The 61,070-nt window shown below is 41.3% G+C and overlaps 1 protein-coding gene across 3 annotated transcripts; it reads left to right on the forward strand.

Moving 5' to 3' along the window:
- The first annotated feature begins 10,643 nt into the window (after positions 1 to 10,643).
- LOC147619207 (uncharacterized) lies at positions 10,644 to 60,396 on the forward strand. Of its 3 annotated transcripts, XM_086772828.1 has the most exons (3): positions 10,679 to 10,707; positions 58,101 to 58,175; positions 58,298 to 60,396. In XM_086772828.1, exons 2-3 carry the CDS (start codon positions 58,153 to 58,155, stop codon positions 60,264 to 60,266), a joined length of 1,992 nt encoding a protein of 663 aa, XP_086628954.1. In that variant the 5' UTR covers positions 10,679 to 10,707; positions 58,101 to 58,152; the 3' UTR covers positions 60,267 to 60,396. The 3 variants fall into 3 exon arrangements, with proteins under 3 accessions (XP_086628952.1, XP_086628954.1, XP_086628953.1); XM_086772826.1 differs by lacking the exon at positions 58,101 to 58,175 and having other exon boundaries at positions 10,644 to 10,842; XM_086772827.1 differs by lacking the exon at positions 10,679 to 10,707 and having other exon boundaries at positions 58,000 to 58,175.
- The last annotated feature ends 674 nt before the right edge of the window (positions 60,397 to 61,070 follow it).

Genomic DNA, 61,070 nt, shown 5'->3' on the forward strand with positions numbered 1-61,070 from the left:
GGGTCAAATTTATCAATAAAAAAGTACCTTCTGTAAATACATACATATGCTCTGAAATAAATCCTTCTGTGAATAAATATCTGTAAGTCAATTTTTTTTAAATTCCTTCTGTTGAACGCACGTGATATTCATTGTTTATGCTAACTGACCCCCCCGAGTATATACATAATTGATGTTGAAATTTGAGCATAATGATGAGCTATGGTGGATCAAACACTAGAATCAACATCATTAACAAAGTGATTAGCAAGTGATTAAGATGTAATTAGTGAATAATTAGCAAATAGATTAATGTAGGCATGGATACTCAAAAACCAGCAAATTCTTATTAGGGCTATGCCTCAATTTATAGAGTTTACATCAAGCATCAAATCCCATTGATTTCTCCATGATTCACTCCCAGAATATCTCCACCTTTTGCCTGATTCTCTCCACCTCTTCTCTTTTCCCTGAATATCTCTCAGAATATCTCCACACTTCTAAATTCTCTCATGCTACCCTTTATTCTCTCCCAGTAGATTCTTCTCACCTTTTCACAGGTTCTTTCACAATTACATCTTCTCTTTTACAGCCTCTAACCAAGGGCTTGTTCCCACACACACCCTATTCACTTGTATATTTCAACACCTCCCCTCAAGTGAATAATCCTAGCACACCCAGACCCTATACCAAGTTTACCTCCCCTTACTTGATAGTCCGTGACCAGTGTCTACTCCTCCCCTCAAGTTATCTCAGCACAACTGGACCCTGTATCAAGTTTGTTTCTTACTTGACAGTCCGTGACCAGTGCCTCAAGTCCCTAAACTCCATAGTCCTTGACACTCTCTCTCTCTATGTGTCCAAGGCTACTATAAGTGCCCGCGACCTTGACTAATGTGCTCACACATACATCTACCACGTGGCATCATCGGTGGCTCAGAGGTGGTTTTACTTTATTGGGGCAGGTTACATTGGGTTGTGGGGTCTCTCTCTCTCTCTCTCTCTCTCTCTCTCTCTCTCTCTCTCTCAGAAAAGATGATCCGACTCCACTTCCTTTGGAGCCTCCATGAAGTTTGCCGATGTCGTTCCTTCTTCACTGGGTTTGCTGTAGCAGTCTCTCGCCATGTGTCCTGGCTTTCCACATTTGTGGCAAGTGAAGGTCCTCCCTCCTACTCTGCCTCTTCCTCGTCCTCGTCCTCCCTCGAGAGAATCCTCCTCGAGTGAAGAATGCTTTTTCCTATTGAGTCGAGCCCTTTCTTCTCTTTGCCTCTGCTCTCTTGCTCTAGTAGAGCTGCTTCTATCTCGTGTATCTTCAGTTCAGGTACATTCTTTAGTGTTGCTACAATGTTTTCATAATCTCCTTTGTCCACACTCTTCAAAAGTATAGCTAATGCTTCATCATCTTCTACCTTTTTGCCAATAGCTAGCTGTTGCTTAATGTTCAAGTGTGTGATTAAAGGTTCACTCTCCTTCATGTCCAATTTGTAGAATTGCATTAACAGATTTATCTTTGAATTTTTTGCTTGTGTACCAAATAACTTATTGAGTTCATCCCATGCATCTTTTGCCCACTGTATCCCTGTGATGTGATGAATGATTTCATCATTTAAACTGAGTGCAATAAGTCCCAATGCTTTTTCATTCCTACTCTTCCACTCATTTTCTCCTCTCTCTGGGCATTCATCTCTCCCTTCAACTAATCCCCACAGATTTTTCCTCATCAGCAAATTTTTTAAGTGACAACCTTTTATCACTAACAGCTGCATTTTCTTTGCTCTCTATTTGGGAGTTATCTTTTTTAATCAAGTAATTCCAAACTACTTGATATCTAGGGTCATTAGCACATTTTCCTTTTAAGTGAGCCAGCAACTCACTTTCTATTTGAGTAAAACTCAACTCTTTTATCATGGGTGCTAGACTTAGAGCATTTGGCACACACGACATTAAAATTTTCTTTTCTATATCTAATTTAAAAATCAAACTCTTGTAGGATTTTAGCCCATCTAGCCTTCCTACCTTTTAACTCCTTTTGAGCACTTAACCATTTAAGACTTTCATGGTCAGACAATACTTCAAAATTGGCACCATACAAATAATGATGCCACTTTTTAAGAGCATGCATGATTACAAATAGTTCATTTTCATAAGTTGAATAGTTACTTTGATCTTTGTTCAGCTTTTTACTTTCAAATAATTTAGTTTTTTTAGCAAATAATTTATTTTTCCTCAATAATTGAAATACTTTTCTAAGGTGCTCAATATGTTCTTGTTCATTTTGCCTAAAGACTAATATATCATCAACAATAAACGATTTTCCTAAATAAGGATGAAGTATTGTGCTCATCATGGTCATAGAAGTAGCAGAAGCATTAGCTAGACGAAAAGGCATAACTAAAAACTCAAAGTACCTAAAAGATGTCCTAAATGCTATTTTTGGCACATGTTTAATTCTAATTCTTACTTGATGATATCCAAACCTTAAATCTATCTTACTAAAATATTTAATACCTTTGAGTTGATCAAATAACACATCTATCCTAGAAATAGGAAAAAAAAATTTGATTGCATTTAGTCCACGATAATCTATGCACAAGCACATAGATCCATGTTTTTTCTTCACCAATAATATTGGTGAAATCTAAAGAGATTTACTTGGCCTAATAAAGCCTTATTCTAAATATTCAACCAACTTCTTTTCAACTTCTTGTCTTTTAATCAAACTTACTCTATAAGGTGACTTACTAATTGACTTTGAATACTTTAAAACTTATATGGAATGATTTATCCCTCTATTTGGAGGTAAACCTTTTGGAAATATTTTTGAAAAAACATCTTTAAATTTTTCTAATAAAATTTTCAAAGAAGAATTAACTACTTCACAAATACACAAATCAAGCTTTTCACAATCGTTTTTAAATTGAGGCATTGCATAACATAAAAACATTTGTTCTATTTCATTATCTTGATGAAGATTTTGGAGCTCAATATTACAGATCAAAAGAGAAGATGGTACATTATGCTTGTCAGAATACGCATCGGAGATGATGACCAGATCTGGGAACACAAGAGCAAAACGCAGTGCAGAAAATCACAGCACAAGAGAGAGAGAGAGAGAGATAGAGGCGTGTAACGCTGCTCTATATACACAAGAAGATCAGCAGCAGTCGGCCTGTTTTGTAGGGCAGCCGATTGGATACAAGAAACCTGCACGATTGAAAAATCATAGTTGGCCAGCAGAGTAGAGTGGGCTGGCCAGCATCAAAGAAGTCCCACGGCTCATGCAGTGCAGTCGACCACTTCCAGAATCTCCATAGATGCAGTCGGCCAGGTTCAAGGTCATCCTACCACTACTAGACTGCCTCCCATGCCACAGAAAAATAGGGAAAAAATGGGAAAAAATACGGAGAGGGGAAAAATGAGAAAACACCTCATAAGGGCAGGCACACCCACAACAAAGGCCTTGGTGTATAAAAATAGATAGGAGATGACTTCTAACACCCCCTCTCAACTCCTGGCTATGAAACCAACCACCACAGGGAGCTGGGGTGCCGCCTGAGCAAAACCTGAGAGAGAGCGACTTCGTGAAGAGGTCCACCGTACTGTCCTCCATCGAACAGAACTCTAGCAAGATGTCATCATAGCAATGATCTGTTCACGAACAAAGTGCCTCTGGATGACCATGGGTTCCTTCAGTGGAAGCCCAAACCTGCAATGCAACCTCTGCATCCTCACCACCTCACAAGAAGCCCGGTACTCTGCCTCTGTCGAAGGGAGGGCAATAGTTGGCTGCCTCTTGCTGCTCCAAGAAACTGCTCCTGAGTCGAGGGTAAAACTGTATCCTGAAGTAGATCTCCTCCCCAATAGTATCCTGAAGTAGATCTCACCACCTCACAAGAAGCCCGGTACTCTGTCTCTGTCGAAGAGAGGGCAATAGTTGGCTGCCTCTTGTTGCTCCAAGAAACTGCTCCTGAGTCGAGGGTAAAACTCTATCCTGAAGTAGATCTCCTCGTGTCTGGATCTCCTCCCCAATCTGAGTCACTCCAACCTTGGAGTCGGACTCCATCCAACAATCCCCCTCCTGTGTACAAGAGTCCATGATCCTTCGCATGCCACAGAAACCACAGGAAACGCAATCCTGCCTCCCAAAGAGTCATCTGCAACCATGAGCTCAACTGCCTCATCAGGAAGCTCTCGTCCAATTTGGTGTCCATCAACTAGATCAATGAACCATTCTGCTTCTGAGTCAAAGAGGCATCATACTGCTCACAAGGATCAACACCTTGTTACGGTGCAAAAACAAGTCTTGGAAACCTACTGAAGACCACGCAAGGCCTTCTGAAACCTGTCAACCACCCCCTCTGAACCCGGAACCAGAAAGCCTAGACTATGCACCTCCTTTTGCAAGTAATCAACTACCACCTGCCTGGCTTTCCAAAAGGTCCCCGTGGAAAGAACATCCTCATCTACAAGAGGTTCTTTGTCCCGAACACTACGAGACATCAGAGCATAAGTTACCTGTTCAGTTTCCTCTGACTGATGAACACAAGAACTACCAACATCAGTACTGGAGAGTTCCTGCCAAAACTGCTGCCATTTACTGGCAAGCTATCCACCATCTGGTCCCAGAAAGCCTGCACAGGGGCAGCGTATCCACACTTAAGTGGCCATTACCAGACTGCCACTCATCACAAACCTGAGGACCTGGGAGAGAGAGTGTTGAAAGCTTGTAAACTCCATTCTCCACTCCGCCTTCCCAAACTACCTGGTCTGTTGCTTTGTCCCAGAGAGCAACAAAGTGCTCATCAAACTCCACCCGTACTATGCCAGTCTTGCAAACCTGATGCACTGAGACAACAGATGAAAGCCAAGTGACGGAACATACAACACTTGGGAGGAATGCTTCCCCCCTCTGCCCCATCGGGAACTATCTCCATCCTGCCCTCACTGTGAACTAGGATAGAGGATGTATCCCCAGTAAGAATGTGACCAGAAAGCCTGCAGAGATCTTGTAAACCAGAACGGGAAGGAGTCATGTGCCTGGAAGCACCACTATCTAGAATCCACTCCCGAGTATCCATTGCGGAGAATCCTCCAATCTCCTCCCTGCCGCCTGAAGAAAATGAAACATTGGTGTCCACCACCTCCAGGTTCACAAAAGCCAGAGTCTTCATGATTGCTGCTGAGGAATCTTCACCCTTCTCGGTCTTCTGCTTGGGACACTGCCTCCAATAGTGGCCTTTCTCGCTACAATCATTACAGGTCCTCTCTGCCGCCTTTAGTTTCTTGCGGTCAATAAAAACGGACTTCTTCTCAGAAGACTTCTCCGATGAAGCCTTCCCTTTGCCCGTGTTGTTACAGCCTTTCGATCGTTGGCCAGTTAAGGCCTCCGAATCTCCACCCTGAGGAGGATTCGTGAATCGTTCCTCCTGGTCCAAGACCATGGGCACAAGCTCCTCCCACGTGATGGTGCTGAGCCTGCCCCACTGGTAATCAAAGACGAGTAAAATGCTGAGTACCGAGAGGGCAAGTGTGACAGCAACGTTATGGCCATGTCCTCTCACGATATCTCCTTCCCAGCTTGAAGAACTTCTTGCTGAAGAGCCTTCAGCTTGTTAATATGCTTCCGCATCATTCGCTGACTTTGCAGGGCTCATAACCCACATCTGTACTTCCAAGGAAATCCTCTTCATGGGTGATACCCTGTTGTAAAGAGAGGCCAAATGCTGCCATATACCTTTGGCCAGCATCATATGCTTTACATGATTGATTACCTGCGGTGTGCAGTTGAGAAAGATAAACGAACGGACCCTGGTGTTTGACACGATCCCACATCTATGTCTGAGCCTCTCGGTCCTTTCGGATCGACGATAACTCCCCTTCCTCTACTTCCGACCGTGGAACCCCAACAACGATGAAATCAGCGAGGTCGTAAGACTCCAGAACAGATTCCATCATAACCTTCCATATAACGTAGTTGCTCCCATCCAACTGACGGTCTACCGGGAACGTGTAACAAAGAAGAACTTACACTTGCAAGTGGTTGTCTAGCAAATCAGCTCGCCGTCCTCTTGCTTCTCCTCTTCCCAAACAGTCCCGTACGGTCCATCAATCAGCAACACAACAGTCCCCCTCTTGCTCACACAAATCCCAAGAACTATCTAGAGCCTAGGCTCTGATACCATGTCAGAATACGCAGCGGAGATGATGACCAGATCTAGGAACACAAGAGCAAAACGCAGTGCAAAAAATCACAGCATAAGAGAGAGAGAGATAGACGCATGTAACTTTGCTCTATATACACAAGAAGATCCCGAGAAATGAAACAAAAAATGAGAAGGGGCTGGGGGCCTATTTATATGGCCCCCCTATTTATACACAAGAAGATCCCGAGAAATGAAACAAAAAATGAGAAGGGGCTGGGGGCCTATTTATATGGCCCCCCATCAGCAGTTGGCCTGTTGTAGGGCAACCGACTGGACACAAGAAACCTCCACGATTAAAAAATCACAGTCGGCCAGCAGCAGTAGCAACAGTAGAGTGGGTCGGCCAGCATCAAAGAAGTCCCACGAATCATGCAGTGCAATCGGCCACTTCCAGAATCTCCACAAATGCAGTCGGCCAGGTTCAAGGTCCTCCTGCCACTACTAGACTGCCTCCCGTGCCACAAAAAAATAGGGAAAAAATGGGGAAAAATACGAAGAGTGGGGAAAAATGAGAAAACACCTCATAAGGGCGGGCACACCCTCAATAAAGGCCCTATTGTACTTGAGGACTTGTAAGACTAATACTTTGATTCTCCACCCAACCATATTCCAAATAGACCCTAAACTCATGGTTATATAGGCCTAAGTGATTGGTGATCTTCCAACTTCAGCCCCTTGACCTTTCATTGGCTAGACATTACCTTTTCCTTGTCCGATGCCTCTTCAACTACCCCTAGAAGGGTCGCCTACTTCTGTGTCCCTTAGGCTTCTATTATGCACAATCTAATTTCCTTTTTACTTTAACTTTAATGCCTATTAACCATTGCTTAGGTATTTTCTATTTGAAATCCCCTGAACCTTATTTATATGCAACCTTTTACTTTCCTTTCAGTGTTTCATGTTAGTCTTATAATCTTTCCTTTCAGTGTTTCATGTTAGTCTCACAACATATCCACTCATACCATCCATGTAATTGAGGTCAATTGTAACCCAAGCAAGAGGGAATGTTAGTCATAACCTCTATGGAGACGCCCTAATTTATTCTGGATGCACCTTTTATTTATATCCAAGATTAATGTGTTTAATCAAATGTGTGCGCTCGTATGATATAGTTAGGATTAATGTGTTTAATCAATTTTATGTACATTGACTAATATTATTTTGGATGTAGGCGATGATTGAGTGGCTGATTATGTGTTAATCACGAGTGGAACATGTGTTGGAGTACTATGAGATACTTTGGAAGACATGTGAGCGACTTTTATGGTTTATATTTTGGCATTAGTATTTGCGTAAGGCAAAGGCCTCAAACCGTTGTATTTACCAATTAGTATTTTATACTTTTGGTAGGCCCAAGACTTTATATTTATTGTTTGCTATATTTTTGTAAGAGCTTTTACGCTCAAAAACTCAAAAGGTCTTATGGTTCTGATTTGGAATTGTCTTTTTGAAAAATAAGCTTTCTAATACATATAAATATGGGCACGAGTGGTACAAGTGCTACACTTATTCAAGGGAGATTCAACCCAATCTTGTGTCGACAGTGATCTTTTTCTTATTTTCTAGCTCTCTTATTTATTTAATTTTGTTTTTAAGGTTTATGATATGGTATGCTCTAACTTTTGTGTTTGATAATTAGAGTTTCTTCTCCAAGTGTCATAAAGGTCCTAACATGAATTATTCTAGGTTGTGTTAGAATTGTATCATTATTTATGTACATATGTATGTATGTACAAGTGTACACAACATCTCGTTTTATGTATATAAGTGTGTCACAACATCTAGTTCAAATGAAAGGATTACCTTCTTTTTAAATTTGGCCTTTGATAGATCCCAAGCTCCTATGTTTATGTTTATGTGACAAGCTCCTATGTTTATGTTTATGTGACGTTGCATACCACATTAATCATAGCTTTTTTTGAGTGGCCAATAAATTTTTCTAATAGATCCTAAGCTCTTATGTTTGTTTTTAGTGACACATGACACGAACGTCCGAGCAAATTTTCTAGCGCACACTCTCACATGCGTACACACTACGCCCTTACACTTAGAAATTCTTTGACTTTTTCAGAGTCTAGAATTACATCATACTCCGTTACATTGAAAAAAGAAATTGGGTAGAAATATGTGCAGAAGAAGGGCGTCAATGAGTGTGTATAGAGACTATCCACATGCAAAATGAAGCAAAATGTGCAGAAGAAGGGCGTCAATGAGTGTGTATAGAGACTATCCACATGCAAAATGAAGCAAAATGTGTGGTTTGATATTGCCAATTATACCTTTTTGAGTTTCAAATTTTTAATGCTAAATCCCCATTACTTTTTGGAGCAGAACCTTTATTTTGATTCCGTTCTAAAAAAAAGAAGAAAAGAAAAGCATTTCTTTCGAGCAGCACCGGTCGGCCGATCAAGACTAATATATCATCAATAAACGATTTTCCTAAATAAGGATGAAGTATTGTGTTCATCATGGTCATAGAAGTAGCGAAAGCATTAGCTAGACCAAAAGGCATAACTAAAAACTCAAAGTGCCCTAAAAGATGTCCTAAATGCTATTTTTGGCACATGTTTAATTCTAGTTCTTACTTGATGATATCCAAACCTTAAATCTATCTTACTAAAATATTTAATAACTTTGAGTTGATCAAATAACACATCTATCCTAGAAATAGGAAAAAATAAATAAAATTTTGATTGCATTTAGTCCACGCACGATAATCTATGCACAAGCACATAGATCCTTGTTTTTTCTTCACCAATAATATTGGTAAAATCTAGAGAGATTTACTTGGCCTAATAAAGCCTTATTCTAAATATTCAACCAACTTCTTGTCTTTTAATCAAACTTACTCTATAAGGTGACTTACTAATTGACTTTGAATCCTTTAAGACTTATATGGAATGATTTATCCCTCTATCTGGAGGTAAACGTTTTGGCAATATTTTTGAAAAAACATCTTTAAATTTTTCTAATAAATTTTTCAAAGAAGAATTAACTACTTCACAAATACACGAATCAGGCTTTTCACAATCGTTTTTAAATTAAGGCATTGCATAACATAAAAACATTTGTTCTATTTCATTATCTTGATGAAGATTTTGGAGCTCAATATTATAGATCAAAAGAGAAGATGGTACATTGTGCTCTCTTTGCAATGTAATAAATTTTCTTTATGCTCAAGTGTTAGTGTATTATGAAAAATAGCTTCTTAAACGTGTTTTTCCCAATGAAAATAGTTCAAGTGTGCACTATTTTTCCTTTAGGCTTATCATTACCATTCCCAATAAGCTCTTATCCTTGGGACTTAGGACAATTCCTTTTATCATGTACCAGCTCAAAACAAGAGAAACAAAGTTTTTCTTTAAGCGCTCTCTCAAAATCTTGCTTTTTTAGAAACTTACTAGGATTGGATTTTTGTTTTTTTAGAGGTTCTTCCTTTTCAAAGAAAAAATCCTTTCTTTTTTTAGAGCTAAAATTTTATTCAAAAAGAAATTTTTTTTATCATTTTCTTTACGATTACCATTACTCATGGTATCCTTAAATTTTTTTGTAAATTTTATAGCCTCATATAAGTTTTTTGGCTCTTTGGAGTGAACTTCCTTCTTATACTCCCTTTTTGGGCCTCTAATGAAGCCTTTTACTTTTTGAAAATTGTCTATTCCCTTAGGCTTTGACAATTTCTCTATAGCAATCTATATATTGAGTGAGATTTAAATTCTTTTGTTCCATAGAACAATTATCCCACTCCTTCCAATTTCAGTCTTCTTCATTTTCAAGAAGATATTTCTTTAAGAATAATTCCTTGAATGAATCCTAAGAATTGGGTACTTGTCTAGCTTTCTCTAAACTCATTTATATATATATATATATATATATATATATATCAAACTCGTTTTATGTATATAAGTGTGTCACAACATCTAGTTCAAATGAAAGGATTACCTCCTTTTTAAATTTGGCCTTGGATAGATTCCAAGCTCCTATGTTAATGTTTATGTGACGTTGCATACCACATTAATCATAGCTTTTTTGAGTGGCCAATAAATTTTTCTAACAGATCCTAGGCTCTTATGTTTGTTTTTAGTGACACATGACATGAACGTCGGAGCAAATTTTCTAGCGCACACTCTCACATGCGTACACACTACGCCCTTAACACTTAGAAATTCTGTGAGTTTTAAGAGTCTAGAATTACTCCGTTACGTCAATGAGTGTGTATAGAGACTAAATGTGTGGTTTGATATTGCCAATTATACCTTTTGAGTTTCAAATTTTTAAAATCCCCGTTACTTTTTGGAGCAGAACCTTTATTTTGATTCTGTTCCAAAAAAGAAGAAAAGAAAAGCATTTGTTTCGAGCAGCACCGGCCGGCAGGTCGATTTGAACAACGCTTCTCTGGTTTATCCTTCAAAGAAAAGGACCCGCCGTCTTGTTCACGCTCTGTTGTGCAAAGGGAAAATTGAGTGGCAACCGCTTATATATTGAGCTTGTAATTGAGTAGCTTATATATTGAGCTTGTAATTGAGTAGCTTATATATATTGAGCTTGTAATTAATGAGGCTGAGATGATCCCGGCAACCGCAGCAGTGATTACGGAAACCGATTTCCCGGGGTATAATTTCATCAGCGTTAATTATATGGACGGCATTATAAAGGAAAGGTAATCAAATAGGTTGCTAATCTGTGCTGGGGAAGCTTTAAGTGATAATTAATGTTGCTAAGGACGTGATCGAGCTGATCTGGTTGATCTGTTTTGTCTTCTGAGCAGAAGGTCGAGAAAATTTTCTGCTCTAAGCCATGAATTCGAAGCTGATCAAGAGGACGACGTGGTCAGGGCCGATGTGAGCGATCCCAACTGGAGGTGGCCTACGCATGAGAGATGGTTCTCAAAACTAGAAGGAGTGTGGAAGACCAGAAATGCACAGAAGCCGGCGGCCAGCAACGAGAAGCTCCCCGATGGTCTCAAGTGTCCCTTTGAGGTGAAGTCCCTCATCAACGAGACAAGTGAGGATGCCCGCGCGGTGTCCGTCAAGCTTCGCTCTCCACACCTCATATCCATGCTCCGCAAATGCTTGCCTCGCAAGATGGACACGCTCTGCTGCGGAGAGCCTAACATCGACGCCAAGGACCTCTTCACCATCTGGCCTTCTCTTCAACAAGAGCTCAAGGCTCTTCCCGACGACGTAGAAGAAGAAGAAGAAGAAGGAGATGGCGCATCCGCCGTTGCCCGCCTTCACCTCCACCACCTCCTCCGCTTCCTGGAGGAAGAGTTCAAGGACCTCTCCATCAAGTATGCGTGGATGAAGCAAGAGGGCCTTGTTTCCTATGATATGCTCTGGGCCTTCCTCACGCCTGGTGTGGAAGTCCGCCGCATCTGCAAGTTCTCTGGCCAAGCCTGCCACGCCGTTGTCCATGCAAAAGGACGGTACGACCACCATGGGAACTGCTTCAGAATCAAGCTCAACGTCATGGACTATAATGTGGAGAGCTACCGCAAGTGCAACATGGATTATAGCATCCAGGGGTTCGATGGCGAGGTACCTTTCTCTTCTTTGCTGATATGCCCCTGGTCTTTCTTCTCGGCCGAAGAGCGGAAGTACATGGCAGAGCTCCTTCTCCACCGTGGAGAGCTGTTTTACAACTGTGCCATGAAACAGCCCTTCCTCTTCATGCACTTCGAGGGACCGTTTCACTACTACGAGCGGAACAGCTTGCAGCTCAGGAGGAGGAATGCGGATGGTCGGATGATTGTGGATCTGCTCAGCTGCGCCAAGACAAACCCGGATTGGCCCTTGGAGAACGCGCAGCCGCCATCTGAGCTGTTGCGTGATGTAGAGAAGTTTGAAGAGAAGGAGGAGGAGAAAAGGAAGAAGAAGCCTTCCCAGGAGGAGCTCAAGTGGGCGCCTGCCATCGTGTATGGTTTCTCTCTCAGCCTGAAGCAGTGGGGATGTTTCGATGTCGGGGGTTTGCGGGAGATCGCCTTTGATGATCAAGCCTACGAGCAGCTCGTGATGAAGAGCCAGAAGCAGAAAGAGATGCTGCGGGGCATTGTCACCACTCACTTGTAGGAGACTGGTGAGGGCAAGAGTCATGTGGACGTGATCGCAAAGAAGGGAGAGGGCTGCATCGTGCTGTGCTACGGTCCGCCCGGCACCGGCAAGACGCTGACGGCAGAGTCGTTGGCTGAGACGCTGCACCGCCCGCTTTGGGCCGTGAGCGCCTTCGAACTGGGCGAGGAGGCGGGCCAGCTAGAGATGCGCCTGCGACAGGTGCTCAGCACGGCGCTGAGATGGCGCGCCGTGGTGCTACTGGACGAAGCGGACACCTACCTCGAGCGGCGGGGGCTCAACGTGGACATCCAGCGCAACCTTATGACGGGCGTGTTCCTGCGGCTGCTGGAGTACTACGCGGGCGTGCTTTTTCTTACTACCAACCGCGTCCGTGCCTTCGACGAGGCCTTCCTCTCGCGCATCTCCCTCTGTATCCGCTACCCCTCGCTCGACGATCAGCAACGCCTGCTCATCTGGCAGACGCTTCTCATGCGCGCCGGCTTGGCCGCATCCATGCCCGTGCCGCCCACTCTGGTTCAATGTGGCCACCCCCTCAACGGCCGCGAGATCCGAAACATCGTAGCGCTAGCCCACACCTGGGCGCAGAGCCGTGACCAACAACTCAGCCTGGCTGACGTGCACGATGCGCTCCAATTGGTCGTCAATGGCTCCAAGGAGGTGCTCGAGGACCTCGAGGCTTAGTAGTAGCGGCCAACTTTCAATACTTAGTGGTTACCTCAATGACCACCACATGTCCATAATAATAATATGAAGCCTCGAGGACCTCGAGGCTTAGTAGTAGTGGCCAACTTTCAATAAGTGGTTACCTCAATGACCACCACATGTCCATAATAATAATATTAAGCTTTCTACGAAAAAGTGTGACACCTTCATTTCAAAATATTGAAGTGTTTTTTTGGGATCAATAGTAAATATATATATTAACTAGAAAAAGCCGGATACACCAGTAAGTCGTTTACATCAAAGAGTTACTCAATACATTCCTCTACTTTTCACTCTTTATTTCATTTAAAAGATTACAAAGCAAAGCTCATCTCTCTAATCTTCCAACAAAAAACTAGACTGTCTGCCCATGAAATTTGATACCCCAGTAATATGCAAGCTTCCATCATGGCCCGAGTCCCTTGGGATATGTCTTTCTAAAACGTCCCCCTTCTTAGACCAGATTTTAACTATGGGCTTGGTCCCCAGCATGGAGTCATGCGAGGAAGGCCATGAGGAGGGCCATTCGTCTATTGTGGACCTTATCGTGGAGATAGACCGTGAGTTAGCGGCTATCCATAGGACTGCTAGAGACACGCTGTCTACATTACATATCGTGTCAGACTTGGAGGCGATGCTATCATCCCTTTGCAGCCTTCACAATATTATTTATGTAGATGAGTGGATAGCCCACTATCGCACTGCTCCTTGTTATGGCTCACCCTAACCCTCCTTGAAACACATCCAAAAAGAGATTACCTGGTGAACCGCAACTGTCATGAGGATCTTTCCAATGGCCAAGCTTGTAACCCTTGAGGTCTCCAAGCTCTATAACTCCTTGAGAAGAAATTCCACCGTGTCTCCCCACGAGCGTTGTCACACCGCCGCGTTGCACTACGGGTCCTCGTCCCTCCTCTCACCTCACTTCACTCACACACACACTCACTAGCATGCTTTAGGGAGAGAGATTAGCAAGAGCAAGACTCAATTGCACAATGGGAGAGTATATTGTATTATGAGAGAAATTCACTTATATACATGGCCATAAGTGTTCACACTCACTTAAACTGTGGGGCCGCCGGTCGGGCACTTTAGGTTTATAAGAGGCCTAATGCTATTACAATAACTACTCTCATAATATATCCATGAAGTACATCACTTAGGACTTCATCCTAACTTACTACCACACGCTCTTGAAGCGGAAATCGCCATAAATACTCTGTCACACCATTATGGACGCCCGTCCAAGTTGTAGCTTTGGACACTATTGATTCATATCTTGAATGCTTGTTCCTTTGGTGTATCTACCGTGACTCCTTGATGTAAGATGATGGTGGTAGCTCTTGTTAATCCTAGAATCGGATTAACACTCTTGTGTCACATGGCCTGACATATCGTTAGGTCGGTGACCTTGGTCCAATTAGGGATGAAGCCTACTTAGATCTTTTCCTTGATAGCTGTGGGATGAGGCCTGGGGGGCGGGCAAGCCCCTTACTATTTTGCGGTGTCTCCATCCTCGTATGGCGGCACATATCTATATTCGATATGTTACCGCATATGGGAGCCTGCCGAACAACTGCTAGATCCTCATATACTTCGCAAAGGAATTATATGTGGAGTTTGTCTTAGAGAAGGAGGTGGATTACACTAGCCATCGGCCCGATGGCGATGCTGGCCGAGGCCATCTCCTGGAGAACCAGGGTAGGCGACCTCCACGAGCCCTTCGCGTAGCTACTCAGATCGTGCGTTTGTGCATTTGTCCGACGGTCGAGGCTGTTGGCACCCAAGTGGGCATCGACGTATGGAGTACCATGGAGAGCATCCAGCACGTGGTGCGCTTGTTCTCACAATCGATACCGACAACAGATGTCGAGGTATTTACACATTTATTACTTCTTAAGTTTTTTCATAGTCATTTGTTTACATGTTCATATGTACTTTTCTATATTTTTAAAATGAGCGGCATGGTTGATTGTGTCATGTAGGGTCCCACACCTACCAGTGATGAGAGACTCACTCAGGAGTTGATAGAGGTGAGAGCGGAGATTGACTGCCGTAGAGCTACATTGTGGAGGGCAGAGGTAGCCATTGCAGAGGCACACCATGCGAGAGTCTGACATCCAGCAGGTAGGTTTCTCTTGTACATAAAAGAGTTATAACTAAGGTCTAAAGTTATAAATTTCTTTAAGTAATACCTAATGAGAGAGACTTATCAATTATTTGCATGCTTTACTTTTTGAGTAGGCTCGGACTGAGGTAGAGAGTTCTAGAGCTGAGGCGGAGCAGCACATGATTATGGAGTGGATTGCACAGCACAGGGTAGAGCATTTGATGCTGCATGTTCGGGAGTTGCGTACATCTTCAGCCGTGAACAGTGCCTTACTTGCCTCTATATCCATGGCCTATTACAGAGGTTTTTTGATGACCTCTCCCTCACGATGCACCACCATCCCTTCGTGATGCCTGCTGTGCTCTATGCCTCGAGTACATTGATAATAATGGTGGATATGCTCTGGGATGTGGACATTTTTTCTATTTGTCATGCATCACCCACGAGCTAGTACCCTTCTCGGCATGTCCCTCTTGCCATGCACACATCAACCTAGCGACATACAGAGTTTTGGGCATTGACAATCTTCATCCAAGCTTCGCTCAAGTAGATGCTAGGACTGGCAGGCCACTTGATTTTACCTTAGCTCTACTGACTTAGGACTCGACACCGCCGATGACAGAGATCATGAGCCTAAGGTACCTCCAAAGATTGAGTGGAGTGCACACGAGTTTGATGCATACCAGAGAGTCACATTAGGGAAAAAGGGAGCTCATTTTGGAGCCTTTTACGGTTTGGAAAAATAAGCTCTCAACCAATGAACAGAGGGCCAACGTAACGTTGGAAATTCACAAAAATAAAAGAAAATAGATAAAAGAAACAATATTTTATGTAGGTACAAGCGTGCTACATTAATGCGGAGATTGGTTTTTTATTCTCACAAGATCTTTGGACATGAAGATAGAATCTAGTCTGACATTTTCTCTGACAAGGGCCTTCCCGCTTCCACCTTCCTTTGAACTTTGAAATGTTGTGCTGCCTTTCCTTCGAAAGGTCTACCATTCTACACCACTGCCTCATTGTGCAGCAACCTCTTCTTTTCCAAAACTGCTCCCTTGATCCTGTTTGGCTTAGAGTAAGATGTTTCTTGTCAACTATATCTGTCTGCCCACTTTCTCTTTCTTGAAACTTCACTTTGTTATCTTGTTTACATTACTTTGCTGTGGTTACAGATTCACAAGGTCTCCATGGTGAATAAAAACTATGGTCGTTCTTGTGGAAGATGCTCTGTGGATGATAATGCTATGAAGGCAGAATTATACCACACATACTTACCCCGTCGACCTGCTTCTTCTATTTCTTCGGTAGAGAATTCAAGTACAGTCAAAACGGAAGGAACTTGGGAAAGGTTTACTGTTTCGAAAGGAGCATGGGTGCTCATGCAACCTAGTAAAAGAAAGAGACCCCAGACAAAAAACATTTTCTTGGCATCATGGAAGGGAAGAGTACGAGATTTTAAAATCACCAGAGGAAAGATATCGGTGAAAGAAGTTTTGATTCAGCATGTGTACATGCATAAAGAACTTGTCTTGCGAGACTATCCAAATGATCTTCCGCAACACAGGCCTAATTGTATATTTTTCTATTGTGGTTTTGTTCTTTATGAGGTGCATAGATTTTTAAGACAAAGCTTTCTTTCTTTGCTTATTGATATTCTTGTGTTATTTTATTTCAGATTTATACCCTTCATCGTATGAGACATGGCAAAACATCGATTGTATTCTGGGATTTATAGATGTTCTGCATGGATCGATAGGAGAACAACAATACCAAGGTCGATGTGCAACAGAGCTAGCTCAATCCGGTATATTTTTTACTGATCATTTTTATCAGTTGTTGCTGGACAATGCAAACACACATGGTGTGTTAAGAAAACAAGACCTTCCGGCATGGAATTCAGTGGATTGGCCTCTCCCACATTTTAGTGTTACAGAGGCATATAGAGCCAAGATTTTCAAAGAAGTACAGAAAGCTCTGAGGCCCAATATTGCCACAAGGATAATAAAAATTTCTTTATGCATGCCTCTCACAGTTTTTGTAGACTTGTTTAATACCTTTCCAGTGAAGGTTTCAAAAACAATGTTCACAGTTAAAGCAACAAGTCTGGCATGCATGCCACAATTTTTGGATAAAGGTTGGGATAAGAAGACATGTAGTTCAGTGTTTTGTGAGGTTTTCCAACCTTCTATGCAACTGAAGTACATGGTTGCATCACAAAATTTCATTTTTTCTTTTTATTATAAGCGCAGTCGAATGCTAGGTACAAAACTAGTCCCAATGGATCAAGATGAAGATTCTTTTGGTGCAGAAAATAAACTTCTTGATATTGATGCTGTTGAGAATGGTGATGTGCTAGTCAATATCTCATTAAGACAATGTTGCTCCCTAGCTCAATTGCGCAATGACATTCTATTTGAGACAGAAGGTTCTATTTCAAAGGACTTTTTATTTATCTACAACAATAAGAAGGTATACCATGTGACTTATCCTAGTCTCATTAAGCACTGCTATTAGTTTACTTTACCCTATTGTTTCATATTGCTTTTTTGCAGGTGCTCAAAAGAAGAGAGAGTTCAATAAAAAACAAAGACATTGAAAATTTGAAAATTGAGATAACACAGACTCCATAAACAAAGGTATTATATTCAATAATGTAAAATTATGTACAGAAGTGTTTAATTATATATGTAGAACATATTCTTGACAACAATTTTCTATTTATCTACAGGCTGATCTAGAGGCTGCTCTACATGGTCCAAGCTCACCGTATCATCTTTATTTGGAGAATCTACTTTCTGCTGCTCCATCTTGTTGTGTACAGTCTCTTGGTGCTGCTCCATTGTCTCCTCTACTACCCCTGGAGCATCTGTTTGCTACTGCTCCATCATCTCCTCAATAACATCAGTAGTAGGTCCTTGTTCTTGTGGCTGCTCCTCATCAGCACTAGGTCCTTGTTCCTATGGCATCACATCTGCATCATCTGTGTCATCAAGGTGTATGACACCTTCTCGGACTTTAGAGCTCTGACCCAACTCGACAGTAGCTGGTACAATAGGTTTGGGGGAGGCATACTTCAAAAACTTCCAAATTATATCAGCTCTGAAACTATACACATAGTTCGAGTTGAAGCTATCTTCTCTCATCTGCAATGAGAGAAGATAGCTTCAACTCGAACTATACACATAGTTCGAGTTGAAGCTATCTTCTCTCATCTGCAATGAGATATGATGATTTAGAACACTTTGTACCAATATCAAATTTTTTGAAGCTAAATGAAAATTATTTTTTCTTACAAGCTCTGGCTGTCCTATCTCAAAATAGCTTGAAAGTATATATTTGGCACTAATCAGCACTCTCCAGCCACAACTACTTGAATCATCTTGTTGTGGTGTCTGGATAGTTGGAAAGATATGTTAGAAACTGTTAATGTCTGAACAAAATAAAATTATTCAATAAGTTCAAAGGCATAGCATGAAATAGACATCAGTAGAGGGCACAACTTTCTACCTCTAAATCTATTGGCTCTATTGAATCCAAAAGATTGACATTAGGAGGACACTGATCCAATGCATCTAGAAGTCTTCTAATACAACTGCAATACATATAATTCAGTTAGTGTGCATTAAATCCAAATAATGAAGTTTAAAGTTAAAAATAGCACACAAACCACTTACAATTTCACCTCTCTGTGTGTGTTTCTAAGAGAGTTGAATAAAAAGCATTGCTTCTACTGGATGTCAATAGAAGCAAAGCTCCAGTGGTCACTGCATAAGGAAAAAAGCATTAAGAAATCAAAGGCTACAAGAGTACTCAATCTTGAAGAAAAATCCCAAAAGAAGCAGCCACACACATACTTGTTATGGTATGGAAGTAGCAAAATATCAACATGATCAAAATCACAGTGTCTGAACCAATTGGAAATATCCATGGGAGTTTCCTTTGGATCTCTTAACTTGAAGGAAATTACAGGATCAATAATATAAACTGTATGCTGTACAGCATGGTTCAGCCAACTTCTCATCATGCTACATTGGACAAAACAATAAATAAGGTAAGGTGTAAGGGAGGAGGTACAATAAGGATTGTTTTGCAAACAAATGTAAAATAAAAGACACTTACTAGAGCATTGCAAGAATGATAGTATCTGAGCAATACTCATTCTTATGAGCCAATGCTACCAAGCATGCTTTTGTCAAGTCAAAATTATTCTCTGAAAAATCATCTTCAATATGGACAACTATGTTAGGGCCCAGCTCCTACAACCTTCTCTGTATCTGTAGCTCCATTTGTACAGTCTCCACATCTATAGCAGATTTGGATTCTTCTATTTGCTGCTTCAGTGACTCCTTATAAGCAGCTTTCCCTCTGGTGCTCATTGAGTGGGTCACTTCAACAACCTTCACCTTGTCCGCCTTCAATTTCCTTGTAGGTGGAATTAATAATATGTCTCTCATTTTTATGTCCTGCCATTCCACAGGATGGACCAGCTTGTCATACCTCCACCTCACTCTGGACAATGTGTTGAAGTCCTTGGCCATCAGAGTTACCCTGTGAGCATGGGCTGCTACAAGCATTGCATCTTCAAAGTACTTCTCCAAGTAATCCTCTGCCATTTCCTGTAAGGAAAGAATGGCAGTCCTGTTCCACCTGAAACCAAGGTGCCAGCTATCACAAATTTCTCTCACTAGCCTCTGAAAAGGTGCCTTGGGGATTGCAAAGCCTATAGCTTTTTGTTGTTTCCTGATCTCCTTTAGCACACCTGCAGAATGTTTTAACCTCTTGGACTTTTGCTGCAGCATGCTCATTGGCTTCCCCTTCCTGCCATGTGCAACTCTTCCCTTTAGATTCCTTGATATCAGCCCCAGCTGCTGCTGCTGCAAGCCCTGGCCCCTTGCCAGACCTCCTTGCAGTTGCCTTGGTTCTTGCCATCACTCTGAAATGGTGCATACAAAGCAATGGAAAAAGATTACAACCATGGAGAACATGGAATGATAAAAGAAGGTGATGACAAATTGGATAAAGCAAAATTGAACAATTTGTAACAAAACGCGATTATGATAATTTGAAATTTCTAACAGCTCATCATCGCGTTTTTTTGCAAATACTTGAAACAACATGCTATTGCATCCCTACAGTTAATTCTCTGCTTTTCAACTATAAACAATATGTATTGAGTTTATGCAAGAAGTATGTAGCCTTGAATAGCCTAGAAAGTTACAAAATCACAATGAAATGGGTGGATGAAGAAGCATTTTCAAATTTGCAACAAAATGCGATTTGGGCTGTTTGAGATTTCTAAAGCCCTCTCCTCGCGTTTTACTGCAAATTCTAGAGGCAGCATACTTGAACATGCCTTTAGTCATTTCAGTGTGTATACAGCTTGGTGCAACATGGATTGAGCCTATAGACATCAAGAAGTGATCAAGCTGTCACTCAACAGGCCCAAATAAAAAGTCTTCCTGCTTCTACATGCAGTGGAGAAAATCTAAGAAATGCATATAATATTTATCATAATATCTAACCTACATCACATCAATTAGTACCTTACCCTAATATACTATTAAACAAGAAGAGAAGGAAATAGATTGTCTTACTGACCTGGAAGCTATCTGCAGGTGTGCTGTGCTGATGATGAGTATCCTGCGCTGGGGATGAACCTCTGTTGCTGCTGGTCTGGATGCTGATGGTGTAGAGTATGGAGGTAGAGATGCAAGAGAACTGAGTTAGGAGAGTAGATTATTGCAAAATACAAATAAAGGAGTTATTAAATACCACACGTGTGAAATATAGTCGTTTTTTAACACGTATGGGTCCCACCCAGATCTTTTGGAATTTGAAATTTGACACGTGTGAAAGTCACTTTTTGCCTTGGAAATTGTGCCAATCATGATTTCATAATTAGATCCATTAACACTTTTCCCTCCCCGTCTTCCATCCCTGCCAGCACCCTCCCATCATCCTTTTCTTTCCCACTCTGATCACTTCCTACCCAACACACTCCATCCACTCTGCAACCTGTTTGAAGACTACTACCATTGCCAGATCTCCAGGTTACCAGTGCTGCAGCTCAAGTTTGGAAGAGAGCAGGAGAATCTCTAGGGCTACTCCAACAGTATGGAAGAGGAAAAGAAAGGTCAGAGATCTATACCCTTTCCAATGTTTTCTGATATATATTTCTTCCATCTATAGAATTCTTGAATCTCAGTGCCTAGGAATCTAGTAGATCATCCTAGGATTTGATTAGAGATGGATATGAGTAGGACTTAGAATTTTGCAACAAAATGCGATTAGAGTGCTTTACATTTTCCAAATGCTCCAAATCGCGTTTTCCTACAAATTCTGATATTTATTTCAGTTTTTATTTCTTCCTCTTTGTTTTGCTCTCTTTAGCCCTGGGGAATTTCTCCTAGTACCATTTACTGTCCTGAACATTGTGAGATGTCCCTAGCATTTGATTGGAGATGGATGTCAATAGAAATTTAGAATTTGCAACAAAATGCGAGGAGAGCACTTGACATTTTTCAAATGGTTCTGCATCGCGTTTTGTTGCAAATTCTTGTGTCCCTTTTGGTTTTTACTGTTTCCTCATTGTTTTGCTTTCTATGTCCTTGGGGATGTCTTTCTTGATGATGAGAAAGGTTTTTGCTTTGGAACAGTTGATTCTCAGGCCCCTCCTTTCAAGAGGAAACTGGACTTTTCTACTGCTATACTCAGACCACAGCAATCACCAGGTGATTCATGTGTGCTCATGAAGAGAGTTGTTTGGTGATATCCTATACATTATCTGATTGCATATGTCAGCATATAGAATTCATGTTATATAAATTTTGGTTCAGGCAAAAGCAAGAGACTAGAGCAGAAAGGTGAGTCTTCCCTTTCAAAACAAAGGGAACCAGAAGAGGACAAATCTCCAGATTTGCTCCTATTTGACTTTCTTCACAAGTGCAAGGCTCAGAGGAACTTCCACATATACCACTGTATTTTCAACAGGGAGTTCACTATGAGCTCTCTTTTGGACCATCACAGAGATTTTCTTTCAGACCATTGGGATACCTTCAAACAACTGACAGAGGCAGGAAGGATTGTGGAAGGTGAAAAGGTTTTTGTGCATTTAAATCATATTGTCTCCATTGACAGGCTGAGGTACCATGTGAATAGAAGGTTTGACAGCCTGCCTGAGGAATATAAATTCAGCTGTAACTTGCACACCAGAAAGTGTAGAGTGCTTGAGGAAAACATGGCATTCCTTATGTACATTGTCTTCCAACAGCAATCTCTAGAAGAGCAAGGGCAGGAGGCTGAAGAAGAAGATATATCTGTAGCGGAGGTAAAAGAGGATATTCCTGTGGCAACAGATATGGCAGAGCAGGAAGAAGATATCAACCTCGAGGATGAGGGGCTGCAAGTGGCTGCTCTTGACCTTGTTCAACTAAGGACTGAAACTCTTAGGGCAGCACAGCCAGTTGAAGATTTTGATGTTCAGAGTAGCAACTATGCAATGCCCATGCTTCCAGGTGTCTTGATTGGTGGTAAAGATTATGTTTTCCTCCATGATATAGAGTGTATGTTCAATTTGAGGGAGGACTATGCCATTTCCCTTATTGCCCAGGCTTCAAGGCTTGACAAGGAGGTTGGCATAGAGGATGACCATTCACTGCTAGCTTTGGAAACAACTTTTGATCCTACAGAGGCCCTTACTATTTGTTTCAAAGAGGCTGAAAATTTCCAAGAGCCAGATGAAGCTGCCTTCCAGCTCACCCAGGAAGCTATGAATCTCTCAGCACTTCATAAGGAAAAACTTAAAGAAGAGGCTGGACTGGAGGGGAGAGGAATAAATCTTTGGAAAGATGAACTTCTTGTTGCTGATGAAAATGAGAAGGTATGATATTATTACTTCAAATCAAATACTTTATCTTGTGTTTAAATGTTTTATAGTTATGTATTATTGTCTCACTCCATTCTTTTGATACATGGCAGCTACAAATTGAGGATGACACATTCCTCCAGAGAACAAGTGGAAGCAGGCCGGCTGGGTTTGGCAAAATGTCAAGCCTAGCTCATTATATTCATGATCTAGGCAGTGCTAAGATCTTGATTTACCATAGGCAGTTGAGCAACAATGGAGAAGCCATTGTTTACTTCTTTAAATGTTTGTCTAGGGTTTTAGGTGGACATGATCTTCTATGGCAAAAGGAAAAGATCATTTTAATAGAGAGGTTGTCCGCCATAGATATATTTGGGGATTATGTGAATAAGCAGGCCTCTAGGGCCTCTTACTTTTTGTCTTATACTTCTTATGCATTAGCATGTGGTGTTAAGGAGCCCAAATGTCTAGAGGGCTATGGAAAACACAAGCTCATAAGGTTTCGAGAGCCACCCATGATTGCATCAGGCCACACAATCCAAGAAGAAGAACACGTGGAGATAGCTGAAAACAAGGATACCCCTCTCAGACAAGCAACAGAGGCAAGCATTGATAAACAGAAAGTCGACATCAAGCCAATAAGGAAGAAAAAGAGTCCAATCAAGTTCAAAAAGAGAGTTTCGACTCGCAGGCCTTGGGAGTAATAGGATTTAGTCATCAAATATAGCACAAACATTATGTTGAAGTTGAACTGATTTGTACAAAGTCTTTGATCCTCATCAGTTCCTTGTCCGTACGGACGATCAGTGCCCTTTTGCATTTGTCCCATCACCGTACGACACTTCAGTACTCTTCCCACACTCAGTAGCTTCTAAAAGCGTTTGACACTCAGTACTTTATTGGTAAGGATCAACAGTGTGTCTAGCATAATTAAGTAGTATTGATTGAATTTTTTGTGTGTTAATATATGGATGTATTGATGCTTGTTAATATAGATCACATGTTTCACAAAAGAAATACTTTTGATGGAGTCTCAAAACATATAGGCATAACACCAAGAGACTTGTTCCACAGAATAAAAATCTATTGATTGAGTTTGAAAACATGTGGACATAACACCAATAAGTTACAAACTGCTATTCATGTTTACTTGTCCATTTATGGTTTCTAAATATCTTCGAATCCCTCCACTGTCTATGTCTCTCTGCTGCCATTGAATTGTCCAAAGTTTGTCTTCGTCTTTGCTTTTGGGCTAGAATAAAAGCAAGCTTGACTTTGGAACTAGCAACTTTTCTTTTAGCATGCAGCCTTTGTAGAATGCCTCGGTAAAACCATTGGAAGACTTCCTTCAGACTATTTGCCTTTTGACTCCCTCCATAGTGTTGTGTGTGTCTGAAAAATGCATTACGTGCCATGTAGTGAGACTTCTCCATGCCTTGGGTAGACCAAATTGCTGGGCATCCATACTTTTTGACAAAATAGGAAAGGTGGTTGTAGATGATATGCTGTTTTCACAAAGACATAAGAATGCATAGTAAGTTATAAAAGAAAAGAGGATCACACTTAAGTAAACGAAGAAGACATCACTTTACCATGTAGTGAGTTATATTGCAGGCTGTCCATGTGTCTTTCATTGACTTCCCAAAATGTTTAATTGCCTCTTCAAAGTTCTTGTAATCACTCTTTGTCCATGTTACATTATCACAGAACATGAAGAGTTGATCAAGAGACCTCCACACCTCTGCCTTCACATTTCGTGCTTCCCCATCTGCCTCATGATCTTTCACGGCATTATGGACTTGCTTCCACAATCCATAACTAATCCTTGAAACTGTTCTACCTTGCCTTACTTGCTTACTACTGTGTTTGGGTCGAGACGAATCTTCTTGCCTTAACACCACCAATAGAGGGCTTGATTGGTACCTCCTTGCCATTGGTAGACTTTTTAAAATCCTTTGTGATATGAACATCACCTCCATGCAGACCTATATCGGATAACACTTTTTCCAATGCATGAAGAGCATCCTTTCTATTTCTTTCGGGACGGAGTTTCCAAGCAAATCCAATATACAAAAATACCAATTTCTCAATAATTCGACATAGAGCATGCAATGTGCATATGTGAACATTACATAGTGGAATGTCAAGAATGGCCTTGAAGTCAGGGTCAACTTTATCTCTATTAGGTGCTCTCTTCCACCATTTGGAATCCATTACTTGAGCTGATTCTTTGCAGTAAAGACAAGGACTTTTCCTTTACAACCTCACACTCATCCAGTTTGATAACAAATTTCAAAATGCCTTTGCACTCTTCAAATGTTATTCCATAAAACTCGACCATTCTTCTTTGAAGTTGTTGTAGATCTACAAATATATTGTTCCAAGGGTCATACACAGTGGTTCCTTTAGCACCATGAAATATTTCTTCAATATGGATATATGGTCCAATAAACTCATCTATACTTTCATTCAAATGACCTCTTATCTTCCACACTGTTGCTGGATTTGGCAGTAAAACTCGTTTAATCCTTTGATCTCTCAAAGTTGAGGATATCGCATGGAAAATCGAACTATATCCCTTCCTGCTAACTCCACTAACATCAAGAGCCTCTTGGATTGTAGTACCATCAACTTGATTATTGGATATAAAGTCCTCTACAACATTGCTTTTGATTGTTTTGTATTTTTTTTCTTCAATCAAACCTTTTGCTACACCACAAGAAAGCAATCCTTTCATTTGTTTAACTGGAAGAAGGTTGGGATTCATATTTTCTTTTGCAGGCTCCAATAGTTTCCTATAGTAACAATATAGTAACAACACATTATGCCTATATTATTCAACACTTCCAATCCTGTTTTGCATTAATGGACAAAATAGATATAGTCATTTGAGAGCATTTTTGAGTATAAAAAATAAAAAATTACAAACTAACCTTGCTTCCTAAATTCTTCGCTTGCATCCACCAGTCCCAGCCTTCAAATTTGCAATGTTTTTAATCTTCCTGCTTCGTTGTCTGTCTCCAAGCACGGTTCTCTTCCTTCTTGATCTTGTCAACTCTTTTTTACTCTTTGAATGCTCCTCAATTTCATTCTACAACTGCTGCTCCAATTTTGCACGAATAGCTATCTCTTGAATCCTGGCTCCCTTTTCTTGTAGGTACATTGTTTTATATGTTTCTGCAAATGCAGACTGTGCTGAAATATAACCAAGAAGTCCATTTTGTCCATCGCCCGCAAACCTCAGTAGTGTGGTTGGATTGACAAATGGAGGTGTAGAGTTTTTTACTAGACATTTTGGATATATACTTCCATCACACCATAAGTCAATATGTTGGAGCCCTTCTCTTCTCATATTTTCCCGTTGTTGAGCATTTAGCACCGTATCCTTTCGTCTTTTTTGTGCTGGAGCATATTGTTCTTCTAAGTCGATGTGAAGATGGTATAATCGCTTCTTCTGAGATTGTAACTCACTAGTATCGGCCATTTTTTGTGCTTCTGAGGTTGCAAAGTTGGCTTGTCAATCTCATAGTCTTTTTATAACATGAATTGTGGAAGTGTGGTGGTATCCATACAATCATTAAGTTCAGTGATGGATTCTTTATGAGAGGCCTGCACACGTCGTCAAAAGAGATGCGAAATCTTCGAGAAACAAAAAAAATTAAGAAGATATTTAATGCAAAATCGTGTTAGTTAGACAAAAGATTATCTTATTCTTTTCTGAACTGACAGTTCTGAGCCACGTTTCCATATTTTATTATTTTTGAGATCTTTTAGGAGAGAAATAAATCGAAAAATAGTGAATTTCTTACAGGGCCCCAAAATGAGCTCCCTTTTTCCCTAATGTTGAGACGAGAGCCAACTCACAACACACGAGCGTGTGGGTGGTGCTGGTCCTATTGGCACCTTAGGTGCGATGGTGCTGGCAATAGTGCTGCTTCTCATGAGCAACGTGTCCTTATAGGGTGTCCTTTTGGATTTGGAGAATAGGGAGAAGTTGACTAAAACACAAAGGGTAGCATAGAGGGAAATTGAGATCAAGGCTTTGGGTAGCTTAGATAGAAATTGAGATCAAGGGCTTTGGGTAGCTTCGATGGAAATTGAGACGAAAGGCTATGGTTGAATGTTAGCTTTTACTCAAAACCACCACTTCTTTGAAACGAGAACCACTCTTTTTTCTTCCCAAAACCACCTTCAAGAATCTTAATCCTCTTTTTAATCCATTTTCTAATCCATCTGCATGGATGCAATCAGCAAGTTGAGGAGATCAAGCTCCAAGTACATTCAAAACCCATAAGAAATCGGCCATAAATCAATTGAGGGAAAAGAGAATATTGCTTGAAAGTAGGCTTTAATCAAAAGGGAAAAAAATAAATGGAGAATTGGGATTTTATTTTATTTTCTCTCCACCCTCTTGGCGACGGTAGAGTGGCAGGCATGTACCATTGCTGATTATAGATTTTGGATTTATAGATAGAGACGTCTTGTAGTAGCATGACGTAGAGAGACGGAGAGGGCTATAGCAGCTTATGGGACTCGTGAGCTCCCGAGTACACCAGCACTAGCTTATGATCCTGCCTTTGAGGCAAACCTCCCTGTAGATATTTGACGACCCCCACAGCCGGCAAAGACTCTTCGACGTGCACAACAGCCTCGATGCACACGTCGACCACCACCAGTCAGAGATGAGGATATTGATTGGGTTCTCGTTGATAGTGACTAAAGAGGATATTGATTGGGTTCTCGTTGATAGTGACTAAACTCAGACTAGCTGGGTTAGCTCACTTACATTGTACTTAGATTTATTGGTGGCAAGCAGTGACTAACCTCAGACTAGCTGGGATAGCTTATTTTCATTATGCCTTGATCTTTTGAGTTAGTGGCTAAACCCAGAGTAGCTGGGTTAGCTGACATTCTGATGTACTTAGTTTATGTTTATATCATTATGAGTTTTTTCATTATTGACGATCATTACATTTAAGTTGATGTTTTAGTTGAGGATCATTACATTTTAGTTGATGTTTATGATTTTTTGATTTTTTTTAACACTTTGGCTATCATATTATTTGTCAAAGATCCCATGCCGTCGTACCCAAACATGCTTCGATGGAGATGAAACTTTGCGAGCATGTGAGGGTGGGTCCCCCCTACATGCTTGCAAAGTTTGGTCACCATCGGAGCATTTTTGGGTCAGCAATAGTGCCTAGTGCAGATTTTTCAAGTCTCTTGGTGCTTGAGAGGCCATGGAAAATCCCGCTCTTCCCCATACCATCGTACCCAAACATGCTCCGATAGACCAGACTTTGCAAGCATGTGGGAGTGAGTCCTCCCCCACATGGTTGCAAAGTTTGATCCCCATCGGAGTATATTTGGGTTAGTAAAATTAGCGCCCAGTGCAGATTTTTCAAGTCTCTTGGTGCTTAAGAGGCCATGGAAAATCCCGCTCTTCCCCATACCATTGTACCCAAACATGCTCCGATGGAGACCAAACTTTGTAAACATGTGGGGGTAGGTCCCCCCCACATTCTTGCAAAGTTTAGTTGCATCTGAGCATTTTTAGGTTAGTAATTAGTACCCAGTGCAAATTTTTCAAGTCTCTTGGTGCTTAAGAGGCCATGGAAAATCCTGCTCTTCCCCATACCATCGTACCAAACATGCTCCGATGGAGACCAAACTTTGCAAGAATGTGGGGGGGACTCACCCCACATGCTCACAAAGTTTGGTCCCCATTAGAGCATGTTTGGGTTAGCAATTAGCGCCCAGTGTGGATTTTTCAAGTCACTTGGTGCTTGAGATGCCATGGAAATTCCCGCTTCTTCCCATACCATCGTACCCAAACATGCTCCGATGGTGGGGACCAAACTTTGCAAGAATGTGGGGGTGGGATCCACCCATATGCTTGCCAATTTTGGTCATCATCGGAGCATTTTTGGGTTAGAAATTAGCACACCCACCAGTGCGGATTTTTCAAGTCTCTTGGTACGTAAGAGGCCATGGAAAATCCCGCTCTTCCCCATACCATCGTATCCAAACATGCTCTGATGGGGACCAAACTTTGCGAGCATGTGGGAGTGGGTCCCCCCCCACATGCCTGCAAATCTTGGTCCCCATCGGAGCATGTTTGGGTTAGTGATGAGCGCCCAGTGCAGATTTTTCAAGTCTTTTGGTGCTTGAGAGGCCATGGAAAATCTCGTTCTTCCCCATACCATTGTACCCAAATATTCTCCGGTGGGGACCAAACCTTGCAAGCATGTGGGGGTGGGACCCACCCACATTCTTACAAAGTTTGGTCCACCATCGGAGCATGTTGGGGTTAGCAATTAGCGCCCAGTGTGGATTTTTCAAATCTCTTAGTGCTTGAGAAGGCATGGAAAATCCCGCTCTTCTCCATACCATCGTGCCTAAACATGCTTCGATGGGCACCAAACTTTACAAGCATGTGGGGGTGGGTCTACCCCCCCACATTCATGGAAAGTTTTGTCCCCACCATCAGAGCATGTTTACGTTAGTAATTAGTGCATGATAAGCCATGTAAAATCCTGCTCTTCCTCATACCATCGTGCCCAAACATGCTTCGATGGGGACCAAACTTTGCAAGCATGTGGGGGTGGGTCCACTCCCACATTCTTGAGTTTTATCTCCATCAAAGCATGTTTGCGTTAGTAATTAGCGCCCAATGCAGATTTTTCAAGTCTCTTGGTGCTTAAGAGGCCATGGAAAATCCCGTTCTTCCCCATACCATTATAACCAAACATGCTCTGATGGGAACCAAACTTTGCTTTTCAAGTCTCTTGGTGCTTAAGAGGCCATGGAAAATCTCGCTCTTCCCCATACCATCATTACCCAAACATGCTCCGATGGGGACCAAAAATTGCAAGCATGTGGGGGTGGGTCCCCCCCACATGCTTGCAAACTTTGGTCCCCATCGGAGCATGTTTGGGTTAGTAATTAGCATCCAGTGTAGATTTTTCAAGTCTCTTGGTGCTTGAGAGGCCATGGAAAATCCCGCTCTTCTCCATACCATCGTACCCAAACATGCTCCGATGGGGACCAAACTTTGCAAGCATGTGGGGGTGGGTACCCACCATATGCTCGCAAAGTTTGGTCCCCATCGGAGCATGTTTGGGTTAGCAATTAGTGCCCATTGTAGATTTCTCAAGTCTCTTGGTGCTTGAGAGGCCATGGAAAATCCTGCTCTTCCCCATACCATCGTACCCAAACATGCTCAAACTTTGCAAGCATGTGGAGGTGGGTCCCCCCCCACATGCTTTGAAAAGTTTGGTCCCCATAGAAGCATGTTTGGGTATGATGGCATGGGGATTTTCAATAAACAATATGATAGCCAAAGTGTTAAAAAAATCAAAAAACCATGAACATCAACTAAAATGCAACGATCCTCAATAATGAAAAAAAAGTCATAACAATAAAAACATCAACTCAATACATCAGAGAATGTGAGCTAACCCAACAACTTTGAGTTTAGCCACTGACTCAAAAGATCAAGGAATAGTGAAAATGAGCTACCTGGGAGCTATTTTGAGGTTAGTCACTGCCAATAAATCTAAGTACAATGTAAGTGACTAGTCTGAGTTTAGTCACTATCAAGATAGAGATCTAGTCTGCAACACCCTCTCTAGCTCTCAAATGTTTTAGAATGCTCTCGTTGTCATCCACTCGAAGCCAAAAACGAGGGTCAGAACTCTGTTTTCAGCTTTGTACTCGATCAAGAGTGAGCCTGGTAGTAGCAACCACTAGATGAGAGAACTGAAATGCCTCTAACTCCCACTTCCACTACTGGAACTCAAGACTCCCTCGATGACGTCAAATTTGCTGGTAGAACTAGCCTGCCACAATCATGCTATGGGTGTCAAAAGAAAACCCATGATCATCACTGTATCTTGGTCAAGAATGCACTTGGCCTAGTGCAACTCATCAGATAGTAATCTACTCCCTTGCTATTGCCCTCGCAATTACAACAAATACATCATCCTCTTGTAGAAAATCTGTCACGTCATCATAGCTGGCCATAAACACAGGACCTGTGTGCTCATCGGACAACATTGGTGGATGTGAAGGATGCTCGGAGGAGAGGACTGTCTGTATCCATGCATTTGCTCATCCTCTCGAGGCACAATGTGACCAATCTCCATCCATACATGCTCCATAGAAGCATGCAAACCATCATGTGTAAATCATGGGGGCCGCCATGCACGTGCCAGGTACTGTGTCATAACCGTGGGAGGCTCTACAGTCAGTCATGTCACTATCCACATGCCAAAAAAATCTCATGATAATCTGAGCATCACGTTTGGGATATGATGATGTTGCACTCCCACACAAATGTTGGGAGCACCACTCGACCATGTGGTTCTGAACCGCTCAGCATCCTGCCGCCAGTTGATGACGTCTCAGGGAACGTTTCACACACGCACCCACACCATCATGCTCTCCCTTCTCGTGACCAGTCTTAAAGAATGACCAAATCACTGGTGGGATACAGTACTGCACATGCCACCTATAAACCCATAAAACAAAGTCTTAGTTATTGTTTTCTTTAAGATATTCGAGTGAATTTAGTTTAATTGTTGCGAATATAAGAGAACCATAAGTACTACCTGTAGAGTCAATAGAACTGTCATGAATGACTTGAACTGTGCACCACAGCCATCCAACCAAACCCATCGCTGGCCACATGTGATCCCACAATCTTGTAAAAAATCATCATGGAGATGAAAACAGTGTTGCACAAAATGTGCATCATGTGAACGATCATCACCGATATAGAAATGATACTCTCAAATAATCACACGGGAATTAGGGTTACTCACTATCCCATCTACATGGGCCTCTGCATGTCGATAGCTAATGTGGACTATAATAGCAACCTGGTGAGGTAGGCAAGAGAGACGATTAGGACACAAAAAATCAAATAAGTAATATAGCTACAACATGAAACAAATATTATGAAATATAGCCATTACCTGCTCCAAGAAGTAATACTCAGATTGTATCTTCTGAAAAGGTGTGAACGTGTAGTTCTCTGCAAGATCAACCACAGAGACGACCACACCAATAGGAAACTCTGCCAGGCATGCTCAGAAGAACTGACGATCTTGCTACTTGGCACAATGACTGTGCCGTATATAGGGATAGATCCACTCCCTAAATATGGTTGTGAATTAACAATGTGGTGTATGTTTGTCCACAAGCTACAACTTCCTAGATTGCCCACCACTCTGGAGCTAGTGTGTCACATACTCATAACGTCACCATGGCACTATCTCTTGGCCACTTGCATCAAGATCTACTATCTGTAGATGTGCAAGTGAACCACATGATGTGCAATTTATCTCCACACAAGGCATCCTATGGAACTGGGCATCCTCCATGCGTGCACACAAAAGAGAGTGGATGAAATCATGAGGACTACAAAGCAACCCTCTATGCCCACTAAGAGAACGAAAAACATCATAAAAAAGTTGGAACTCAACATGATGGTGATGACAACAACAAGAGAGTGGATGAAATCATGAGGACTACAAAGCAACCCTCTATACCCACTAAGAGAACGAAAAACATCATAAAAAAGTTGGAACTCAACATGATGGTGATGACAACAACATGTCACACTGTCATGAGTACCTCACAAACCAAGGCTTACACCCCTCAAATGACCTTTGCCCAATTTTAAGCTCTGGATATGATGCCACAAACTAAGAATACAACTCAGTTTGGGTCATTTCAAGAAAGCAAGTACCGTGCTCAATGAAGACTCCTCTTGTCACTCTCTTATGAAAAGCTTTCTTGAAAACTAGAGAGGCACGACAATTTTCCTCCCAAAAACATTCTATCAAGGCTCTAGTGGTTTCATCTAGTAGGTGATCATGCCTAGCAACACGACCACTACTCGCCCACATAGCACTAACCTCATTGGCATCTAAACTTTGCCGTCTAATAGACCCAACTCTAAGTGCGTGTGGTACTATAGAAAGGATGCAAGATGTGGCACTCACCTTACCCTTCATTTCGGAGCTACTTATGGCTGCCACAATAGCCCGTCGAATAACTAAAGCGTTTGCAAAGTTCCTCTTCTTGTTAACTATATAGGAATGATGAACACTTTGTAGCACCGCCATGCCAGCTCTCCTCTCTCTTCGACCTCCAATGTCAAAAAGCACCGTGCAATTGGACATGTTGGGCAGATCGATCAAAGCATCAAGCACGCATGCCTGTGGATGAAGGCATGAGGTCTTTGAAATAGGATTGGAAGATTGCATGGACACGATGATGCACCCCTGACTTTGATAGTTCTTTCCTATCCACACTATGGGCGCCCAAAGGAGGGGGTGGGTTCTTCTGGAAGAGAAGGGGGCTCAGGAAGGGCGGGTTTTTGTGGATTATCTAAACTAAGGGGTAGTGGGGGGGGAAGAGGGCGAAGGGAGAGGAAGTGGAAATGGAAGAGGAGGAGCAAGGCTTGGATCATCGCCAACAGAAGATGTTGCTCGTCGATGTGCTCTCCACTCTCTTTTTCTTTCACGAGCTACTCTTTTCCTCTCCTCCTCTTGAACTTAATGGTGGACGAGGGGAAGTCTAGTCCTACACGTTTCCGACTCCTACGACTTTGAGAACCCATTCTCAAGGAAGCTAAGAGAGAAAAAATTATAAAGGCTCAATGATGGGATAGCACTAGAGAAAAGTGTGGGATAGTACTAGAGATGTGTGATTATATAGGAAAGATAGGTTATCCACTTTAAATCTCATTGGATTTCCTATCTAAGATTGATTGGATAATTAATATAAACATAAAGATAATTAAAGATAAACTATTATCCACTTAAAAATTAATTTTTAATAATAAATATTTACAAGTATAAATATTTATCATTACTAGATATATAAATATATCTTTAAATTTAATAATAAATATTTACAAGTATAAATATTTATCATTACTAGATATATAAATATATCTTTAAATTTATCTTTTGTTTTATAATTATATAATTATATTTTTTTATAATATATTTTTTTAAAATTTTATTCTAAGATTATCCTACACATAACATATTTTCAAGAAATATTAAATTTAAAAAATTATTTTTAAAAAATTAAATAACATAAAATTTTAAAATAATATTATTTATCTAATTCTAAAATATAATCCTTTAAAATTAGTGATTTTAAATTCTTTTATATTAATAAGTTATATATATTTTATTATTTAAAATTCTATATTTTATTATTAAAAATTCTATATTTTATTCTTCTTTTTTGAAAAATACTAAAAATATACTAAATTAACTTTTCCAAAAATATGTTTTTGAAAAAATGAGAAGGTGGGAGGGAGGTGCCACGTGTCACATACGCGCATGACACGTGGCATTTTCTTGACATGTAGCACTATTATGGGCTGATGTGGCAATTCCATAATGTGGCATGCCATGTCAGCAAAAAGTGTGAGGTGGCAAGAAGATGTGTCATTAATGATGACTAGGATGATGAGCTGGGGAGTCAACTAGGTTGACCATGTTGACATGGAGGGTGGAGGTGGTAAGGCGAGGTAGCAAGGTGCTTATGTGGATCCTCTCGAAGAAGCTAATGTGGACATAAAGTGGCATGCATATATAAGATTTGTGTCTACCGAAGCCTCACACATGGCATGATATCTAGGCTTTGAAGTTTACCAAGTCTCGATTTCCAAACCTAACTAGGATTGGTTTTAGACTTGAAAAGGGGAGAGTGGACACAATATGGGAATTTTCACTTGGGAGGATTGAAAATGGACCTTCCCATACTCAAATTAAGCCAAATGTTTTTTTATAAATTCATGGCAACAAGTATATTGATCCCTAGAGTCTTTAGATTGAAAGATTCAACATTTGATTTTCTAGAATTAAATTATAATTGATTTAATGGGCCTCTAGCAATCATAATAAATTTTTCAAAGTAAATCTATAAAAATCCAACCGTTAGATTTGAAATTATACCTTAGACCCACATTTTGCTAATCTTCTTCAATCTCATCACTAAATCCATACAAATTGAGAATTTTAAATGGTAGATGTGGTGGGAGGACAAAATAGTATGTTTATAACAATTATAATGCCTTTTAAATAATATAGAATATAGTATAACATATCAAAAATTACTCAATAAATCAAGTTAAGCTCTATGTTATTTGAATTTGTGATATACAAAGTGAAAACATCATATGAGTAATAATTTAAAAGTTATAGGCAGTTTACTCACAATCAGTGTACCTGTCCAAACCTCCGACAGGGTCTGTATACAATTTTGGTTCCCAAAAAAAGGGGATTTGCAATTATTGGATATTTGATCAGATTATAGTTTTAGGTGCCCAAATTTACATATGATGTTTCATTAAAAGACCTTGAAGTGAAACTCCTTAGCGAACTAGGAGAGATTGGCTATTCTTCTGAAAAAATTCATGTTTTCAGGCTAAACCCAAGGGTGCCCACTAAACGAAACTAGATAACCTCATCTTGCAAACCACCCAATCTTGACATTTCTTTCTAGGCACCCATATGTAATTTTATAAAGAATGAGTGTACCAAGGGCTTGATTGTGTTAGAGAAGGATGGGACTGTGACCATCTGCATTGTCAAATGGTCGTGAAGACCTAGGCATATTCTGTGATTGCTATCGATAATACACTGAAGTCATACATGCATTGGGACATATACAAGCCGAATAGTGGCCTTGTTATGTGTCATGCCCTGCATCAAGTCATGATGTACCTTCAAGAGCATGTTGGCCTACTACATAAAGGATATGCACAAATTACATTTCAAGGTTTTGTACACAATGTTTCTATCGATGAAATAAATCGAGGTAGGATTGTCTATGCACAGTACGGTCAGGGCAATCACAAGAATTAAGTTTGATTGACCTCTCTGAACATCTTTGAGAGGGCATTTGTTTTCATGGCGAACTGCATTCCAAACAGAATGTTGGAACCCTTGAAGTGAATCTCCTCAAGATGACAGGCAACAGTAAGTTCTTCCCCTTTGCCTCTTGGGGTGTTCCCCGCACAAGAAATGACATGAGCTTAGCCAAGGCTAGAGCCATGTGGAAGTACATGAAGGATCCTGCTAGTGCTGATTTGTCCAATGTGCACAAGGTTTTCTTCCAGGATAATTATATTGAAGAAGAGCATGCACATTACTTCTTGCATGGATCACATCACAGCGACGTGCAAGTGTTAATTCCACTTTGGATTAACAAAGATGCTCCTCCATTTGAGGACATAAATAAGTGTGATGTAAAGGCACTATAAAAGTTGTACATTATGAGATACTGGCCACCCAAGGCCTTAGTTAGTAAGTTTTGGGTGCCCAAGTGTGCATAAGGGCCAGTTGTATAAAAGGCAATTTCTCATAATGAAAAAACACAATCCCCCTTTGTGCTATGAGAGATCTTGCTTTGTCTTTGTTAGCAGGGGAATTGACCACTTATTCCCCCGAGCAACCTACTGAGAGTCTCTAGTTATGCGTGCAGCATACACCAGGCGGATACAAACCCAACACAAACAAACAAAACACACAGGCCATTGAAACTACTTGACTGATCGCCTAATGAACGGTACAAAGACACGATGACTTAACAGATATTCTTACCAAACATAACATATGAACGAAATTGAATATACATAGACACAAACATGGAGATGCATATATAGGAAGAGAAAACAAAAAGAGCATCCTTGCTTTATTTCCAAGAGAAAATATGATACAATGGGCAGCCAGCCTTGCAAAGCTCTAGGTCCATCCTTTTATATTGCTTTCTTGTAATATCCATCGGTACTATGATTCCCTGGTGATGAGTTGCGTCCACTACTGGGTGTTAAGGAAGCGTTGTTCTTGTAATAAAGTACGAGTTCTAGCTAACATTTGGCTAGCCCCTAACAATTGGTGGTGCTGACATGCGGCTCTGTGGTAGGGCGATTTCCCGGCTGCTACTGTTGTTGTGGCTCTAGCCCACGGCACATGCTAGCCAATGGCCCCAACACTTGGCACCCCTGGTGGGTCGGATTCCCAATGCGATGACTTGAACCCAAAAAATTGCAGCCTTCTGGAATGTTAGATGCTCCTTAGCATTTTCATTGTTGATGATGGCACTAACCTAGAGATGGGCATCATGTTAGATTCTCCTTAGCCTCTGTGTGAGTTCCAATCATGGCTTAGAAGAGGCTTTACTGATGACCTCTGGCTTAGCCATTTTAGTGCCCAGATCTCTTAACCCGTTGGTAAGAACATCTAGGCCGTTGATGAAATGCCGAAGAACACAGCCAGAAGGCATAAGATAAAGCATGCCTTCTGCGAGATGAATTTTGGGGATTGGTTTCTGGAAGCAGACTTCAAGAAGAAAAATCCCGGGATAGTACTAGCTTCTTCCAGCGAGCTTGCCTTGAGGTCCTTGATGTGAGCGAGGACCTCGTCCCTATCTTTCTTGTCGTTCTATTGCTGCTCTTTCTAGGGCATCATCATGGTGATTAGCTGATCTTGCAGTAGCTGGTCATAGTTCTTCTGGAGAACTGTGGCATAATCCTTTAGTAGAGCCAAAAGTTGTAGATTTTCCATGTCATCAATTACCTCCAGGTTTGGTTCGCGGCCGCAGGTCCTGGATAGGTCACTTGGAAGCAACCAAAATTGACCTTGATGTTGTAGGCATTGTCGTCCAATCCCCCCAAGTTCCCACATGCAACATACCACCCATTTGTCCATCCTGCCCTAGAACCCCCTAACAGCAGGGCATCCCCAAAAGGCATGTTTGCCATCTTCAACTGATGTTCTACATCTATGAGAAATTCCAAATGTGATGTTCCTCCGTAGGAGTTTGTATCCAATAGGAAGGGCCCACATACAGAACCTCCACAAAAAAGTGAGAGCCTTGACAGGAACATCCATCTCCCATATCAGTCTCCATCTCTTTATCCAAGTATTATGGCTCCAACTTACTTTATAGATTTTGTTGCATTATAGCACATTATAGTTATTGGTTGATGCCTCTGGATCTAGATGTAACATACTTTCTAGATTTTGTTGCATTATAGCACATTATAGCCTAACTAAGGAGGATAGCTTTGACATGGGGATATGGAGGTGTGAGGTTATTAAGAAGGGGCATATTATCAGACATTTGGGGGTGCCTTTTGGAGTTAGAGTGACAAGCAAGGATGTAACTAGCTGGGCAATTGAAAGGTTCCTTCACAAGATAAAGAAATGGGAAGGGATCAGAGTATGTTACATCTAGATCCAGAGGCATCAACCAATAACTAAACTATTACAAGGCATTCCTTAAATTCTCATTATCAACCTCCTTAAACACTGCTTTTGATCCTTCAACTTCAACCCAGTCAGTAGCTCTCTTTCCCAAGCTTCCTCCAAGGCCACTATCAAGGGGTGAGAAGCAATGGCAAAGACCAAAGGGGGAGAAGAACATAACTACCTAACAGATCTTTTAACTTCAAATCCCCCCACTCATCTTCCATTTAGCAATAGCTTAGAATGACCTCCAGCGCAGAAAGAGTGTGAATACAAGTTGCCATCCTGCTTCCAAAATCCAATTTTTCCATAACCCTTGCTACAAAGGACCAGTGAACCTTGTCAAAAGCTTTCTCCAAATCTAGATGAAAGATTACACATTTCTAACTAGTTCTCTAAGCCACTTCCTTACCTGGCATGGCAAAAAATATGTTGTCATATATGGATCTTCCTTTAATAAACCTTATGATACAAATTCACAAACCAACTTATTGAATGTGGACTCAACATAACATAACACAAACATACATGTGATATGCATAAAAATATTTAAACTTTAGGGCCAACAACTCTATGTCCCTTTACAAATCTAATTGCATTAGTTTCTTAACCATGCAAAAACTCATTTACGATGCAAGTAAGGGTACTACACTAAGACATGTAGACTATGACTCAAATAGATTGCTTGGACATAAATCAAAGACTTGAGAAGCAAGTCCTCAATTGAACTCTCCAATAGTTCAAACTTTGTCAACACAATACATAAAAAGTGTAGAGGAAAATTTCTTGTCTATAACTTTCCAGTGCTATGTCAATAGTGCACCCTTATCTCCATAAAAAAACATTAACTATTAATTATCACTAGCATGTCACTAGTAATCAACAAACTTAACTGGTGTTCTTACACCCACTAGTCAACTGTATTGAAACATGTGACCAATCCTTCATACACTTGATGCAAGCATGCAAAACATATCTATGCTTCTAATCGCATGTTAAAAGCACATAATATTAAACTTCAATCTCGTGGATGACCCATATATGCATGCTCATATAGACGCTCACTTACAAAAACCCAAATGTCTACACGAGGCTAATACCAGAGTAACTAGAGTAAGAAGCTCAAATAATCGAGTGTGAAACACACTAGACCCATACATCCCAAGCCCATCATACTCAAACACATACTTCACGAGTGTAAAATACGTGCAAGACCTTCTGCACGTTATGGTTCTTGGTGATGTACAAAACTTGAAAATAGTAATATGACACAAGTCATATGAATAAATTCATTTTATGGCCCCATACGCAAGAATTTGCAAACAAAAATGAGCACCAACCTTTACTTCATGCTCTCAATGAAGACTTTGATGAAAAAAGATTCTTCCCGTGGCCACAAACATATAGCATAAAGTGCTTCCCGCTTAGACTGAAATCTCGATTGCTCAAAGTGTACAGAATACCAACTTCTCCAACTTAGACACAGCCAGTTTACGACACCAAAGCAATGTCCACCACCTTCATATAGGATAGGTTGGTTGGCTCCATGATCATCGTCGAACATCCGCCTGGAGCTTCTAAATGTCGTCATCATCCTTTGTTGGAACTAATCTGTTGTTGTTGACAACACTTATCACTGACACACTAGTTAGAGTGCTCAGCTCTCCTACCACCTGCCACTACACACAGCGTCGGCCTTATATGCATGCCATACTCAGTGATCTCCACGAGTAGCATGGCTAGCCACAACTGAGACGAAACAACACCACCTATTATGCGCTCACTCTCACACCCGCCCGCCTTGTGTCGCTGCATGGCCAAATAGGGCTCTACCTCTACCACTCCCAAAATGCTTAGCTGTGTCATGACAAGAGCCACACCATCCCTTCGTTCGCTATGTTGCTTGCTTTTGTTAACGCGATGCTGCTCTTGCCTTGCTTTGACGGCTGGCTCAGAAACTAAGGCTTCTTCCTCTCGCTGATGGTGGTATTGCGAGCGTATCCACCAGCAACTAAACGTTCCCATACCAGCAAACAACGGCACTGCACTAAAATGAGAGATTGGAATTGGTGCTCTGGATGGTCTACACGTGGCCATTGTTTGCCTCCTGGACAGAAGTTGCAAGTGGCCTACTACGGCGTTGACCTCCTGTAGTAATTAGGTGATCGTTGGATGGTTTTCTATGGACTGCGTTGAAGGCAGCATAGACGATGGCAATTGTGGTCTCTTCAATATTGCTAACCCGAGTCTGTTATTGAGAACTGAAAACTCTAAAGAAGGATTGGCTCCTTCCGTCCTCGCAATAGCATCCTTTTTTTCTTCCTCTACTAGCAGCACAACAACGATACGAGGGAGTTCCCGAGTGATGTATGGGATTCCATCCCATTACTGCACGTGTAGGCATACAAGCGGAGAGCATGGGCTAGGTTCCTCTCCTTTCTGTACGTCCGCAAAATGCAAGCAAAGTCCTCAACCACAGACTGAAGGGACTATGGCGTCCCTTATTCCAAAGAATGCAGTGCCACATCTGAGCTAAGCATCTCCCAAACAATACCATAATTGCTCTATGGCTATTCAAGCTTTCAATCAAAATAATATAGCAAAAAGATGAAGAAGAGCACCTTATTGTCATACTAAAAAGAGAAAAATATAACTTATCCATTTGTTGTGTTCATCATCACGAGAAGCATGAAGAGTCCCTTGAGATTAAACTCTAGCTCTGATACCAATGTAATTCTCCTTGCATCATAAGCTTGAAAACTTGTGAGACTATAACCTTGATTCTCCACCCAACCATATCCCAAATAGTCCCTTACCTCATGGGTTGTATAGGCCTAGATGGTGCATGACCTTCCAACTTCATCCCTTTGATCTTTCATTGGCTAGACATTGCCTTTTCCTTGTCCAATACCTCTTTAACTATACATCTGTCCCTTGGGCTTCCATTGTGCAGCACCATCTACTTCCCTAAAGTTTTACTTTAACTTTAATGTTTATTAACCATTGCTTAGGTATTTCGTATTTGAAATCCCCTGAACCTTCTTTATATGCAAGCTTTTACATATAAATAATCTTTCTTAGTATTACCTTTTAATGTTACCTTTCAGTCTCATAACACTTTTGTTAGTACCTTGTAAATCACAATAAGCAGGGTGATAGGTCTCCAATGGTTGAAGCTGAGAGACAGGCAGGTTGTTTAGGAATTAGCTTCACAATACCTTCCTTCAAATCATTATCTAGCCTTCCAATGGAAAAATACTTCTTACATGTGGATCACACCAAGTCCTTGAGAGAGGGCTAAAAGGCAACAAAAAACTCCACTAACAGCCCATCCCACCCAGGGGACTTCTCCTTCCCAAGCTTTTGTAGAGCCTCCCAACATTCTTCCTTTTCCACATCCTTTCCAACCACCTAGCACTATTTCTAAAAAAGGCCTTATCTCTTCTTGAAGATGAGCCAAAATATTGAAGGCTAAAATAAGTATGTAGGTTAAAATCCCCAAGCCCCCAATTCCCAACCATCAACAAGACCCATCTTACCTCTAAGGCTTTCCCACTTCTTTCTCTCTTGGTCCCCCAAAAGGTTGAGTTCTTCTTCTTTTCCTTTAATCCCTTAACATTCCAGGTGCACTCCTTCACTTCACATTTTCTGTTTATTCTAGAGTAGTGGCCCGGAACCATCTCCACTTCAGCCTCCTTTTCCCCATTGGATCCTTCCTTTTTCCCCTCGACTCCTTGTTGGATATCCCTCTATGCTATTTCAAATCACCACTTGAATCTCCCCATGGAAGAAGTTTCACTATCATCACCTCCTAACGGACTAAATGGATTAGAAAAAAGAGAGGGACTCCATCCATCCAAGGTTTTGATTTGATTTTTTCCAGCCTCCCCTTTAACTTCCCTAAGACTACTTCCCCCTTTAGCTCTATCTCTTACTTTAGTCCACCCCTGTTCCTCATACCCCCGTCCCTCCGAAACCAACTTCTCCTTCCCCTTTTCTTCTTTATCATTCGATTTTTTGTTGATCCCTGTGCGCTCTTGCCGCACGTGTCGAAGCTGGGGACTTGCCAGGCACCGTATGCGAGCCACGAATGGCTGCAAGCACACAACCAGAAACTAGCAAGCTCAAATAGGGAGCAAAGGTGTGTCACTCACCGCTCAGACCGCCGTCATGAAGGATTCTCGCGCCGCCGTGAAGGAGCTGCCGCCGCCGTGCCGCCACACAGTGCTGGATCGCTATCTCTCTCTCTCTCTCTCTCTCTCTCTCTCTCTCACACACACACACACACACACACACACACACACGCAGGAGAAGGGGATGGAGAAGATAAGGCAAGAGCACTCCTTGTATTCAACACATTGAGAATGAGAGTTTTTAGGGTTACATTTGACTCTTATATGTGACCTAGCCATTCACACATGGGTATCCACACATGGCCGGCCGATCCTAACCCTTATCCTGATGACATTCAAGGTGCGCCTCTCATCGGCGATCACCCAATCCCTTTATCCTTTACATGTGGTGCTGCCGACAAGCCCGGCCCATGACTTAGTATACTTAAATTAATTATATGACGTAAAAAGTAATACGTCTTAATGTCCGTCACATAGGTTAACATGCCCCCTTCCTGATGTAGATTCCGTCCTCGAAAGCTATGATATGGTAAGGTTGACAGGGTTTGTTTGGTAGACTGTATCTGCAAAACAAGGAAGAAGAGTGAAAGTATGCTGGAATTCAAAAGATATAGAGTGTAATGAAATCAAGCATGTTAGACCACAATGGAAGTTTGCCATGAGAACTTAGTTTAAGGGGTCACATGAATGAGCTAGCGTAGAAAATTAACAGGAGTTTAAAACTATTGAAGGTAATTCAAGAGTTAGCAAGGTGTCAAAGGTTATCAAGGTCTATAACTGGCCTAAGTCAAGGTTAATTACCAAGCTTAATAAATAAATAGATGACCACAATGTGTCTACTCTAAGAACAAGCTAATCCCAAGAGCCTAGGGACACAAGAAACATCAAAGTCATAGGAGCCTTTTGCCTTTATTTCTTTTATGCACGTGATAATTTTTATACACAATGGCGACCTCCCTAAGGCAAAACTAGCATCGATCCTGGTGCCATGTTTAATACAAGGCACTCTCCAGGAATCTATTAGCTCACCTTAGGCAAGGCTACCCCCTACCAACCCAGGGCATCGGTCTGGAGTAGAATACTCCTCGCCTACCAAGTGTCAGGAGGGCGATAGGCCGACATTAAAGCACATAATAGACTTACATTGCCATTTTTTGTAGACTTTTCTTTTCTTTTTATTTATCTCGTTGGATTTTCGCTCTCCTGAACTATAATGTGTTCTTACATCCTTTCAACAAAGGGGTAAAAGTTATGTCAGAGGTCAGCACACACAGCCAGGTTGTTCAAACATTAAGATGGTTTTCACCCTAGACCTAAGACAACCATATTCCAAGGTGAACTAAAGACTTCATGCATTCCCAAGAATTTCTTAAATAAGGTTAAACTCATTAATGATTTACACTAACACGTTACGCAACTTCAAAAACTAAGTAGTGCGTTGACAAATTCCATGTGGTCATGCATTATAGTTCATGCAATTAATTGAACACTAAAAATTAAAGAGAGGGGGCATGGAAGAATTACACCTGTAAATTGGAGATCTCCTTGATTCGATGAGAAAGCCCGCAATTTGATGCAGATATTTATGTATGAACATTGCGGCAATCTCAGCCTTCAGGACTTGAAAGCGAACCCATCTCAAAATTTTCAACCTGTACAATTAACTAACAAACACTATACCTTAAGAGGCACATCAGTGGGAAAAAATAAGAACTCGCTTAAGCACACAAAACTAGAAACAAATTGAAAACATTAACCTACCTACCAATCACCACACTAATACTGAGAGGATCAAGGTAAGAGGATGTTGTAGAGTTCTTGCTCTAGCCCTAAGGCTAAGCCTCTATCCGCATCATCCAAATAAATAAAGTTCGGTAGTGCCATGAGTTTCATCCGTCCATTCATCGTCAGATATATCTTCTTTGTTTTCCCATCCACATAAACTCATAAGAATGTAACTATGCGAGGATAGTCATCCTGTGGAAAAGGAAAGTCTTGGGCTATCGAGGATACGTCCTCTACGGAGTAGGGGTCAGTCGTGGTCAATAGGCGAATTAGCCATTCTAATTCCTCAACATTTCTCTCTCTAGCTAGTACATCTATATGATCATTGATTGGATGAAGCAGCAATGTCAAAATCTCCTCAGAAAAACGGTGCTTGATAAATCGTCGATTTTTGTAGCAGCCCGCGGCGGGCGGTGGTTTGCACTTATGTCTTGACTGGCTGGAGCTCCTATGAGTTGGCTAGCTAGGGTTAAAAGGGTTTGGCCTAATGATGAGTGTGCAGAAGCTAGAGCTCCTCCACCAACTGGGGGTACAGAGGCTAGTTGAAAACTAATTAAAATTTTGATTAATTTTTAATTATCTACTAATCCTAATTAATTAGATAATGGGCTCATAAACCTAATGGATTCTAGGCATGGCTCTGATACCATGTTAAAATTAGAGCAATGCTATGGTAGATCAAATACTAGAATCAACATCATTAATAAAGTGATTAGTAAATAATTAAGACTTAATTAGTGATTAATTAGCAAATAGCTTAATGTAGGCATGGATAATCAAAACCTCGAAAATTCTCACTAATTAAGGTGTAGAGTAATTAGCAAATAGCTTAATGTAGGCATGGATAATCAAAACCCAGCAAATTCTCATTAGGCCAATGCCTCAATTTATAGAGTTTACATTCAAGCATCAAATCCCACTGATTTCTCCTTGATTCACTCCACCTCTCCCAGAATATCTCCACCTCTTTTGCTTGATTCTCTCCACCTCTTCACTTTTCCCAGAATATCTCCCATAATCTCCACACTTCCTAAATCTTCTCATGCTACCCTTTATTCTCTCCCAGTAGATTCTTCTCACCTTTTCACAGGTTCTTTCATATTTACACATTCTCTTTTACAGCCTCTAACCAAGGGCTTGTTCTCGCACACACCCTATTCACTTGTATATTTCAACAATCCTCTCGGGCACAACGCCTAAGAACATCATCCTTTCCTCTTTTATAAAGAGTCCCGGCCCAGGCAATAGGGTTCGCATTCCTTGATCAGCTTTCGAGCTAGATCTTTACGAAGCTCCTTGGGTGGGAAGCCATTAACCAAAAAGTTAACAATCTTCTCACTCCATTCAAGCATTATCTCCACCATGAACAAGGAAGTGTCAGGTAAGTCATCATCAACTCCCGTAGGAGCTTCACCATTAGGTATGCGAGACAAATGATCAGCCATGACCTATTTTTTGCCAGGTCTCACAACAAAAGTGAAATCAAACTCAAGAAGAATCAATAACCATCGTATGATTCTTCCTGTGGAGCATGGTTTGTTTACCAGATACAACAATGCTTGATGATCCACATAGAAAACAAACTTGGTGGCAAGAAGGTAATAACGAAATTTCTTTACTGCATATATCATTGCTAACCCTTCTCGCTCTGTAGTGGTGTAGTTCATTTCAGCATCGTTCAACTAGCGAGACTGGCAAAGCTAATGGGGTAGTCTAGTTTATGTTCTCTAGGTTGAGTTAGTACACACCCACCAATAGCAAAGTTTGATGCATCAATATGCACATGGAAGATTAAATCCCAGTTAGGCATTCGCAAAATCGGAGCACTCGCCAAGGCCTTCTTTAATAGCTCATATGCACGGTCACAATCTTCGGTCCAACTAAACTCGATGAGAAGCTTGTACAATGGTCAAGCTATCTCAGCGAAGAATAAAATAAACCTTCGATAATAACCAACATGGCCCATAAAGCGTTGAACTCCCTTATAGTTGGTGGGTGGGGGCAATTCCACAATGACCTTGATTTTACTTTCGTCGGTGGAAATCCCATTTTTGGACACTATATGCCCTAGAATAACTCCGTGTTTAACCCAGAATTGGCATTTGAAAGGATTCAATGAGATGCGATATAATCTACACCTTTCAAATATTTTTCGTAAACACATCAAGTGCTCGTCCCAAGAGGAATGAACACAAAGATAATCTAAGAAAGCTTCACAAAAGTCCCTTAGATATTCCTTAAAGGCTGTGTTTATCAATCGTTGGAATGTTGCAGGTGCATTGGTTAAGCTGAAGGCCATGACGCGAAAGGCAAACACTCCAAACTCTGTTATAAAAGTTGTTTTAGCTTGGTCCTCTACTGCAATTGTAATCTGATTATAACCAGAGTACCCATCTAAAAAGCTATAAGCCTCCTTACCTGCAACTCTTTCAAGCACATATTCAGAATATGGCAAGGGGTAATGATCTCTTCTCATGGCTGCATTAACCTTTTTGAGATCAACACACACTCTGAGTTTCCCATTCTTCTTTGGTACAATGACTATCGCGGAGAAACCCATTCTGAGTGCTCAATAGGGTATATGAATCCACATTTTATTAGCTTTTCAATTTCCTCTTGTATAATCTTTGCATACTTAGGATTCATTGGGTAGGGATGTTGCTGGACTGGTTTAGTAGTGCTAATCATTGGAATTGTGTGTTGCACCACAGAGGGTGGAACACCCTTCATATCATGGTATGTCCAAGCAAATATGTCCTTGAATTCTTTAATAAGTCTCTTAAGTGTAGCTTCCTCCGTCTTGTTGAGGTCTTGAGCAATAAAAATTGGGTTAGACTCCTCACCTAGATCTGTTAGTTCTATCTCCTTAACTACCGCCATGCCATCTTAGACACCGCTACTCCCATTGGTAGGCGTTCGTTGGGCTTTTGTGTAGACGGCTTTACGTTCCCCTGTGGGTAAATGATTTGAAATGCTCGGGTGCGAGGTGTAAGTCTACCGGTTCTTGTTGTGCCAGGCTTTTTTCTTTTAATTCCGCATCCTTTTGTTGCTGAGCTAACTCTCGATTTTGATGCCTTCTCGCAGTACGACTTAGTTTTGGCTTCTCTTCGATTTCTAATTGGGCGATGTCATGAAGTTGCGGAATACACCACATGACACTTTGGAGGTATTGTCCCCAATTATCCGCTAACTTCCGATGAGCGTCAATAGCTCCTACATAACTAAGCCATTCTACAGTGGATCTCTCTTTGTTTATTGTAGTTCATACATTAGCTCGATAGCATTGTCGCTTATGTCTCATTTTCTTCTTACCAAGTTTTTTATTTTTGTTTCTATCAGGTTTGTTCGGACTCACTTGATCGATCTTCACTTGTGTCCTCCTCACTCTCAGATGAACTGCAAGAGGTCACTGTCCTGGCCTTGAGCACGTTGCTTCCACACTTGGGTGAATATTTGATTCATACCCCCTATCAGGCTCAGAGTCAGTTTCTTCTTGAGATTTAGACTCAGAGTCGCATTGGTCAGAGTATTCGCTCTACTGTCAGTGTCAAGGGAGTTTGCTACTTTCTTGCCATCAGGAGTTAAGTGCATAACACCTATCATGTTTACAGGCACTAATGGTGGCATATCTTACCCCTCAGGCATTATCCAACTTGCGCCTCTATTTCCCATGTGTCTATGGTTGCTGCTAGGTGTACCCAATCCACGTTATCCGACTCAGTCATACCCGGTAGGACATCCATATAAGGAGAATCTTTCCCATCATCAGTCTCTTTTTTACATGTATAGCAATACTTTAATGGGGTCGAGTGAATAATAGTATCCGATCGATTATCGATGATAACCTTGCTTCCTAAAGGATGCGCGCGACCATTCTCAAGATCAACTCGAATGACAGAGTCCTGGAATTGTAAGTAGACATGGTTTTTCGAGCAGTCATGCACCATTTGTGCTTCCCTCATGAAGGGGCATCCTAAGATCATTTGATATGACATAGGATGCTTAGAGAAATCCATTACAATGAAAGTATGTCTTACCTTGTATCCCAGAACCTTGATCTTAAGGTCCCTTAGCATTCCAATAGGTTTAGCTATAGTTCCGTTTGCCATCTTAACCACTATGTTTGTGACTTCAAGGTGAGGTCGTCCCATAGATTCCCAACAGTTTTTAGTCACATTAGGGAAAAAGGGAGCTCATTTTGGGGCCCTGTAAGAAATTCACTGTTTTTTGATTTATTTCTCTCCTAAAAGACCTCAAAAATAATAAAATATGGAAACATGGCTCAAAACTGTCAGTAAGGACTACCGAACTGTTAGTTCAGAAAGGAATAAGATAATCTTTTGTCTAACTAACACGATTTTGCATTAAATATCTCCTTAGATTTTTTTTTGTTTTTCGAAGATTCCGCATCTCTTTTGAAGACGTGTGCAGGCCTCTCATAAAGAATCCATCACTGAACTTAATGATTGCGTGGATACCACCACACTTCCATGATTCATGTTACAAAAAGACTATGAGATTGACAAGCAAACTTTGTAACCTCTGAAGCACAAAAAATGGCCGATACTAGTGAGTCACAATCTCAGAAGAAGCGATTACACCATCTTCACATCAACTTAGAAGAACAATATGCTCCAGCACAAAAAAGACGAAAGGATACGGTGCTGAATACTCAACAACGGGAAAATATGAGAAGAGAAGGGCTTCAACATATTGACTTATGGTGCGATGGAAGCATATATCCAAAATGTCTAGTAAAAAACTCTACACCTCCATTTGTTAATCCAACCACACTACTGAGGTTTGCGGGGGCGATGGACAAAATGGACTTCTTGGTTATATTTCAGCACAGTCTGCATTTGCAGAAACATATAAAACGATGTACCTACAAGAAAAGGGGGCCAGGATGCAAGAGATAGCCATTCGTGCAAAATTGGAGCAGCAGTTGTAGAATGAAATTGAGGAGCATTCAAAGAGTAAAAAAGAGTTGACAAGAGCAAGAAGGAAGAGAACCATGCTTGGAGACAGACAACGAAGCAGGAAGATTAAAAACATTGCAAATTTGAAGGCTGGGACTAGTGGATGCAAGCGAAGAATTCAGAAAGCAAGGCTAGTTTGAAATTTTTCATTTTTTATACTCAAAAAGGCTCTCAAATGACTATATCTATTTTGTCTATTAACGCAAAACAAGATTGGAGATGTTGAATAATATAGACATATTGTGTTGTTACTATAGGAAACTATTAGAGCCTGCAAAAGAAAATGTGGATCCCAACCTTCTTCCTGTTAAACAAATGAAAGGATTGCATTCTTGTGGTGTAGCAAAAGGTTTGATTGAAGAAAAAAAATACAAAACAATCAAATGCAATGTTGTAGAGGACTTTATATCCAATAATCAAGTTGATGGTACTACAATCCAAGAGGCTCTTGATGTTAATGGAGTTAGCAGGAAGGGATATAGTTCGATTTTCCATGCGATATCCTCAACTTTGAGAGATCAAAGGATTAAACGAGTTTTACTGCCAAATCCAGCAATCGTGTGGAGGATAAGAGGTCATTTGAATGAAAGTATAGATGAGTTTATTGGGCAATATATCCATATTGAAGAAATATTTCATGGTGGTAAAGGAACCACTGTGTATGACCGTTGGAACAATATATTTGTAGATCTACAACAACTTCAAAGAAGAATGGTCGAGTTTTATGGAATAACATTTGAGGAGTGCAAAGGCATTTTGAAATTTGTTATCAAACTGGTAGGATTACTATTACATTGATGAATGGAGCACTTGATACATCATTGTGACTGAAGCGAGTTCGAAGTATTTTAGTGTGCAGTTGGAGAAACACATATGGTGGTTAGGCTCGTTCCAGGTATGATCATTTTTTGTTTCATACTTGATTTTAGTCATTGTTTTCAAATCTTTTATAGTAAGACTTTTGTTTTCTATAATCACAGGTGATCTTGATCAACTCTTCATGTTCTGTGACAATGTAACATGGACAAAGAGTGATTACAAGAACTTTGAAGAGGCAATTAAACATTTTGGGAAGTCAATGAAAGACGCGTGGACAGCCTACAATATAACTCACTACATGATAAAGTTTTGTCTTCTTCTTTTACTTAAGTGTGATCCTCTTTTTTTTTTATAACTTACTATGCATTCTTATGTCTCTGTGAAAACAGCATATCATCTACAACCACCTTCCCTATTTTGTCAAAAAGTATGGATGCCCAGCAATTTGGTCTACCCAAGGCATGGAGAAGTCTCACTACATGGCATAGACAATGGAGGGATTCGAAGATATTTAGAAACCATAAATGGACAAGTAAACATGAATAGCAGTTTGTAACTTATTGGTGTTATGTCCACATGTTTTCAAACTCAATCAATAGATTTTTATTCTGTGGAACAAGTGACTCTTGGTGTTATGCCTATATGTTTGGAGACTCCATCAAAAGTATTTCTTTTGTGAAACATGTGATCTATATTAACAAGCATCAATACATCCATGAGGTACACACAAAAAATTCAATCAATACTACTTAATTATGCTAGACACACTATTGATCCTTACCAATAAGGTACTAATTGTCAAACGCTTTTAGAAGCTACTGAGTGTGGGAAGAGTACTGAAGTGTCGTACGGTAATGGGATGAATACAAAAGGGTACTAATCATCCGTACGGACAAGAAACTGATGAGGATCAAAGACTTTGTACAAATCAGTTCAACTTCAACATAATATTTGTGCTATATTCTAAATCCTATTACTCCCAGGGCCTGCCAGTCGGAACTCTATTTTTGAACTTGATTGGACTCTTTTTCTTCCTTGTTGGCTTGATGTCGACTGTCTGTTTATCAATGCTTGCCTTTGTTGCTTGTCTGGGAGGGGTATCCTTGTCTTCAGCTATCTCCACGTGTTCTTCTTCTTGGATTGTGTGGCCTGATGCAATCATGGGTGACTCTCGAAACCTTATGAGCTTGTGTTTTCCATAGCCCTCCAGACATTTGGGCACCTTAACACCACATGCTAATGCATGTCTTACACTTCTTATGCTAATGCATAAGAAGTGTAAGACAAAAAGTAAGAGGCCCTAGAGGCCTGCTTATTCACATAATCCCCAAATATATCTATGGCAGACAATCTCTCTATTAAAATGATCTTTTCCTTTTGCCATGGAAGATCATGTCCACCTAAAACCCTAGACAAACATTTAAAGAAGTAAACAATGGCTTCTCCATTGTTGCTCAACTGTCTATGGTAAATCAAGATCTTAGCACTGCCTAGATCATGAATATAATGAGCTAGGTTTGACATTTTGCCAAACCCAGCCGGCCTATTTCCACTTGTTCTCTGGAGAAATGTGTCATCCTCAACTTGTAGCTGCCACATATCAAAAGATTGGAGTGAGACAATAATACACAACTACAAAACATTTAAACACAAGATAAAGTATTTGATTTGAAGTAACAAGATCATACCTTCTCATTTTCATCAGCAACAACAAGATCATACCTTCTCATTTTCATCAGCAACAAGAAGTTCATCTTTCTAAAGATTTATTCCTCTCCCCTCCATTCCAGCCTCTTCTTTAAGCTTTCCCTTGTATAGTGCTGAGAGATTCATAGCTTCCTGTGTAAGGCAGCTTCATCTGGCTCTTGGAACTTTTTAGCCTCTTTGAAACAAATAGTAAGGGCCTCTGCAGGATCAAAAGTTGTTTCCAAAGCCAGTAGTGAATGGTCATCCTCTATGCCAACCTCCTTGTCAAGCCTTGAAGCCTGGGCAATAAGGGAAATGGCATAGTCCTCCCTCAAATTGAACATACACTCTATATCATGGAGGAAAACATAATCTTTACCACCAATCAAGACACCTGGAAGCATGGGCACTGCATAGTTGCTGCTCTGAACATCAAAATCTTCAACTGGCTATGCTGCCCTAAGAGTTTCAGTCCTCAGTTGAACAAGGTCAAGAGCAGCCACTTGCAGCCCCTCATCCTGGAGGTTGATATCTTCTTCCTGCTCTGCCATTTCTGTTGCCACAGGAACATCCTCTTTTTCCTCTGCTATACAGATGTGTCTTCTTCTTCAGCCTCCTGCCCTTGCTCTTCTAGAGAGTGCTGATGGAAGACAATGTACATAAGGAATGCCATGGTTTCCTCAAGCACTCTACACTTTCTGGTGTGCAAGTTACAGCTGAATTTATATTCCTCAGGCAGGCTATCAAATCTTCTATTCACATGGTACCTCAGCCTGTCAATGGAGACAATATAATTTATATGCACAAAAACCTTTTCACCTTCCATAATTCTTCCTGCCTCTGTCAGTTGTTTGAAGGTATCCCAATGGTCTAAAAGAAAATCTCTGTGATGCTCCAGTACAGAGCTCATAGTGAACTCCCTGTTGAAAATACTGTGGTATATGTGGAAGTTCCTCTGAGCCTTGCACTTGTGAAGAAAGTCAAATAGGAGCAAATCTGGAGATTTATCCTCTTTTGGTTCCTTTTGTTTTGAAATGGAAGACTCACCTTTCTGCTCCAGTCTCTTGCTTTTGCCTGAACAAAAATTTATATATCATTAATTCTATATGCTGACATATGCAATCAGGGAATTTATAGGATATCACCAAACAACTCTCTTCATGAGCACACATGAATCACCTGGTGATTGCTGTGGTCTAAGTATAGCAGCAGAAAAGTCCAGCTTTCTCTTGAAAGGAGGGACCTGAGAATCAACTGTTCCAAAGCAAAAACTTTTCTCATCATCAAGGAAGAAATGCCCAGGGCCAAATAAAGCAAAACAATGAGGAAGAAGTGAAAACCAAAAGGGACACAGGAATTTGCAAGAAAATGCGATGCAGGGCCATTTGGAAAATGTTAAGTGTTCTCCTCACATTTTGTTGCAAATTCTCCATTTCTATTGACATCCATCTCCAATCAAATGCTAGGATCGTCTTACAGTGTCCTGGACAGTAGATGATACTAGGAAGAATTCCCCAGGGCCAAAGAGAGCAAAACAATGAGGAAGAAATGAAAACCAAAACTAATACAAGAATTTGTAGGAAAACGCGATATAGGGCCATTTGGAAAATGTTAAGCACTCTCCTCGTATTTTGTTACAAACTTCTAGGTCCTACTGATATCCATCTCCAATCAAATCCTAGGGTGATGTACCAGATTCCTGGGCAGTAAGATTCAAGAATTCTATGGATGGAAGGAATATATATCAAAAAACATTGAAAAGAATATAGATCTCTGACCTTTCTTTTCCTTTTCCATGTTGTTGGAGTTGCACTGATGATTCTTCTGCTCTCTTCGAGACTTGAGCTACAGCCTAGGTAACCTGGAGATCTGGCAGTGGTAGTAGTTTTCAGGCAGGTTGTAGTGTGGATGGAGTGTGTTGGGTAGGAAGTGATCAGAGGGGGAAGGAAAAGGATGATGGGAGGGTGCTGGCAGGGATGAAAGACGGGGAGGGAAGAGTGTTAATGGATCTGATTATGAAATCATGATTGGCACAAGTTTCAAGGCAAAAAGTGCCATTCACACCTGCCAAGTTTCAAACTCCAAAAGATCTGGGTCCCATCCACACGTGTGAAAAAACGACTACATTCCACACGTGTGGTATTTATTAGCTACTTTTTTTGTATTTTGCACTAATCTTTTCCCTCTTGTTTAATCTCTCCTATCTAGGCCCTCCCCTCTCAGGTCTCTTGCCTCTCTACCTCTCTACTCTGTAGCATCAGCATCCTGACCAGCAACACAGGTTCATCCCCAGCACCACACAGGGTACTCATCACCAGCACAGCACACCTACAGATAGCTTCCAGGTCAGTAAGACAGTCTATATCTTTTTCTTCTTGTTTAATAGTATATTAGGATAAGGTACTAAGTGATGTGATTTAGCTTAGATATTATGATGAATATTATATGCATTCCTTAGCTTTTTCCACTGCAACCACAAGCAGGAAGACTTTTGAATTGGGCTTGTTGAGTGAGAGATTGATCACTTTTTGCCTTCTATAGACACAATCCATCTTGCACCAAGTTGCAAACACAGTGAAATGACTGAAGGCATGTTCCAGTATGCTGCCTCATGAATTTGCAAGAAAATGCGAGGAGAAGGCTTTAGGAATTTCAAATAGCCCAAATCGCATTTTGTTGCAAAAATAAAACTATTGCTTCATCCACCCCTTTTATTGTGATTTTGTGTCTTTCTAGGCTATTCAAGGCTGTACACTCCTTGCATAAACTCAATCCATATTGTTTTTAGTTGTAAAGACAGAGAATTCACTGTAGGAATGTAATAGCATGGTACTTCAGGTATTTGCAGGAAAACGCGAGGGGGAGCTGTTAGGAAATTCAAATTGTCAAAATCGCGTTTTGTTGCAAATTTTAAAAGTTGATTCATCCACCCCTGTCATTGCCTTCTTGTATCATTCCATGTTCTCCATGGCTGTAATCTCTTTCCATTGCTTTGTATGCAGCTTTTCAGAGTGATGGCAAGAACCAAGTCAACTGCAAGGAGGGTTGCCAAGGGGCCAGGGCTTGCAGCAGCAGCAGCTGGGGCAGGTATCAAGGAATGTAGTGTGCCTCCCCAAAGGGAAGAGTTGCACATGGCAGGAAGGGGAAGCCAATGAGCCTGCTCTAGCAAAAGTCCAAGAGATTGAAACATAGTGCAGGTGTGCTAAAGGAGATCAGGAAGCAATAGAAAGCTATAGGCTTTGCAATCCCCAAGGCACCTTTTCAGAGACTAGTGAGAGACATATGTGATAGTTGGCACCTTGGTTTCAGGTGGAACAGGACTGCCATTCTTTTCGACTTCAACACTTTGTCCAGAGTGAGATGGAGGTATGACAGCTGGTCCATCATGTGGAATGGCAGGACATAAAAATGAGAGACATATTATTAATTCCACCTACAAGAAAGTTGAAGGTAGATGAGGTTAAGATTGTTGAAGTAACCCACTCAAAGAGTACTGCTTATGAGGAGTCACTCAAGCAGCAAATAAAAGAATCCAAATCTGCCTATAGATGTGGAGACTGTACAGATGGAGCTGCAGATACAGAGAAGGTTGCAGGAGCTGGGCCCTAACATAGTTGTCCATATTGAGGATGAAACTTCAGAGAATAATTTTGACTTGACAAAACCATGCTTGGCAGCATTGGCTCATAAGAATGAGTATTGCTCAGATACTATCATTCTTGCAATGCTCTAGTAAGTGTCTTTTATTTTACATTTGTTTGTAAAATAATCCTTATTGTACCTCCTCCTTTACACCCTATCCTAATTATTGTTTGGTCCAATGTAGCATGATGAGAAGCTGGCTTAACCACGCTGTACAACATACAGTTCATATTATTGATCCTACCATTTCCTTCAAGTTAAGAGATTCAAAGGAAACTCCCATGGATATTTCCAATTGGTTCAAACACTGCGATTTTGATGTGGTCGATATTTTGCTACTTCCATACCATAACAAGTATGTGGGTGACTGCTTCTTTTGGGATTTTTCTTCAAGATTGAGAACTCTTGTAGCCTTTGATTTCTTAATGATTTTTTCCTTATGCAGTGATCATTGGAGCTTTGCTTCTATTGACATCCAGCAGAAGCAATGCTTTTTATTCAACTCTCTTAGAAACACACACAAAGAGCTGAAATTGTAAGTGGTGTGTGTGCTATTTTTAACTTTAAACTTCATTATTTTGATTTAATGCACACTAACTGAATTATATGTATTGCAGTTATATTAGAAGGCTTCTAGATGCATTGGATCAATCTCCTCCTTATGTCAATCTTTTGGATTCAATAGAGCCAATAGATTTAGAGGTAGAAAGTCGTTCCCTCTACTGATGTCTATTTCATGCTATGCCTTTGAACTTATTGAATAATTTTGTTTTGTTCAGATATTAACAGTTTCTAACATATCTTTCCAACTGTCCAGACACCACAACAAGATGATTCAAGTAGCTGCGGCGGCGGCGGCTGGAGAGTGCTGATTAGTTCCAAATATATACTTTCAAGCTATTTTGAGATAGGACAGCCAGAGCTTGTAAGAAAAAATAATTTTCATTTAGCTTCAAAATAATTGATATTGGTACAAAGTGTTCTAAATCATCATATCTCATTGCAGATGAGAGAAGATAGCTTCAGCTCGAACTATGTATATAGTTTCAGAGCTAATACAATTTGGAAGTTTTTGAAGTATGCCTTCCCCAAACCTATTATACCAGCTACTGTCGAGTTGGGTGAGAGCTCTAAAGTCCGAGAAGGTGTCATATAACAAGGACCTGCTCTGCTGATGTTATTGAGGAGAAGATAGAGCAGCAAGCAGAGCAAGCAAATGCTCCAGAGGCAGTAGAGGAGACAATGGAGCAGCACCAAGAGATTGTACACAACAGGATGGAGCAACAGAAAATAGATTCTCCAAAAAAAGATGATACGGTGAGCTTGGACCATGTAGAGCAGCCTCTGGATCAGCCTGTAGATAAATAGAAAATGGTTGTCAAGAATATGTTCTATATATATAATTAAATACTTCTGTACAAAATTTTACTTTATTGAATATAATACCTTTGTTTATGGAGTCTGTGTTATCTCAATTTTCAATGTCTTTGCATTTTATTGAACTCTCTCTTCTTTTGAGCACCTGCAAAAAAGCAATATGAAACAATAGGGTAAAGTAAACTAAGAGCAGTGCTTAATGAGACTAGGATAAGTCAGATGGTGTACCTTCTTATTGTTGTAGATAAATAAAAAGTCCTTTGAAATAGAACCTTCTGTCTCAAACAGAATCTCATTGCGCAATTGAGCTAGGGAGCAACATTGTCTTAATGAGATATTGACTAGCACATCACCATTCTCAACAACATCAATATTAAGAAGTTTATTTTCTGCACCAAAAGAATCTTCATCTTGATCCATTGGGACTAGTTTTGTACCTAGCATTTGACTGCGCTTATAATAAAAAGAAAAAATAAAATTTTGTGATGCAACCATGTACTTTAGTTGCATAGAAGGTTGGACAACCTCACAAAACACTGAACTACATGTCTTCTTATCCCAACCTTTATCCAAAAATTGTGGCATGCATGCCAGACTTGTTGCTTTAACTGTGAACATTGTTTTTGAAACCTTCACTAGAAAGGTATTAAACAAGGCTACAAAAACTGTGAGAGGCATGCATAAAGAAATTTTTATTATCCTTGTGGCAATATTGGGCCTCAGAGCTTTCTGTACTTCTTTGAAAAGCTTGGCCCTATATGCCTATGTAACACTAAAATGTGGGAGAGACCAATCCACTGAATTCCATGCCGGAAGGTCTTTCTTTCTTAACACACCATGTGTGTTAGCATTGTCTAGCAATTGATAAAAATGATCAGTAAAAATATACCCGATTGAGCTAGCTCTGTTGCACATCGACCTTGGTATTGTTGTTCTCCTATCGATCCACGCAGAACATCTATAAATCCTAGAATACAATCGATGTTTTGCCATGTCTCATACGATGAAGGGTATAAATCTGAAATAAAATAACACAAGAATGTCAATAAGCAAAGAAATAAAGCTTTATCTTAAAAATCCATACACCTCATAAAGAACAAAACCACAATAGAAAAATATACACTTAGAAATTCTTTGAGTTTTAAGAGTCCCGAGGGTAGACGAATGACATCGTACTCCGTTACATTGAAAAAAGAAATTGGGTAGAAATATGTGTAGAAGAAGGACATGCAAAATGTGTGGTTTCAAAAAAGAAAAGAAAAGCATTTTGATTTGAAAAACCCTTCTCTGGTTTATCCTTCAAAGAAAAGGACCTTCGGTGTTGCTTCGCGTCCACTCCACAGACCCGCGCCGTATTGTTCACGCTCAGTTGTGTTGCTTCGCGTCCACTCCACAGACCCGCGCCGTATTGTTCACGCTCAGTTGAGTAGCTTATATATTGAGCTTGTAATTAAGGCTGAGATGATCCCGGCAACCGCAGCAACCGATTTCCCGGGGTATAATTTCATCAGCGTTAATTATATGGACGGCATTATGAAGGAAAGGTAATCAAATAGGTTGCTAATCTGTGCTGGGGAAGCTTTAAGTGATTATTAATGTTGCTAAGCTTTAAGCTTTAAGTGATCGAGCTGATATATCTGGTTGATCTGTTTTGTCTTCTGAGCAGAAGGTTGAGAAAATCTTCTGCTCTAAGCCATGAATTCGAAGCTGATCAAGAGGACGACGTGGTCAGGGCCGATGTGGGTGATCCCAACTGGAGGTGGCCTACGCATGAGCGATGGTTCTCAAAACTAGAAGGAGTGTGGAAGACCAGAAATGCACAGAAGCCGGCGGCCAGCAACGAGAAGCTCCCCGATGGTCTCAAGTGTCCCTTTGAGGTGAAGTCCCTCATCAACGAGACAAGTGAGGATGCCCGCGAGGTGTCCGTCAAGCTGCGCTCTCCACACCTCATATCCATGCTCCGCAAATGCTTGCCTCGCAAGATGGACACGCTCTGCTGCGGAGAGCCTAACATCGACGCCAAGGACCTCTTCACCATCTGGCCTTCTCTTCAACAAGAGCTCAAGGCTCTTCCCGACGACGTAGAAGAAGAAGAAGAAGGAGATGGCGCATCCGCCGTTGCCCGCCTTCACCTCCACCACCTCCTCCGCTTCCTGGAGGAAGAGTTCAAGGACCTCTCCATCAAGTATGCGTGGATGAAGCAAGAGGGCCTTGTTTCCTATGATATGCTCTGGGCCTTCCTCACGCCTGGTGTGGAAGTCCGCCGCATCTGCAAGTTCTCTGGCCAAGCCTGCCACGCCGTTGTCCATGCAAAAGGACGGTACGACCACCATGGGAACTGCTTCAGAATCAAGCTCAACGTCATGGACTATAATGTGGAGAGCTACCGCAAGTGCAAAATGCATTATAGCATCCAGGAGTTCGATGGCGAGGTACCTTTCTCTTCTTTGCTGATATCCCCCTGGTCTTTCTTCTCGGCCGAAGAGCGGAAGTACATGGCAGAGCTCCTTCTTCACCGTGGAGAGCTGTTTTACAACTGTGCCATGAAACAGCCCTTCCTCTTCATGCACTTCGAGGGACCGTTTCACTACTACGAGCGGGACAGCTTGCAGCTGAGAAGGAGGAATGCGGATGGTCGGATGATTGTGGATCTGCTCAGCTGCGCCAAGACAAACCCGGATTGGCCCTTGGAGAACGCGCAGCCGCCATCTGAGCTGTTGCGTGATGTAGAGAAGGAGGAGGAGAAAAGGAAGAAGAAGCCTCCCCAGGAGGAGCTCAAGTGGGCGCCTGCCATCGTGTATGGTTTCTCTCTCAGCCTGAAGCAGTGGGGATGTTTCGATGTCGGGGGTTTGCGGGAGATCGCCTTTGATGATCAAGCCTACGAGCAGCTCGTGATGAAGAGCCAGAAGCAGAAAGAGATGCTGCGGGGCATTGTCACCACTCACTTGTCGGAGACTCGTGAGGGCAAGAGTCATGTGGACGTGATCGCAAAGAAGGGAGAGGGCTGCATCGTGCTGTGCTACGGTCCGCCCGGCACCGGCAAGACGCTGACGGCAGAGTCGTTGGCTGAGACGCTGCACCGCCCGCTTTGGGCCATGAGCGCCTTCGAACTGGGCGAGGAGGCGGGCCAGCTAGAGATGCGCCTGCGACAGGTGCTCAGCACGGCGCTGAGATGGCGCGCCGTGGTGCTACTGGACGAAGCGGACACCTACCTCGAGCGGCGGGGGCTCAACGTGGACATCCAGCGCAACCTTATGACGGGCGTGTTCCTGCGGCTGCTGGAGTACTACGCGGGCGTGCTTTTTCTTACTACCAACCGCGTCCGTGCCTTCGACGAGGCCTTCCTGTCGCGCATCTCCCTCTGTATCCGCTACCCCTCGCTCGACGATCAGCAACGCCTGCTCATCTGGCAGACGCTTCTCATGCGGGCCGGCTTGGCCGCATCCATGCCCGTGCCGCCCACTCTGGTTCAATGTGGCCACCCCCTCAACGGCCGCGAGATCCGAAACATCGTAGCGCTAGCCCACACCTGGGCGCACAGCCGTGACCAACAACTCAGCCTGGCTGACGTGCACGATGCGCTCCAATTGGTCGTCAATGGCTCCAAGGAGGTGCTCGAGGACCTCGAGGCCTAGTAGTAGTGGCCAACTTTCAATAAGTGGTTACCTCAATGACCACCACATGTCCATAATAATAATATGAGGCTTTCTACGAAAAAGTGTAACACCTTCATTTCAAAATATTGAAGTGTTTTTTTGGGATCAATAGTAAATATCTATATCTATATCTATACAGGATTAACCACAACCCCACCTCCCTCCACGTGGACAAAGGAGGTGGGACTATTTCAAAATAGTCAAATCTCACATCTTCCAATGCAATTTTCGATTTGAATCTAAGAAGATCTCATCTCACATCTTTCAATGAAATCTTTGTATACATGCTTACATACCTATAGTTACATACACTTATATATATTATGTATGTATGTGTATCTATAGGTATGTAAGCATGTATACATAAATAGTGTGCATGTGCATGTGCATGTGTGTGTGTGTGTATGTGTGAGAGAGAGAGAGAGAGAGAGAGAGAGAGAGATTACATGTAAGATGCATTTATTTGAGAGTGAGCACACCTTACCACTCATCCCTACCATTAAAATTTAATCTAAAATTTAATTAATTAAAATTATATGTGTGTGTAAATCTATTTAAGTGTGTGTGTGTGTGAGAGAGAGAGAGTTTCTATGTGAGAGAGTGTGCGTGAAGAGAGAGTGTGTGTGTGTGTGTGTGCATGAGAGAGAGAGAGAAAGGCTGAGAATTTCTATGTAGGAGATAGTTTGTGTGGGAGGAGATAGTGTGTGTTTTCATTAGTGTATGTGCGGTGTGTACATGTGTGTGTGTGTGTGTGTGTGTGTGTGTGTGTGTGTGTGTGAGAGA

The sequence above is a fragment of the Cibotium barometz genome, chromosome 33 (genome assembly GCF_041138505.1).
Source record: "Cibotium barometz isolate CiBa-2024 chromosome 33, ASM4113850v1, whole genome shotgun sequence".
NCBI lineage: Eukaryota > Viridiplantae > Streptophyta > Polypodiopsida > Cyatheales > Cibotiaceae > Cibotium > Cibotium barometz.

What these genes read in the sequence shown, in the direction of transcription:
- LOC147619207 (XM_086772826.1), top strand. Translation starts at nt 10,748, where the DNA reads ATGATCCCGGCAACCGCAGCAGTGATTACGGAAACCGATTTCCCGGGG. An exon ending in GACGGCATTATAAAGGAAAG is followed by an intron (nt 10,843 to 58,297) that starts GTAATCAAATAG and finishes TCTTCTGAGCAG; the next exon opens with AAGGTTGAGAAAATCTTCTG.